General features: G+C 54.4%; 4 protein-coding genes across 5 annotated transcripts in view; 3 read left to right on the top strand and 1 right to left on the bottom strand.

Annotated features, from left to right (window-relative positions):
- Window positions 1–4,443, top strand: part of CCDC116 (coiled-coil domain containing 116) — a 4,616-nt gene extending 173 nt beyond the window's left edge. Inside the window, exons 2-4 of the mRNA XM_056120807.1 lie at window positions 1,086–1,649; window positions 1,744–2,195; window positions 3,657–4,443. Of these exons, the coding sequence (XP_055976782.1) occupies window positions 1,086–1,649; window positions 1,744–2,195; window positions 3,657–4,443 (1,803 nt within the window). The remainder of the gene's footprint in view (window positions 1–1,085; window positions 1,650–1,743; window positions 2,196–3,656) is intronic.
- Window positions 4,444–7,162: 2,719 nt separating this feature from the next.
- On the top strand, window positions 7,163–9,303 carry SDF2L1 (stromal cell derived factor 2 like 1). The gene is made up of 3 exons (XM_056120737.1): window positions 7,163–7,388; window positions 7,698–7,894; window positions 8,906–9,303. The coding sequence occupies exons 1-3, from the start codon at window positions 7,205–7,207 to the stop codon at window positions 9,185–9,187; spliced, it is 663 nt and encodes a 220-aa protein (XP_055976712.1). The 5' UTR covers window positions 7,163–7,204; the 3' UTR covers window positions 9,188–9,303.
- Window positions 9,304–30,775: 21,472 nt separating this feature from the next.
- Window positions 30,776–46,936, top strand: PPIL2 (peptidylprolyl isomerase like 2). Its single transcript, XM_056120530.1, has 20 exons — window positions 30,776–30,908; window positions 33,507–33,556; window positions 34,917–34,962; window positions 36,780–36,842; window positions 37,826–37,877; window positions 38,709–38,760; window positions 41,961–42,052; window positions 42,639–42,728; window positions 43,350–43,425; window positions 43,732–43,892; window positions 44,098–44,173; window positions 44,400–44,506; window positions 44,638–44,727; window positions 44,947–44,980; window positions 45,218–45,335; window positions 45,785–45,841; window positions 46,230–46,302; window positions 46,382–46,444; window positions 46,524–46,663; window positions 46,749–46,936. Exons 1-20 carry the CDS (start codon window positions 30,877–30,879, stop codon window positions 46,843–46,845), a joined length of 1,569 nt encoding a protein of 522 aa, XP_055976505.1. The 5' UTR covers window positions 30,776–30,876; the 3' UTR covers window positions 46,846–46,936.
- A 3,200-nt stretch (window positions 46,937–50,136) lies between these two features.
- Window positions 50,137–66,133, bottom strand: YPEL1 (yippee like 1). Of its 2 annotated transcripts, none has more exons than XM_056120636.1 (5): window positions 65,878–66,133; window positions 53,889–54,201; window positions 52,386–52,429; window positions 51,717–51,825; window positions 50,137–50,298 (listed from the first exon to the last, which is right to left on the bottom strand). In XM_056120636.1, exons 2-5 carry the CDS (start codon window positions 54,003–54,005, stop codon window positions 50,209–50,211), a joined length of 360 nt encoding a protein of 119 aa, XP_055976611.1. In that variant the 5' UTR covers window positions 54,006–54,201; window positions 65,878–66,133; the 3' UTR covers window positions 50,137–50,208. The 2 variants fall into 2 exon arrangements, with proteins under 2 accessions (XP_055976611.1, XP_055976612.1); XM_056120637.1 differs by lacking the exon at window positions 65,878–66,133 and adding an exon at window positions 59,134–59,183.
- Between the last annotated feature and the right edge of the window lie 1,698 nt (window positions 66,134–67,831).

The raw sequence follows: 67,831 nt of genomic DNA, 5'->3' as shown, positions 1-67,831 counted from the left end.
CAAGTACAAGGCAAGCACCCCACCTGCTATACTATCGCTCCAACCCCATCCTGAAACTCAACCCATCCACCACCATCTTCCATACCTCCAACACCCCCAATCCCACCTCCATTTTTAAAATTTCCTATTTGCTGCCTCTCTAAACCTTTGAGATCCTGAGTGCCATGACCTATTAGTCATAACTTTATTCCTTATACTCTTTTTCCTCCAGTGGCAGAGGAACTAGGTGCTCTTGGTCACTAGGAGGGGAGCCTGGAGTCTACTGAGGGCTCAGGCATTCCGGTTGCAGTGGCAGCCCAGGGGGCAGAGGGATCAGAATCAAAGTTGTCTCTGGGGCCAAGATGTGGACGTGGTCTGGGCTGCTCTAAAGACAAATGAGGAAACTGAGTGAGATTCAGGCTTATTTTTTTTTATTTTTGGCTTATTTTGGGGTCACACCCGATGGTACTCAAGGGCTGCTCCTGGCTCTGCACTCAAGAATTACTCTTGGCAGTGCTTGGGGAACCATGTGGGATGCCGGGGATCAAATCTGGGTCAGCCATATGCAAGACAAGTGCCCTACCTGTTGTGCTATCATTCTGGCCCCATTAGGCTTATTTATTTGTGGGTCAGTTTGAGCTACATCCTTTGGTGCTCAGGGGCTACTCCTGTCTCAGGGAGTCATTCTTGGTTGTGTTCAGGGGACCAACCATGGAGCAAGGCAAATGCCTTAACCCCCATACTTTCTCTCTGGCCCCAAAATTTCATTTAGTGATTGCCCATTCACAGCCTGTATGATAGCAAAAGCATCTGCCCCAGGCCAGTGTTAGGTATAAGAAATGTAGTGTCAGGAAAATGTTCATGGTGATCCTAAGCAAATATATAAAAGGAAATTGGACCTCAAAACGGGGGACCATTGTGTTCACAGCTGCAGAACCTGGAGGTGACAGAGCTAGGGTCCAAACCTCCCTCTGTGCCTGTGTGAGTCCAAAACGGTTTATCCCAGCTCCCAATCTGACTTAGCGCCTGGCTGCCTAAGAGAATCCTAGAGCCCCCCTCCCTCGGTGGAGACATCCCTCTCCACTGTGTTATGCCTGTCTGCTCAGGTGCGACCATCGAAGAAAGCACTGTCCCAAGAGACTGGGCAAGCCTACAACTTAGACTACGTGCCTCATCCCCCGTCAACCTGTGACCCCATGGGCAGCCCACGGTTCCACAGTCACAACTCAAGCCGGAAAGACCCTCAGTCTTTTGGTAGCTTCCTGGATTTCCTTGTGGAGGGTCAGGTGCTGGACAGCCTGCAGACAGTGGTGGAGAAAGCCACTGACCGCATGGCCTCACTGAAGACAGAAGCCGGAGTGCCCCTGGTGGAAGTGCAGGACCCCGAGGAGGAGCCACACAGCAGAAGGCACTCACGGGCCCGGCCCAGGAAGAGCATGGCGCATCAGCACCGAGGCCAGCCCAGCCTCTGCACGGGGCGCCCCAACAACTACCCATCCTGCTCCAGCTCCGCCTCCGGCTCCCACAACAGCTCCAAAGCTGACCGCATGGGCACCTACTACTGGGAGAGCAGCCGGAGTGCCTACAACTTAGGCCCACTGCCCCCCATAAAGGATAGTCTCTTGCTGGAACGAAACCTCAAAAGGCTGCAGCGGCTGGAAAACAAAGGGGTGAGATGTGGGGCCCCACCCAGGAGGGGAGTGGGATGAATCCCAACCCAGCACCCAGGGCCAGGCTTCTGAGAGTACTCCCCTCTTTCTGCAGAAAAGACGGGGCCTGTCCAGCTCCTGGGGGGAGTTCCTACTCTGGAACTCTCTGTGCAGCCAGACCAGTAGCCAGTGGAGCTCGGAGAGGCCCCTGTCCTGGTTCACAGGCCTGAACCGCTCCAGGCAGGGTACCCTGGATGCAACAGGGCTAGGGTCTGGAGGGCGGAACCCCATCCTCAGAGAGATCGACAAGGAGATCAGGTCCTTGCTGAATCAGCCGATGCCCCTTGATCTGCACGGCTACTGTTCCCTCCGCGAGCCTCATCACACCCTGGACTTCTTGGTGGAGCACCAGCTCTTCCCCGCCCTGCAGGATGTAGTTAACCAGGCTGTGGACAAACTCTGCAGGGCCCGGTGCCACAACGGCTATCCCCTCTTCCCCACAAATGAGTGGGAGGAGCCCAACAATGCCAGGCCCCCACCACCTCACAAAAAGAAAACCATCCGCAGGTGGAGAGCTGATTCCTCTTCTCTGGATTCCCATCACAGGGCCCGGCCTCGGAGACCCCTGCACATCACTCTGCCCTCCCCCAGCATTGCCACGGGAGTGGACTCTACCCACCCCCACCCCACTGAGCAGGCCCCCACTTCACTTGCCTCCCCCTACTATTTGCCACCCCAGTACCACCACTGCCAGCACCACCACCACCACCACCACCACCATCACCACGGATACTCATCGCCACCTAACTTGCTCAAACGCTCCTCATCTTGCACTCAGCTAGATTCGAAGATATTCTCAAGCGAGTACCCAGAGAGCTTTGAGATGGATTTGCAGAGGAAAGACCCCTCCAGGGTCTTTTCTTAATGGCCGTTGCCATCAGTTGATGGGCCACGATCTCTTGCTCTGTCCTGGAGGGCACCTAGGAAATGGGAGCCCCAGGATCCTGGCCTAGCTCCTACCTGGTGATATCAAAGATGAATAAAGAATTTTTTTTATTCTGGATATTTTAATACATGTATTCTAGATTTTTTTTTAACTAATGTGAATTTCCGAGGTCCTCCCTCATGTAGAAGGTCCTGTCCCTCAGTGACAGCAGGCTTAACTCCAGTGGCACCTGCCCCTTAGGCTAGTTCCTCTAATCCCTGTGTCTACATCTGTTGAGTGAAGGTGGCCAGGAAGTGCATGTACAAGATGTAGATAGTCGGGCTGGAGCAATAGCACAGCGGGCAGGGCATTTGCCTTGCACACGGCTGACCTGGGTTCGGTTCCCAGCATCCCATCTGGTCCCCTGAGCTCCGCCAAGAGTAATTCCTGAGTGCATGAGCCAGGAGCAACTCCTGTGCATCGCTGGGTGTGACCCAAAAAGAAAAAAGATGTAGATGATCTCACCATGCGGGCCCCAGACAACACTCAAACCTCCTCTCACCCACCCTGACCCTCCCTGTATGTCTGTGCGAGTCCAGTTTCCTAGGCTCAGCTTTGTTTTGTTTTTTGTTTTGGGTCCACACCTGCACTGCCGAGGGCTTGCTCCTGCTCTTTGCTCAGGGATCACTCCTAGGTGGGATTTGGGGGACCATATGGGATGCCAAGGATCATACCTGGGTCAGCCATATGCAAGACAAGTGCCCTACCCACTATACTGTTTCTCTGGCCCCAGATGTTTGTTTTGTTTTGTTTTTCTCAGGCTCAACTTTGGCCAACACCGAGCCGCCGGCCTGGCCCCAGGCCTAAGCAGTGTGGCCAGAGTCCTAGGCCTGGTGCCATTGTGGTAAGTGTGAGGGTTGGCCCACGTGGCAGCATTTTACTCAAGAGGTAGAGCTGGACCATAGAGAAGGTGTGGCCAGACTGTTCCCTTAGTGCAGCCAGTGTGACATCTTGTGGGTGAGGTGCAGGGGCTTTGGGAATGGAGAGGGGTAGGATGGGGTGGTGGCAAGTCACTCTTTCCCTCCATGGCTGCTGCCTTAGAGAACCAGTCACAAATTCCCGAAGAAGATGCCATTGCCCTCCATCTCCCCGGCAAAGTCTTCTGTCACTTCCAGCTCCTGGAAGGATGAGGTCATCCGCTACTTGACCAAGAAGACCCTCTCCTTGCTCATGTGCAAGTACAAGTATGAGAGGCAGCTCAGGCAGCAGCTGGGCTTCATTTCCTTCCCTGTCACCGAGTTGCTCATGGACCTCTTCCTGGGCATCAAGAAGGTGAAGGGATCCTCCATCCGCTTGTCATCACAGACTGACTGGAAGTGCATGCTGGAAAAGCTGCAGGAGGCCGAGTGGCCCCAGCAGCAACGCCAGAAGACATCTCCTCTCCTCCAGGAAGTGGAGGTGCCATCCGTGCCACTGGACATTGACCCAGAGCCAGAAGACACCAGTCAGCCCTCCTTCCTCCCTGAGAAGGAGCCACCGAGCATGCCGGATGATAGGTACACGAAAACGGAGGAACAGGAGGAAACAAATCTGTCGGAGCACATCTCCTCCGCATCCTCTGACTCAAGTACCAATGCCACTCAGCAGTCGGTGTCCCTGGTATCCCCGGAAGACGACCATGTGCATGACAATGTTGATGAGGTGGAGACCTATGGCTTTATGTCCAAGGGCCAGCCCCAGGGGGCGTCCTCAGCCCACTCCTCCTTAGATGATGAGGAGGGCCAGCCCCAGGGGGCGTCCTCAGCCCACTCCTCCTTAGATGATGAGGAGGGCCAGCCCCAGGGGGCGTCCTCAGCCCGCTCCTCCTTAGATGATGAGGAAGCCCTATGAGAGTCGCTTTCACTGCACCCCACATACTCAACCCCTGCTCCTGCTGCCCCATCCCAATGCCACTTACCTAGCCTTGATCAGAGGGCATGGGGGGCTGAGCACCTAGGTGGGACTCACTGTCAGAGTCTTGGCATCAATAAAGAGAAAATACACCTGTGTGAGCAGAACAGGGCTTGCTTTGGACTTGCGGCTATCTGGCCATCACAAAACTGAAGCCCTGGACCTGCTGGCCCCACAGGCTCTGTTCAAACATGGGTCCCTACTCTTGGCTGTTCTCCATGTCGGCCCACATTTTCCTGGCCCTGTGAACTCTTGGATTCACGGTCCCCCCTCCCTCCCAGCCGCTGTTGTGTCACCCTTTGGGGGGGGGGGCTCTCCTTTGCCAGGGGCCACTCCTGACTCATGACCCACCACCCGATGTCACCTTGGGACCTTAGATAGCCTCCCTTTCCAAGTGCTCTCCAGCCCCATCATTTGCATCTCCCAACTTTTGATTCTGGAGGTGCCTCAGCTAGGCTGACCACAGAGCAGGGCAGTTCTTTCTGGAAGTACAGGTTGTACAGGTGCAACCTGTACTGTGATTGTTGGGGCTCTCTTCTGGGGCTTCTGACCAATCTTTGTCCACAAGATAACACCCTTCCTACAGCACAGCCTGTTTGTCCTCCAGTTCAGGCATCTCCACCCCCAGGGGCAACTCCACCTCCCAAATCTGCCAAATCCAAAGTAGAACCTTTTAGGAATTGAGACCCTTTTCCAAAGTGAGCAAACAGCCCTTGCCCCAGTAGGCAGCGCTGAAATTACCCAAGTGTGTGTGTGTGTGTGTGTGTGTGTGTGTGTATGGAGGAGAGATCTTTTCTAGTTTTTTGTTTTGCTTTTTTTTCACTTAGGGATGGTAGATTTCCAGGGAACACTGAGGGACAATAGGACAAATACGTTTGGGAGCCTCTGGCAAGCACTTGACAAGATCAGTGCCTTAATCTTTGTGTGTGTGTATATATATATATATATATATATATATATATATATATATGGTAAAGGTAAAGGCCCTCCCGTTGTTCGTCGATTTGCTCGAGCGGGCCCAGTAACGTCTCCATTGGAGACTTTGTTGTTACTGTGTTCGGCATATCAAATACGTCACGGGTAGCTTGCCAGGCTCTGCCGTGTGGGCGAGATACTCGGTAGCTTGCCGGGCTCTCCGAGAGGGGCGGAGGAATCGAACTTGGGTCGGCCATGTTGGCTGCGTGCAAGGTAAACGCCCTACCGCTGTGCTATCGCTCCAGCCCATATATATATATATATATATATATATATATATATATATATTTGCTTTTTGGGGGGTAACACCCAGCGATGCTCAGGAGTTACTCCTGGCTCTGCACTTAGGAACCATTCCTGGTGGTGCTTGGAGGACCATATGGGATGCTGGGAATTGAACCGAGGTTGGCCACGTGCAAGGGAAACGCTCCACCCACTGTACTATTGCTCAGGGCACAATCTGTACATAATTAAACACAACTTGAAACTCATCCCAGTAACATGTTGCAGTGATTAAAACGGTTTTACTCTTCTGAGTGCAAAATTATTTAATTCCAAACTTTTCTCCCTATTTTGCTTGTACCTCAGTGCATGCTTAATAATCTTTTTGGTTAATGTAATTCAGAGCCTGGTTTACTGAGGGGCCGCAGGACAGGGCTTAGAGTGACTTGAACAAGACTTTTCCAGGAATAAATAAGTAAACGGTGGTATAAGTTTTCCCCCCACCTCCACCTTGAAGACTGAGCTGAAGCCCTGTGAAAAGGCAGTGAATGTTGGACCCACGCACGTTGGAAACCTGAGAGCCGGTCGTGCAGGCTTGGTTCCCACGCTCACTGAAATAGCTTCGGCGTTTTCTAGCGAGAACTCGATACCCTCGGCCCTCTGCTGCCCTCTGCTGCCCGTGGTTGTGTAAGATTTTTATCCGAGAAGAAATCCGCTAGTCGTCGCGGGTGGGCGGAGGGAGAATCGAGAAAGTCCGTGGCTGAGGTGACAGTGTGAGGCGATGGCCAGGTAAGGTTGGGGGGTGAATTAATTCCGGGAGCTAGGGACACAGGGACCAGAAGATTCCGCATCAAAATCCACCGACCTTTGGGGCTGGAGCAATAGCACAGCGGGTAGGGCAATTTGCCTTGCACGCGGCCAACCCGGGTTCGATTCCCAGCATCCCATATGGTTCCCTGAGCACCGCCAGGGGTAATTCCTGAGTGCAGAGCCAGGAGTAACTCCTGTGCATCGCCGGGTGTGACCCAAAAACAAAACAAAAAATAAAAAAGAAATCCATCGACCTTGAAACTATCTTCACCCAGCAACCTCAAACACTGCAACTGCAGGGTCGGAGCTTCAGGAACACGGAACCCTCGACGTATTTGGTCGCGCAAAGGACCCAGAGGCTTCACGGGGCCGCCCCCAGTCGGTAACGACCTGTCGGTTCCGCTCCCGGCTCTTGGCGCCTCACCAGCCTATCGCGGCTCTCATTGGCGAGGCCCTGAAAGCGTGGACCAATCAGAACTCTCTTCGTGTCTCCAGCCAGCCCAGGCCCAGCCGGTCGCCCCTCCAGAAAGCCGGGGGCGGATCCCCTCGCAGCTAAGGCAATGGGAGGGCAGAGCGAGGGCACCGGCGGCCAGCGATTGGCTGCCCCCGCGGGCCCTGTCCGGAGCGGATTGGCCGGCAGCAGAGACGGAAGCGGTCCAAAGAGCCCGAGCTGACAGAGAGGCGCGCCGGGGCGATGTGGAGCGCGGGTCTCCGCCGGGCTTTCGGACCGGCGCTCCTGGGGCTGCTGCTGGCGTTTCTGGTGCGGGGCAGTGCTGCCAAGACCAGCGCAGGGCTCGTGACCTGCGGGTCTGTGCTGAAGCTGTTCAACACGCAGCACCGGGTGCGGCTTCACTCACATGACGTCAAATACGGATCCGGTGCGGCGCCCCGGGACTGAGGCATCTCCAGGGGCCGGGCCCAGGGCCAGGAGTTTGAAAGGGGGGAGCGAGGGCCGTGTGGGGGGAGAGAAGGGAACGAGGACCGGCAGTTTGAAGTGGCCGCAGGGTTGTCGGGGGTGGCGGGGGAGAAGGGTCCACGCGACGCGCGGGCCAGAGGACTTAAGCTCAGCAGGCGGGGCTGCGGGCGGGCAGTTGGGGCCGAGTGGACGCGGCTGCGGCCCCCGGCGAGGGCCCGGGTGTCCCGGAGTTGACGGTGAGCCCCGTGCGGGGTGGGGTCTCGCCCCTCAGGCAGCCGCCAGCAGTCGGTGACCGGCGTGGACGCGTCCGACGACTCCAATAGCTACTGGCGGATCCGTGGCGGCGCGGAGGGCGGGTGCCCCCGCGGGTCCCCGGTGCGCTGCGGCCAGGCGGTGCGGCTGACGCACGTGCTCACCGGCAAGAACCTGCACACGCACCACTTCCCGTCGCCGCTGTCCAACCACCAGGTGGGCCCCGACCCGCAGCCTCGGGGAGAGGCGGCCGCGCGAGGGTGGGGGGAGGCGTCGGGCCGAGACCGCGCCGGGCGACCTCAAACTCAGGAAGGCCGACTGCGCGTGCGGCGGGAACCCCGAGGTGGCTCAGCCAGGGCCCTGCCCCCAGGAGACTTCGGGCCAGACACGCCTCTCTGGGCAGTCTCACCTCCGCGGAGTGGGACGCGGGGGGCTCTGGGATGGGCTGTGGCACTTGGGGGCCCAGTAGCAGGAGCAGAGGGACTTTCCGGCCATCAGTTGAACTGGGGCATTGGAACAGGGCGTTTCCATGGCTACCAGGCAGGGTAGTTCAAGCAAGTTCAAGCTCGAGTCATGGCTGTAGGAGTTGGACTTGACAGTGGGGTGGGGGTGGAGGAGAAAGGAGGTAGGAGCCGGGGAAGAAACAGTGATGATCACGCTGCGCAGAGGGGGGTTGTATTTCTTTTTAATTTTTTGTTGGGGGGGTCACACCTCTTGAGCTCGAGAGGGTCGTTCCATGCGATGCTCTGGAACAATGTGGGGTACAGGGGAGTAGGGATGGAGGCCCTGGCTCCCGGCCTTTGAGCCTTCTCCCCAGTCTGTTTCTTTTCTGGTTTTCCCCTTTCCACTCCTAGTCCCTCTGCTCCTTCTCTTGTGATGACAGTCACCGGCATGCTTCGTGCCAGTGTACTTTACCTGCTTGGCCTGTGATGTTCTCCAGAGGCCACACACACCTGCTGTCCCTGGCGCTCATGCTTTTAGCTGCAGAGCTCGTTGAGGGTGGCAGACTTTAGCTGTCCTTGAACATATGCTTGAAGTGCCCCCTTTGGGGAGTGGGGGTCTGGATGCTGGGGTTGTGATGTCCCATTTTGGAGACTCAGAGAAGGGAAAGGAAAGACAGGAGGCCCAGAGCCTTGGGACTGAGAGCTGCTGCCAGACTAGAGACCACAGGGGACTCTCACTGTGCCTTCCACAATGACCTGTGTGTTCCCCACCCTGCACCCCTAGGAGGTGAGCGCTTTTGGGGAAAACGGCGAGGGCGACGACCTGGACCTGTGGACGGTTCGCTGCTCGGGGCAGCACTGGGAGCGGGAGGCCTCCGTGCGCTTCCAGCATGTAGGCACCTCGGTTTTCCTGTCAGTCACCGGGGAGCAGTATGGGAGCCCCATCCATGGGCAGCATGAGGTGCACGGCATGCCCAGCGCCAACACACACAATACGTGGAAGGCCATGGAAGGCATCTTCATCAAGCCCAGCGCAGAGCCCTCTGCAGGTCACGATGAACTCTAAGTGTGGGACATGGGCAGATGCAGGGGACAGGGCAGGATGGCCAGAGACACTCTTAGTGTAGACTGTGGGTTTGTAGTTCTCAAGTGCCTTTGTAATTAAAGAATGTTGACCTGTGATTGTGGGACTTTTGCTTGTTCATTTTTCTTCATTTTATGGCCAGACCTTGTCATGCACAAAAGTACTCCCAGGGATACTCCCAGCTTGATGCTTGGTGGTCATTCCTGGCAATGCTCAGGGTACCATGTAGTGCCTGGGATCAACCTGGGCCTTCCAGATGCAATGCCTGCACTCCAGCCCTCTCTGGCCTGTGATTGTGGGTTTTTTTTTTTTTTAGTGGGCCATACCTGGCCATACTCATGTTTTACTCCTAGGTCTTCACTAAGGGACCACTCCTGGCAGGGTTCTGGGGACCATCTAGAGTCCATATAGAGTTCTGGGGATCGAACCCAGGTCAGCCACAAGCAAGGCTAGCACCCTACCCACTGGACTATTGTTCTGGTCCCCCGTGACAGAGTTTTGGGATGAATCTGGCGATGACCATGTGTCATCCCTCGCTAGTTCAATTCACTGTCCTTCGTTGCAGTGCAGTACCTTGTCCCCAGCATAGCCAGGAAGCCAAATCCTGTCAAACCTTTTCATGCTTTTCCCTGTATTCAGCACTCCTCGGGTATATCACGGTCCCCTATTCATCCTTTGATGGTCTGATGGTGAGTGATCCCCGTTTACCCAGAGGTCTCTGAGCACCATGAAACTTGCTGCTAATGGCTGGGATTGTGCAAATTTTCTGGTGCTCATCTCTTCAGGTGAGGCCCCCATTCTCTTGGTAGTATATCCCCACTCCCACTCCTAGCAGCAGCTGTACCTGTCCTGTAACCCTCATTCTAGTGCAGATGGCACACCACCCACCCCATCTTGCTCAAGCATGTGATGTCTCAGTTCCCCACTACAACTTTCGAAAGTCTCTGGGAGTAATAACAACTTCCAAAGATACTGCAGGGGAAGGTAACCAAGAAGAACTGCTACCTCTAGTGATCTGAGGAGGCTTCCTGGAAGAAGAGACATATTTTGACAGACAAAACATTGCAATTGTTTGTGTTTGGTTTTGGTGTCACACCCAGCTGTACTCAAGCTTATTCCTGGCTCTGTGCTCAGGGATCACTCTTGGCTGTGCTCAAGGGACCATATGGAATGCCGGGGATCGAATCCAGGTCAGCTGCGTGCAAGGCAAACATCCTACCCGCTGTATTATCACTCCAGCCCCAGCATTGCAATTTTTAAAAATTACCTTTACATCAAGTAGGCTTTTGTTATTTCCTCTCATTCCCTTTTTCTTTGTTGATGTCAAGATCTGGTGGCTCACATACTTGGCCACGGTGTTCACTGGGAACACAGAACTTGAGCTGTGTGCACATACATCTCACAGGGGGCCTGGGGGGGGCAGGAGTCATATTCCTAGCTGTTGTGCTTGGACATCTTTATTTATTTTGGCCACTCTCTTCTCAGTGCTCAGGGGACCATATGTTGTTGGGCACTGAATCTGGGGCTCCCCTATGCATAGCATGCACTCCAACACTCTCTCTTTTTTTTTTTTTTTGCTTTTTGGGTCACACCCGGCAATGCACAGGGGTTCCTGGCTCTGCGCTCAGGAATTACCCCTGGCGGTGCTCAGGGGACCATATGGGATTCTGGGAATCGAACCCGGGTTGGCCACGTGCAAGGCAAACGCCCTACCCACTGTGCTATTGCTCCAGCCCCCCAACACTCTCTTGAGTCATCTCCCTTGTCTTCACAGTGTGTGTGTGTGGGGGGGGGGGGGGGTACTAGGGATTGAATCCAGGGCCTCACACATGCAAGGTAAGTGCTCAACCACTGAGCCAAATCCCTGCGTCCACATCATTTTTCACTTATGCTGCTCACTGGATGCAGCAGAGTTGCCAGGATTGCTCTTGATACAAGCAGGGAACAGTGGAGACGGCCTCAGCCTCATACTGCAAGGCATCTAGATGACTTTAGTCAAGGCCAAAACATTGCAAAATTGTTTTTTGGATCACACCTAGCAGGGCTTGGGATATTCCTGGTTTCCTGCTCAGGTTTGCTTCTGGACTGCCAGTCCCAGTGTGTGAGGAACCATATGCAATGCCAGGGACCAAATCAGGGTCAGCTGCATGCAAGGAAAAACTTTACCCTGCTGTACTATCACTCCGGCCTCAGCATTGCAATTTTTAAAGACTACCTTTACACCAAGTCTGCTTTCGTTATTTCCCCTCATTTCCTTTTCTCTGTTGATGTCAAGGTCTGGTAGCTCACACACTTGCTTTTTGGGTCCCTGTACTATTTTCCCCAAAGATTTACAATTTAAAAAACAATTTAAATGCCATGATTTATAATACTGTCAATGCTTACAATTCCAAAACCAACCCTCCACCAGAGTGCCCTTCACTTCAATCTACACACTCAACACCCCACATGAAGCATTTCAATTTTTTTTTGGGAGGGTCGCATCCAGTGGTGCTCAGATTACTTATGGCTCTGCATTCAGAAATTACTCCTGGTGGTTGTAATTACTAACCCAGGTTGGTTGCATGCAACTCAAGTGCCCTATTCACTATACTATCACTCCTACCCCAAGCACTTCAATCTAAAGGTAGGAACAAGTGTCAGGTATGTGACTCAAGCAGCAGAGCACATGCCTTGTTATGTTCAAATATGTTGCTCCAACACCATATGCCCGCCCTCCCCTTTTTTTGACCACACCCAGCAGTGCTCAGGACTTACCCTTGGCTCAGGGATCACTCCTGGCAGGCAAAAGGGTGCCATACATGGTGCCAGGGATCAAACCCAGGTCAGATGCATGCAAGGCAAATACCCAACCTACAATGCTGTACTATCGTTCCAGCCCCCACATGTGGCCCTTTTAAACACCGATGGATCGATGGATATGGCCCTGATAGCCCTCATGACAGTGAATAAAGGCAGGAACAATAAATTAGTCTTTAATAAAGGAAATTAACTGATTTGTTGGTCGGTGGGTGACCTCTAGAGGCGATGACTGGGATTACAGTCTTAGACCAAGCAGTGTGGCTTTAATAAGAGAACCTCTTGAGGGTAGTGGAAGTCATTTTCTTGAATGAGAACAAAGAGTCCTGGACAGGCTAGGGTGGCAACTGATTGGAATGGGCTAGAGTGTGGCAGAGCACTTGACATTTCAGAAAACTAATGACCTCGGGCGGGTGGAGAGAAATTCCAGCCAATTGTTGAAGCCTGAGGGGAGGAGGGTCCTGGGTAGGCCCCAAGGCCTATTGTCCCCCATCTGTCCCCTGGCTAGCTCCTGCTCTTCTCAAACAGAGACGTCCCCACTCCTGGCGCCCCCACTCCACCACTGAGCACTGGCTACAATTCTATACTGTTGTGGGGCTCGGAAGATCATACAAAGGACTGAAGTGCATGTCAGGCAGCAGGAGGTCCTGAAGCAGGAGGTCCAGTACTTCACGGTACTTTCCCTGCACACCTTCTCCTCTCCTTTGCCACCCCCACTATCCACCAGCACCACCAGGTGTAGTATCCCTGGTGGTTTCCCACTAAGCCCCGCTGGCTCGGCCTGAACATTGGCCATAAGGTCTGCATTGCCGACTGAGTATCTCTGGGAGACCTCCCCTAACCCCTTAATCTAAGCTCTTTGCCCATCATTCACCTGACCTGAGACAGGAGCAGGTGGAGAATGGATCAGAGAGGGAACAGGAGCAGCTGCTGAAGGCTGCCTAGTCAAGTGTGTCACCCCTGTGACTGCTGGAGTTTCATCCTACCGGGGAATTCCAGATGACAGTGTAGAAACAGGGTTGCTCATCTAACCAACAAGTCTCTCCTGGGAATTGTCCCAAGCATTTCCTACTTGGCCTTATACATCAAGTCAAGAGCTCCTGAAGCCAAAGCAAAGCATCTAGGTGAGCCATAGGTGCTGGCAGTGAGCATCTCTGCTGCACAGCTGAGTGCCAAGGGCATTTGGGTGGACACCAATAGTCTGGACCACCTTGTGTAAGCCCAGAATAGAGTTCCTTGAATCCCAAGCTTCCTAACAGTGAGCCACAACCCTATTTGGGGTCATGCAACTATGTAGTTGAACATGGGACTAAGGAAAAACTTATTTGAAAATAAATTAACATTGGGGCCAGAGAGATAGTATAGTGGGTAGGGTGCTTGCCTTACATGCAGCCAATCTGGGTTTGATCCCTGGCATCCCATATGGTGGGAACTTGCCTGCCAGGATTGACCTCTAAGCATAGAGACAGGAGTAAATCCTGAGCCCAAATAAAGTATAAAGTAATAAAGAATAAAGTAATGAGGCAGGAGAAATATCTCAACAGGCTGAGCAGATGCTTTGCCTGGGGGAGGTTTGGGTTTGATTCCAATGGTCCCCTGAGCACTTCTGGAAGCAATCTCTCAGCACAATATCAGAAGTTGCTCCTGAGAACTACCAGGTATGGGTCAAAATACAAATAAAACAAAATTACTATTATCAGTAAATGTGTGATTTTTATACCTCTTTTATATACCTTTGATTGCACTAAAAACTTAAGTGAGGAGAGGCTGGAGCGATAGCACAGCGGGTAGGGCGTTTGCCTTGCATGCGGCCAACCCGGGTTCAATTCCCAGCATCCCATATGGTTCCCTGAGCACTGCCAGGAGTAACTCCTGAGTGCATGAGCCAGGAGTAACCCCTGTGTATCGCCAGGTGTGACCCAAAAAGCAAAAAAAAAAACCCAAAACTGAGGAACTGGAGAGATAGTACTCCAGGTACAGTGCTTGCCCTGCATGCAGTCAAAACTGGTTTGGTTCCTAGCACCCCATATGGTCCCCTGAACCCTGCCAAGAGTGATCCCTAAGCTCAGAACCAGGAATAAGCCCTGAACATTGCTGAGTGTGACCCAAAACAAAAACACTTCCCCCCATCCCCCAGCCCCCCCACATCTTTTTTGGGGGGGGTCACACCGGCAATGCTCAGGAGTTACTCAGGAATCACTCCTGGCGGTGCCTGGGGGACCATATGGGATGCTGGGAATCAAGCCCAGGTTGGCCACGTGCAAGGCAAACGCCCTACCCGCTGTGGTATCACTCCAGCCCCCACACAACTTCTTAAGTGTAAAGGGTTATGAGGGGATCAAAGAGAAAGATAGAAGTTAAAGCTCTTGCTCTGCACATGGTTGACTTGGTTATGGTGCATATGGTCCAAAAAATTATGGTTATGGAGCACTGTCCAAAAATTATCTCAGAACATAGAACCAGGAGTAAGCCCTGAGCACTTCTGGATGTGGCCCCTCCCAATAAAAGCAAAAACAGAAAAGGGTTGCACATGCCCTGATTTTTTTTCTTTTCTTTTTTTCTTTAATTTTATTTTTAAAGAAGTCCTGATTTTAGCACCAGAGTGACAGTACAGCAGGAAAGGTGCTTGCCTTGCTCACAGATGACCTGGTTTGATTCCTGGTCCCCTGAGCCCAGCGGGAGTGATTCTTGAGTGCAAAGTCAGTAGTAAATCCTGAACATTGCTGGGCATGGCCTCCAAACCAACATTTAGTCACCATATGAGAGTTTCAATGGACAGTTTAAGAAGCGAGGCTCTAGTTCATTCCAGAGACTGTAGGGGGGCACTTCTGCTCTGTATATTTCCTCCCTATCACCTCTCCCCCATAAGAACTGAGGAGTATTAAGGGCCAATCCAAGGGTGTACAGCGTGTAGGAGTCTTTGACATCCAAAGACAAAGGAATGAGTAAGATGACTCTAGACAGAATGCAGGACAAGATAGAAGAACGGCAGGCTAGATAACTCACAGGGCTGGGGCACATGCTCTGCATGTTTTAGGCCTTGAGTTGGATCTTCATAAACCCTGAACACCACCAACGTGGTCCTTGTAACCCTCATCACCACTTGAGTAGTAAAATGATGCCAGCCCCTACCTTGAACTCTCAGGCTCTGAGAGCCGGTGCAAATATTGCTAGGATCCGCATTTTTTAAAAAAGATTTTATTTTTTGCATTTTGGGTCACACCTGGCAATGCTCTGGGATTATTCCTGGCTCTGCACTCAGGAATTACTCCTGGCAGTGCTCAGGGGACCATATGGGATGTCAGAGATTGAATCTGGTCAGCTGCATGCAAGGCAAATGTCCTTCCCACTGTACTATTGCTCCAGCCCTAGGACCCACATTTATTGAACACTAAAGGTCTGCCTTTGGGCCAACAATTTGCATAGCATCTCACCTGCTTTTAGCAATAACCCTATGAAACTGGATCAAGTATCATCAAATATCAACTTTAGGGGCTGGGGATGTGGCTAATGGTAGAGTTTATTTATGCCCCTTGAATATATGAAGCCCTAAGTTCAATCTCAGCACTGAAAATATTAATTTTTTTATAGGTTTGTCCTAGTGGCAACAAAGTTTCACAAAGGTTCAAAGTCAGGGCAGGAAAGATGGCTTAATGGGCTGGAGTATATACTTATATACAGAAGGCTGAATCAATCCTGGCACCACATGGTTCCCCAACAGCAATCTGTGTGTACTGCATCCCACCCCAGCACTGCTGGGTGTAGTCCCCCAAATAATGAAGGGGGGAAAAAATCTAAAGTCAGTCCTATTTCCTCAAAAAAATTTGCTCTTGGGTCAGCAAGAGTACAAAGGTTAATGTGGTGGGACCTGATATTAAGTGGGTAGGGGGCTTGCCTTGTACAGGGTTGGCCTGAGATTGATCTCGGGCACTACATATGCGTCCCCAGATCCCACCAGGAGTGGGATTCCAGAGCCAGAAATAAGCCCTTAGCAAGTTGGGTGTGGCCCCCCCACAAAACAAAACAACAAGGTGCTTGTGGAGCAGGAGACTGTGACTTGAAACCCTGATTTGAATCCTGATTCTCCATGAGGTTCTCCCGTGCAGAACTAGGTGTGCCCCCAAATATCAAAACAAAATCGTTATTTATTTTGCTTTTAGTCATTGCAGTGAAAACGAGAGGAAGGTGCCCAGAGGCGAAGTGCTCATTTATACACGAGGGGCTTGGAGATATCAGCTCAGGGCAGGCAGTAGGGAATATTTATCTCCGAATGGCAATCACGTGAAAACCGAAGCAGACACCCCTTACCTCCTACACATCCACGAACTTCCACGGTCTACAGGGCCGGGTCTCACTCCAGACCCAGGTGGCCTCAGAGACCCCACTTGATTCAAGCCTGGCATTGCAGTGAGTTTGGGAGGGATCTGGTCGGGGAGATGGAAGGCACCCCTCTATCCGTGACGCCCCCCCGCAGTCAGTCCAAAATCCCGTCCCGGAGTCACAGGGAACAGTTTCGGCCGGCAAAAGGACCCCGCAGGAGCCTCTGCTCCGAGGCGGCGGAGGGTGGGCCTGGGCTTCTGCCGTGGGTCGCAGCCCCCTGCCCCAAGGCTTCAGCCACGAGGCGGCCCGCTCCCTTCCAAGGGGGGTCCTAAATAGCCGCAGACGCCGTCGGACAGCCAGCGGCGTGGAGCTGAGAAAAGGCGGGCAAAGTTCCTTTTGATAAGTTGTGAATGGGGAGAAAGTGTTTGTAGAACTCATTGTTAAAAGCGGAGCCCGAGACGCCGTCCGCGCCGGCCAATCCGGGGCCCGAGGCCACTTTGAAATCGCTCCGCCTCCAGCCAATGGGCGCGTGGGAGGGGTCGCCCGGCGCCGCGGCCGGCCAATGAGCGCTCGGCCGAGCGAGGGGCCGCGGCCCGGCCCCGCCGCCTGTCAGCGGGTTAAAGATGGAGCCGGCGGGCGCGAGGGCGCCATGAGGTGCGGGGCCGTCCGCGCGGGCGCGGGGCTCGCCCACGACTGCGGAGACCCCCCTCCCCGCGCCGTTCCGTGTCCTGCGGCGGCCGCGGGCCGGGGGGTGGCCGCCGGGTGAGTCGCGGGGTCCGGGGTGAGTGGGCGGGGGCGTGGGCAGGGTGGCCGGCCCGGCCCGCGGGGCGGCGTGGGGGGCGCAGCCCGGACCCCGGCCGCACTCTGGGGGCGCGGGAGTCTCAGGAGCCCGGAAAGCATCCCTGATCCTGGCCGCCGCCCCCAGCCGCGGGACTGGAGGAACTGCCAGCGTGCGCAGCCCAAGTTGGGGGGCCAGGACCAGAGATGGGGCCTGAGCCTGCGGGGCCACCCCCGGGCCCTCTGACTGGCCAGGAGCTTGTGGCCTGGCCAGGTGAGGAGTGTGGCCCTCCCGCCCCGGGCGCTCAGGGATTTGGACTGTGGCAAAGTGAGACCCGACTCCTTTGTGTGCGCGCGCCCCCTCCCCCCCACCCCGGCTGCTCGGGATCCGGGACCGGAGCGTCCCCGCCTCCATCCCAGCTCCAGCTTGAGGTCTTTTCCCCACCGAAATAAGATGCACGCTCAGGACGGTCCTGGTGCTCTAGTGGACTGAGGAACCCAGGGGGGCAGCCCGCTGAGATGCTCCAACCCCGGAGGTACAAGAAGGGGCTTCTGGGCCCATCCATGGCGGAGCTTCCGTCCCTGCGTGTTTTGGGGTCTGTGGTGTCCCCCCTGCGGGCCACAGGTGCTCTGACGAGGTTGCACTACTGTGCTCTGAGAAGCAGTGCAATGATATTGTCAAAGCATCTGGGACCAGCCTTGGGGACCCCCTCCCCCACACTCCGGCAGGCTTTCCTGCTCTGGCTGGGCCCCTTGGGCCTGCAGGCCCTCCCCTCCCCCCTGTCCAGCTCTTTCCCTTCTCCATGGAAACTTGAGATCCTGGCTGGGCCTGGGCCTCTGGGGTCAGAGGGCACCCTCCCCCCAGGCAGAGGCCCCGCCCTCCTGGCCACATTCCTGCCTCCGATCCCGCTGATCTGCAGACCCTGGGAGGCACTGGCAGGCCTGTCGGATACTCTTTCCCTGTTGCACTACTGTGGGCCTCTGGGAAGCAGTGCAATGATGAAAGGGCATCAGCCAAGCCCAGCCCACCGCCCACAGTGCCTGGGGGAGGGGGCTCTGCTTCTTCCCTTTCCCACTAGTTAGGCCTAGGTTGGGACCTGGCTTACCTGGACCTGCCAGAGGATCCAGCCAGCCCAGATAGGGAAGAATCAACCTCTTAGTTCTTCATCTGCGTCCTGGCCACAGGTTCAGAAAAGTGCTGGTGCAGAGAGGCTCTTTCTAGGGAACAGGTTTGGTTGGGACCCGGTGGAGAAAGAGTGGCCCACTGCTTTATGTGAAGAGTTCCTCTCTCCGACCCAGCGACCCAGCTCAGCTGACCAGGGGAAGGGGAGAGGACCCAGCCTTACTGATGGCTTTGGGAGGTCCGGGCTGTGGAGAGGTTCTTGTGCACTCTCAGAAAGAACTGGACCATGTGGGGCAAGTGGGTATGTAGTGGGCGGGCAGCTGGCTGGGTTGTGCGGGGAGGGGATTTGGGATTTGAGGCTTGCCGATGATACCCACCAACCATGTCAGCTTGTTTTCTTCCAGAGGGATATGCTGTCCTCAGCCTGCAGGAGACACCGAGGCACCTGGTACCCACTCTCATAACTGGAAATGGTGGGGGGGGGGGGGTTTAACGCTGAACTGTGAAGGAGCTCCCCAGATAGCGAGCAGGGTCATCTCCACCAACACAACCTGCCACAAAACCAAAGATCTGTATGTGTCCAGTGATAGTCCTTCCAGCCTGGGTCCGAGGGAAGGAGCCCAGGTCTTTAAAGGGGTGCGCACATTAAGGTGCCAGTTTCACCCCCCCACTGGAGGTGAAGCTCTGGACTCCATCAGGGAATGAAGGTCATTGTTACTTACCCCCTGCCTACTAGTCCTGACCCCATGGTTCCTCCCTTCCCAGGCCACCTGACTCTAGCTCCTCCCTGGGCCCTGGCACCGTGACTGAGATGATCAGTCCCTACTCATGTGCTTTTGATTTTGCTCTTGGGTCACACTCAGTGGTACTCAGGGGGTCCTTCCAGCAGAGTGTTCAGGAACACTGCAATGCCTGAGATCAAACCCAGGGCTCCCACATGCAAAGTATATGCTCCAGCCCATTAAGCCATCTCCCTGGCCCTTGTGTGATTTCTGTACCCACAAGCTGAGACCTCCTCTCCCTTCCTCAACTTAAATGCAAGGAGGACTTTGACCGGCAGCTGGAGGGTGGGTTGGGGAGAAAGTCTTGTGAACTCAGGTTTCTGCTCAGATGTTCCCTCTGATGTCAAGCCTGTCCTGGACGCTGGGCTCCAGCATGTCTGTTTGAAATTTTCTCCCTGTGGCTTAGGCCCCCTGACAGAAGACCGGTATCAAGTCTTTAGTTATTTAAGAAAAAGAAAAAATTTTGTTGTTGTGTTTTCTGTTTATGGTCCACACTCCTCTGTTCAGGGCTTACTCCTGATTCTGCTCAGGGATCACTTCTGGCAGGGTTTGGGGGCCTTAGGGGCTACTGGGGATCGAATCCAGGCCAGAGAACCGAATCTTTAGGTCTGCATCACTGGGTAAGCATTGCCAGGAGTGGACCCAGGCACCCCTAACTGTGCTGGGGGAAGGTCCTATAAAGATTCGTGAATAAAAACATGAAAAAGTGTGAAATATAATTAGTATAACATGAGGAAAACAATCAAGAGTCTGCTTGTCCAGTTCCTAAAATGGCACATATAAGTCAAAGAAAAGTCTCATACTGTAAGTTATATTTACACATGGGACAGTGGGGGGAGGGAAGGGGGTCAGGGCAGTGCTCTGGGCTTAATCTGGCTCCTCCCTAAGTGATCATTCTGAGTGGGCTCTGGGGTGCGAGGATCAAACCAAGGTTGGCTACATGCAAGGCTAATGCCCTACCCACTGTTCTATCTCCAACCCCAGACTGGTGATTTGTAAGGCTTCTGTGCATCTGAGACTGCCTTGTCTTTTGGGTAAATAATAGGCAATACGTTCTTCCTCCTAGGATGCCTGTCTTGAGGGGGTGCCAGCTAGTATGTTGGTAAGAACTGGAGCTGATGGTTTGGTGATGATAAAAATCTCTTAGACTTCTCAGGTGCATTCTGTGTTCTGGTGGTGGGGCACTGGTGTGGACAGGGAGGACCTAGTTCAGGTGTCCTTTTTTGTGGTGTCAGCATTGACCAAGCAGAAGAGGGAGAGGAGAGAAGCAGGTTTTGGGGTGGGAGAATAGTTGTGTGCCAGTCCTAGTGTGTTCAGTGTAATGTTCAAGAAACACCCCTGCCGATATTTGGATGTATATCCAGTTTGAATAAGGTCATGTTTAGTTAAGTCAGTTCTAAATTAAGATAAAGAAGTAAGATCATGCAAGATGATATGAAGACAACTTTTGGGAATGCCTAAGGGACTGGAGAAAATGGTTGAGGTGACTGTGAAGGCTGCAGGGGTACAGTTCAGGAGTAGAACGCTTGCCTTCTTCCCCAGCTGAAAATTAAAAAAGGAGGAGAGGAGCAGTGTGCAGAGTGATAATACAGTGGGTAGGGCACTGCCTTCCATGCGGCACACCAGTGTTCGATCCCCAGCACCCCATGTAATCCCTGAATGAGCATAGAACCAGGAGTAAGCCTTGAGCACCACTGGTGTGCCCCCAAAACAAAAAAATTAAGAATAATATGGGGCCAGAGTAATAGTACCGCAGGTAAGGTACTTGCCTTGCACCCAGCCAACCTGGGTTCAATCCATATAGTCCTGAGCCGGTCTGGGATGATTCCTGAATGCAGTACCGCCTGAGTGTGATGCAAAAATTAAAAAAAAAAGAAACAATAAAGGCAAATGTGTACAGAAAGGGGAGGAGAGGCGTAAAACTATAAAGGGGCGGGTTTGATGTCTAGAGTAAGTCAAAAGGAGGATGAAACACTTCAGGTAGGGGTTACCCTGGAGACCTGGAGCGCTACCAGCGTGAGGACGGGGAGCTGGCAAGGTGGGAAGGAACTGGAAGCTCCTCCGGCCCAGATCAAATCCCAGCTAGACCTGGTGCGGCAAAGCTCACACCCCACGGCCCCGCGTTGGGCCCGTCGAGGGGGTCAGGGCGCATGCCCGGAGCGGCGCATTGTCACGTGCCAGCGGCTCGCGGGGATTGGCCGGAACGCTGGGCCGCGGGGCAGTCGCCGAGGGGACCTGCGGCGGCGGCGGCGGCGGGTGGGCACTCGGTCCCCGGGGCCCCAGCCGGCGAGGGTGGGTGTGTCGGGCCCCAGGGCGCCCCGCAGCCCTTCTCGGATGGAGGTCCTGGACGAGTTCGACAGCGAGCTCCCGCAGACGGTGACCTTCTGCCGGCGCATCTCCAGGGAGGCCTTCGAGCGGCAGGCGGTCACCTACACGAGCCGCGCGCTGCGCCGCCTCTTCCGCAGCATCGACCTCAACCCCGCGCTGGCCGAGCGCGCCGTGCGCCGGGGCAAGCAGGCCGAGTGCGAGCGGCGCGGGCTCGTCTCCTTCCTCTGGGTGCGGGTCTCCCGGGGCGTGACCGCGCGGGGCGGGGGTGGCTCGGGGCGGCTGGAGGGGTGGGGCGCGCCGCAGGCCGGCCGGCCTCTTACCCCGCGCGCTTCCTTCCCGACCGCGGTACTGTCGTCGCAGGCGAAGTTCTTCTGTGCGGTTCAGGGGGACATGAACTACTGCAATCGCATGGGGTCCCCCGAAATGCACCGGCGTCTGGACCAGCTGAAGAGAAGCATCTACCGCGTGCACCTCTACTCCCGGGGTGAGGCTCAACGGCCGCCTGGCTTCAACCACCCCGCAGACCTGACGGAGGACCCACGAAGTCGCTAGTCCTGGGTTCGGGACTTAAAATGAAGGGTGGGGGGCCGGAGCGATAGTACAGTGGGGAGGGCGTTTGCCTTCTGTGCGTTGCGTTCGAAATAAGAACTGGAGCTGATGGATTGGTGATGATAAAAATCATCACCGGGTTCGATCCTCGTCACCCCATACGGTCCGAGCACTGTCAGGAGTGATCCCCGAGCTCAGAGCCCGAGGAAACTCCTGAGCACCACCAGGTGTGGCCCCAAACTGCCTCCCATCCAAAATTTTTTATTCCCCTGGAGCACTGAGGAGGGAGTAGCTAGCCCCCCGGACACTATAGGATGTGACCTCACCTCCCCCCCCCAAAAAAAAATGTATTTTAAGGGACTGGAGAGGTAATACAGGGGCTAAGATGCTTCCCTTCCAAACAGTATATTTCTGGCACCGTATATATGGTCCCTTGAGTTCACTGGGAGTGAGGATAAGTCCTGAGCACAGATGGGTGTGGTCCCCCCACCCCAAACTTTTTCCTTTGGTTTTGGGACCACACTTGGCGACACTCAGGATTTACTCTTTTTTTTTCTTTTCTTTTTTTTTTTTTTAGTTTTTTGGGTCACACCCGGCAATGCTCAGGGGTTACTCCTGGCTCTGCACACTCAGGAATTCCTCCTGGTGGGGCTCTGGGGACCATATGGGATGCTGGGAGTCGAACCCAGGTTGGCCATGTGCAAGGCCTTACCCACTGTGCCATTGCTCCAGCCCCTCAGGGTTTACTCTGGGCTCTGCGCTCAGGGATCACTACTGGGGATACTCAGGAAACCATATGTAGTGCCAAGGTATCTATCTGAGGTTGGCCACATGCAAGGCAGGCACCTTACCTGGCGTAGGAACGCTTTGGCCAATTTTTAAATTATTATTTTATAGTTCAGGTAACGTGGTGTTAAGGTTTATGGGGTTTGGGGTGGTGGTGGTGGTGGCTTTTGAGCACCTGGCAGTGCTCCGGGCTTCCCCCTGGCCTCTGCACTCAGAGATCACTCCTAGTATTTCTCAGAGAACCATATGGGATGCCAGAGATCAAACCCAGATAGGCTGCATGTATAAGGCAAATGCCCCACCCACTGTGCTATCATTCTGGCCCCCCACAGCCAGACTTCTTGATGTAGAAGGAAGACCTAAATGGAGGGAGGAGAGGACCTGGCCAGAGTCCCCCAAGCTTCCCTTCCTGAGCCCACCTTTGCAAGACCTCCCCCACATGGGGTTCCTCACAGAGGAAGAGCCCCTGCTTGGCCTAACATTGGGAACAATAACAAGACTATTCATGCTGGGCAGTGGGCACCACCAGAGCATTCCCAGCCCTCTTTAGTGGTGATAGTCACTTCCCATCAAATTCTGCTCTTGAAGTTGGAAAGCCCAGGCCCTGGATGACTCCTGCAGACAGAAGAAGCGGGACCTTGTGAGCGACTTGCCCTTTCCCTTGAGGTAGCTGTGACTATGTTGAAACAGCGCGTCTAGGAGCCTGGCCAGAGTGTCTAGGCACCACAGCGTCCTTTGGGCTTCCTTGATACCTTGTTGGAAAAGCCATCTGAACCCCCTTCCTCCCTCCCCACCCCCCACACACAGAGAAATGCACTTATTGGCACCTTTTGTTGCAGATAAGAAGAGAAAGAAGCTAATACGGAAAAAAACAGAGCTCACCGTCTTGCAGGATCAGTCAACCTCGCCACACCTGCCACCAACTCTGCTACCACCTTCACCTCTGCCCCCGCCTACCACCACCATCACTTCTGTCCTGGCCTCAGCATCCCCTCTCTACACTATGCCCAGGGTGTTTGGCCCCTTCCCTCAGCTGCCCAGCAAGTTGGTCAGTAGGTGGATTCCTCCACTTGCACACAGCCTGGGGAGGGTAGTGAGTGCCCCTTCCCACCTACCCCCTCCCTCCACCCTACACACACACACACACACACACACACACACACACACACACTGAGACCATCCTAGAGGCAGTCCCAGGCCCCTACAATGGCTCACAAGACTTTGGGTCCTAGCATTTGTACTTCTTGAGTGGGTACCAGAACTTCCATTTTGAGCAGCAGAATCCTCTCTGCAGGGGTGTCTTGGGAGTGAGGTCAACAGAGACATGGAATGACAGCGTGGGCTGGTGGAAGCTGGGGAGACATTGAATGTGCAGAGTTCCACCCGAGGGGTTTCAGCTGCGCCCCCAGGCCCAAGTACACGGGGCAGAATCTTGGACCTCCTGATCTCAGATGGAGAATCCTGGGCCCCCTCCAGCCTCACCTTCCTGCCCCCATCTCCTCCTCTGTGTTACCGCCAAGCTCTGGGTGCTGAGGAGGAGTGGGGTATGTTTGCTAACTGAGTGGAAGTACAGGAACTCAGATCTAGTCTCTGACATTTTTCATCCCACGGGTGTTTCCACAGTAGTCCTAAGATTTCCTTTGTTTTCTGCAGATGGAGAAACTGGATATTTCAAAGTCTGATAGGAGATTAAATTGGAATGGCTTGTCATCAAACCCAAAGAGGTGGAAGGAATAAATTCTGGGTTTGAGGCAAATGAAAATCATTTTGGAGGATGAACCAGGCTCAGTTGCCATTTATATTGGGAGTGGGGGGCAGGGTTTCGCCACCACACCTGGTGGTGCTCAGGGTCAACTCCTGGCTCAATTCAGGCATCACTTCTGGCGATGTTCTGGGAATGGTGCTGGGGACTCAAAAGGGGCTTGCTGTGTGCAAGCCCCTGAACTCTCTCCAGTCCTCAGTTGCCATTTCTTCCCCACCTCTTAGTTCACCCTTACCATAATCTTGAGGTTTATTCTCGTGTTACATGGGAAGAGTCTGTTTGTGTCTGGGATATTCTGTGCCCATGACATAGAGGTGCCCACCCAGTGGGAGGGGGCCTGGAGCTAATAAACCCTTCTCTGCCTTGTCTTGCAGCCATGTGGTTAACCTGTGTCCATTGGTCCTCAATCCCAGAGGCTTCCATTTCTCATGCTTGGCCCAAAACAGCACACACAAACTCCACTTCTCTGACTTACCCTGGTAAGTGTTTCAGAGACCGTGATCCTACCAGTGAGGCTATATCAAATTACTTTTTGTTTTTGGTTTTTGTTTTGGGGCCATACTCAGTGATGCTCAGAGCTCATTCCTGGCTCTTTGGCTCTTCCAACGTTGTATGCATAAGGCCCTATTCCATTCCTGATGATGAAAAAAAAAAAGAAATGGGACAGATAAAGCTCAACTAACACAAATCCAGGGATTCTGACCACCAGTTAGTGGGCCTGTACTCGGATCTCAGAAATGAGGTTCACAGGGGCCAGAGTGATAGTACAGCAGGTAGGGTGTTTGCCTTGCACACTGTTGACCCGGTTTGATCCCTGGTATCCCATATCATTCCCCCCACCTCTGCTCCCCAAGCTCTCCAGGTGTGATCCTTGAGTGCAGAGTCAGGAATAACCTCTGAACACTTCTAGGTGTGGCAAAACAAAAAACAGAAACGAGATTAAAAGGGGACTATTATGGGCGACACAGGTGCTGGATAATATGTTTGAAGAGGTGAATGTACACCTCTAGAACATGCATGGGTTCAGAACCTGACATGTGACTCGGTGGTGGAGCTCCTTCCTCATCTGAGTAAGGTCCTGGGTGTGATCCCTGATACACACACACACACACACACACACACACACACACACACACACAAAAGCAGGGACTGGGAGAGCTCGAAGGGTGGCATATAAGCTGACCCTGGCACTGGTGGGCCCCTGAAGATGTGCTGCTGGGACAGATGTTGTTTGGAGTAGCACCCATGTCTCCTGAGGACTGCGGGAGGCTCCTATTAAAACCCCCACAGAAACCAAACCAAACAAACCCTTTATTTAAAAAAAAAAGTTTTTTTGCGAGGCGGGGCAACCTCCACAGTGCTCAGGGCTTACCCCTGGCTCTGCACTCAGGGATCACTCCTGTAGGTTCAAGGGATATAAAGGGTGCCAGAGTTTGAACCAGGTTCAGCCACATGCAAGGCAAGATCCCTACCAGTACTGTGCTAATCCTGATTGTACTGTGGCTTTAGCCCCCAAAATAAATTCTTTAAATCCATTCATAATAGGAGATAAAAAAAAAACACCTAATCATGGAACTGGAGTGATAGCACAGAGACAGGGTGGTTACTTTGCATGTAGACAACCCTGCTTCCATCTCCAGCATCACAGGAAGTGATCCTGAGTGCAGAGACAGGAGTAAACATTGAACACAACTGGGTATGGCTCAAAAGCCAAAAAACCAAACCAAACCAAAACAAAAGCCATCTAATCACACAGATGAAAAAATAATATCTACACAACCAGTCTTGTTTGTTGAAATATTTCTTTAATGAAGACAATTTTAGGTTCTTGATACATACTACTTCTAAGAGAACTGTGCCTTCATGACTGAATCACCAAATTGGAATTATTTTTAACTTTTTTAAAAGGTCACAAGGTAAATGGGCTGGAGCAATAGTACAGTGGGTAGGGCATTTACCTTGCATGTGGCTGATCTGGGTTCGATCCCCGGCATCCCATATGGTCCCCTGAGCACTGCTAGTAGTAATTCATGAGTGCAGAGCCAGGAGTAACCATGAGTATCACTGGGTATGACCCAAAAAGACAAAACCAAAAGCAGCAAAGTAACATACACCATGGAAAAATTCAGAATATAGGAATGGGTCACTGTCACTGTCACTGTCCTCCCATTGTTCATTGATTTGCTCGAGCGGGCCCAGTAACGTCTCCATCGTGAGACTTGTTACTGTGTTTGGCATATCAAATACATCACGGGTAGCTTGCCAGGCTTTGCCATGTGGGCGAGATACTCTCAGTAGCTTGCCGGGCTCTCCGAGAGGGGCGGAAGAATCGAACTTGGGTCAGCCATGTTGGCCGCTTGCAAGGCAAACGCCCTACCTGCTGTGCTATCGCTCCAGCCCAGGAATGGGTATATAAATGGGTATATATATATATATGTATATATATATATATATATATATAAATTCTAGGAAGAGTCCTCTACGAAGAGTTCTGTCGCTAAGAGATTTACTTATATTTTGGGGGGAGTTGGGATGGTGCCGGTGGTGCTGAGGGCTTCCTCCTAGTTCAGTGTTCAGGGATCACTTCTGGTGGGCTCAAGGGACCATATGGAGTGCCGTGAATTTGGAACAGCTGCATGCAAGGGAAGCACTGTATCCATTGGACTAGCCCTCTGGCCCCTTAAGAGGTTTTCTTGGGGAATCTGGGGTTGCTGCTCAGGGATCATTCCTGGAGGTGCTCAGGGAACCATATTCAGTGCTGGAGATGGAACCAGGGCTGGCTTTGTGCAGAGCAAGTATCTTAACCCCTATACTATCTTTCCAGCCTCTAGCTAGAGTTTTTTTTGCCCTTCCAAATGTTTAGTTTCTGCATGCACATAAAATTGTTACTCTGGTTGACAAATTACTTATATTTCTCTTAATTGCTTCTCCCCAGCCCCCACATTGTTATACTACTGCTGGGGCATATTTAACTGGACTACACATACTTGCCTCTATCCTTTATCTTATTATCTGTTTTGGGGTCATACCTAGTGGTGCTCAGAACTTCTCCTGGCTCTGCATTCAGGGATCACTCCTGGCGTGCTCAGGGGAACATATGAGATATTGGTGATTGAACCTGGGTCAGCTGTGTGTGAGGCAAGCACCCTACCCACTGTCCCATCACTGGGCCCATCCCTCTATCCTTTAAACAGCTGGAGACAGTTGTTGCCAAGGTTTTCACTAGAACTGCAAGATAAGAGTGTCCTTTCTGTCTAATTGTGGCAGCCCAGATTGAATGGGAGAATACAGGAGAAAACAAAACAGAACAATAACAACAAAAACAAAAAGAGCTCTAGAACCACAGCCTGTAAGTTTCCTCAGGTTGTCACCATCACAGATATGGCTGCAATGAACAGTTGTGAATAGAAACTCTAGGTCACTGTCACTGTCACTGTCCTCCCATTTTTCATCGGTTTGCTCGCGGGCCCAGTAACGTCTCCATTTTTGAGACTTGTTGTTACTTTGTTTGGTGTATCGAATACATCACGGGTAGCTTGCCAGGCTTTGCCGAGCAGGCGAGATACTCTCGGTAGCTTGCCGGGTTCTCCGAGAGGGGCGGAGGAATCGAACTCTAGGTAGAAATTAGAAATATACTGAGACCTCCTTATCCCCTCACCTCAGTGTAGTGTTCTGTCGCATGTACTTCTGTTGACACTGTGGCTGGTGACACTTCTCATGACATGTCTTGACTGTCTTCTGCGCAGGACCACAGCCTGTAGTGCCTCCCCCAATGCTGAGGACATGCCACTTCCTTCTGTGAAGGCCTCCGTCACCTCTCCACCTGTCCTGCTCAAGTTCCAGCCTATACACAAACCCAATGATGACTCTGAAAATGATCGTGGCAGTTCAGAGTGCTTATCCCAGAAGAAGAGCACATAACCTTTTATAGGCCATGACTGGAGGAATGAATAAAGTTCTCCGGCAGAGGCTCCCCAGTCTGTGTATGCCCTGGGGCTCTCACTAGCCTTCAAGGCTTGTCAGGTTAGCAAGCCTGACTGGTGGTGGGGTAGGTGCCGCATGTAGAAGAAATGAGAAATTTGGTTCAGTTTGAGTGACTCTGTGGCCCCTTTGGACATCATCTACACCACAGAATTACAAGTACCTTCCTTTCCCTACCCCCCCACATTTACCTGTGACCCTTAAACACAAGCCTTATCTTAGTTCTTGGGTTTAGAAGCCTGGGAATGGTCCTTCTGTGGAGGAAAAGGAGCTGGGGATAGGGGTTGTCAGTTTCCAACTCGACACCTCCCTGATTTCAAAGATGTGACTCATCATCACCTGACGTGCTGACCTTAGAACCTACATGTATGATCAAGTCTTTGCACTCACTGGACATCAGAATATAACCCTGGAGCTGACAGATATGTGACCACTTCCCCCACCTGATCTGAATTGGGACTCGATGTGATGAACCAGGGCTGGAGCGATAGCACAGTGGGTAGGGCATTAGCCTTGCATGCGGCTGACCCAGGTTTGATTCCCAGCATCCCATATGGTCCCCCGAGTACCGCCAGGAGTAATTCCTGAATGCAAAGCCAGGAGCAACCCCTGAGCATTGTCAGGTGTGACCCAAAAAGAAAAAAAGAAAAGTCTTTTGGTGCCGGAGTGGTAGTACAGTGGGTAGGGCGTTTGCCTTGCACGCAGCCAACCTGGGTTTGTTTCCCAGCATCCCATATGGTTCCCTGAGCACCACCAGGAGTGATTCCTGAGTGTAAAGCCAGGAGTAGTTCCTGTGCAATGCTGGGTGTGACCCAAAAAGGGAAAAAAAAAGATGTGATAAACCCAAGCAGGTGGGGGGTGGGGGCCATGTCTCTGCCTTTAAGGTGTTCACATCCCATCCTCCCTGGTTTGTACAGGGTGGAGTTTGGGTGAGGGAGAACTGATACACAGAGCAAACCAATACAGGATTACATGCAAATGGTGATAGGGAGCTGAGGTGGAGACGTGTGTGGGGTTGGTCACATTTCTCTGAAGAGCTGAAACCTAGAGAATGTGAAGGCTCAGCCATGGGGTGAGAAAGGGCAAGGCCAAGTGACTATGAGTGACTGGTGTGGATAGTGATATCTTTTAACAGAGTGGGATGGGGAGGAGGGTAGATATGGTGGTGGCATTTGCTTTGACTACACACTTGACATCAGTGGGTACACAAGTAGATGAGCATACACAGGGATTAGGCTGTGTATGCTCTTAGTAATGAAGATGAAGGAAGAAGCAGAGGATCAGTGAGAATTTTGGATCTTGAGATTTGATGGTGTTGAAGTTTGATCGAACTCGGGTTGGCCATGTTGGCTGCGTGCAAGGCAAATGCCCTACCTGCTGTGCTATCGCTCCTGGGGCTGCTCAAGCAAATCGATGAACAAGGGGAGGACAGTGACAGTGACAGTGAAGTTTGATGATTTTTAATCTTTAAGTTTGATGATATTCTGCGCATGTTGGGGTTGCACAGAGTAACAGAAAGGGAGGTATGCAAATAGATTACAAGTGTGTATATGGTTTTAGATAGAGGGTTTTTTTTTTGTGGACATTACAAGTTTTTGTGCTTGGGTTTCAATTATACAATGATCGAGTACCCATCCCTCCAACAGTGCCCATTCTCCACCCCCAATGATCCCAGTACTCCTCCCACCCCTTCCATCCCCCCATCTCATCCGGCCTCTGTGGCAGGGCATTCCTTTTTGTTCTCTCTCTTCTTTTGGTTGCTGTGGTTTGCAAAAGAGGCACTGAGTGGCAATCATGTTGGAGGTATGTGTTTTTTGTTTGTTTCATTTTGGGGTCAGCTCAGAGGTTAGTCCCGAGGGTGCTTGGGGAACAATATGGGGTGCCAGATAATCAAACCTCAGCCGGCCTTGTGCAAGACCTACCTGCTGCAGCACTGCTGTACTACCGCCCCACCACGGGTATGTGCCTTTTGGCCTTTTGTATGTATGTGGAGGGAGGTCACACCTGGCCCGGTGATGCTCAGGGGTTACCCTCACGCTGCACTCAGGAATCACTCCTGGCGATGTGCGGTAGACCATATGGTGCCAGGAATCAAACATGGGTCAGTCGCGTGTCTTGCAGGTAAACACCCTGCCCGCTGTACTACAGCTCCGGCCCCTGGTATGTGCTTTATGAAAGAGAGCGGGAACGGCAAGAAGCAGCATCTGGGCGGGACAGGTAGGTGACAAGCGCGCGGGAAAACGGAGCCCGGGACGACCGTCGGAGAGCCCAACCGCGCATGCCCGGCCGCCGAGCCGGCCTGCACGTGGCGGCACGGACTACAGTTCCCGGCATGCCACGCGCCGGGCATTCGGGGCGGGCCCGCCGGCCCCGGAAGTAGCCGCGGAGCCCGGCCTGGACGTCGGTGCGGGGCTCGGCCGCAGTCGCTTTTCTTCGTGTTTCTGGTCACACCGCCACCGCCGCCATGGGGAAGCGACAGCACCAGAAGGACAAGATGTAAGTGGAGCCGCAGGTCGTCCACCTGCCCCCGTCCGGTGTCCCGGAGGCCGGCGCCCGTGCCCGGCGCCCCGCGAGCCTCGTCCGCGCCCGCACCCACCCGCCCTGCCCGCCCGCCTCCCCCGGTGCGGGCCCGGCCGCCCGCGCCCCCGCGCCGCCTCCGACCCCCGCGGCTTGCCCCGGGCCAGCCGGACCCTCGCGGCTTGCCTCGGGCCAGCCGTCAACTTCCCGGGGGGGTCCCGCGACCTGCGAGCGGCCGGGACGGCGGGCTGTGTGGGCTCGGACTCTGGCCGCCTTTGGGGCCCGCCCGCCCCCGGCAGGGGTCTGGAGAGAAGGCCGGTAACGTCCACGTCGCTGAACCTTCTGATCAGCCTTCCAGTTTCTTTTTCTTTTTCCTTTAGTTGAATCACCGTGAGATGCGTTGCAAAGTTGTTCATGCTTGGGCTTCCGTCATACAACGTTCCCACACCCATCCCTTCGCCAGTGCACGTTTTCCCCACTTCCACCACCCCCTCAGCCTGTCCTTAGGACACACACACCTCCCTCTCCCTCTTCCCTTTACCCACGGTGGTTCTGCAGAGTTACTGAAAAGTTAATCGAGTATGTCGCTTTACCTCCTTCCTACACCCAGTTCTTTTCTGGAGAACTAGAGAAATCTAGCTATCTCTCAGACCGTCATTCATCCTCTTCGTGGTCCCTTCTCTGTCCTGACTGTACTCCCCCTTCCTCTTTGTGACAAGCTTCCTACCATGGACCAGTCCTCCTGGCTCTCATTTCTCCTGTCTTTGGGTCTTGGTCTCATATTATGTTTTCTTTCTTTTCTTTTCTTTTTTTAATATATATTCCGCAAACGAGTGCGATCATTCTATGTCCCCCTCCCTCTGGTTCATTTCACTCAGCATGATACTCTTCATAGCCATCCATACATAAGCAAATTTCATGACTTCAGTTTTCCTAATGGCAGTAGAGTATTCCATTGCATAGAAGTTACCGTATTGTTTCTTTATCCGCTCATCTGTTCTCAGGCACTATTCTAGAATCTGGAAACAACCACAAAAGTAAAGCCAAACAAGGACTTAAAACTTTTATTTATTTAACTTTTGCCTCAAGACTTTTATTATTGGGCCAGAGCAATAGTACAGCAGGTAGGGCATATGCCTTGCCTGCGGCCAACCCGGGTTCAATCCCTGGCATTCCATATGGTCCCCTGAGCACCAACAGGAGTAATTCTTGAGTGCAGAGCCAGGAGTGGCCCCTGAGCGTTGCCGGGTGTGACACAAAAAGGAAAAAAAATAGACTTATTATTTACCCATAATTCCCTCCCCTTTATGGTTGCAATGCCACTGTTGCATTCCTGGCTGTGGTACCCTCGGGGGTGATATGTCAGGTTGTGGCTCTCAGATGGGGCATTAGTGCCTGCTACGGTTTGTGCTCCTTTAGTTGTGTTGGTAGACATACTTCTGAGGTGCTGTGGGGATCACATCCTTCGTTGGGCGTACCAGTTGTGGCTGTGGTCTTACAACATTCGGGGTGCTGAACTGGGCCTCCTTTCCAGCCCCGGTGCTTGCACATCACTCACCGGGGGTTCACACACACCTGGTGGCTGCAGTAAAGCCGGAAAAGGCTTGTGGCCCAAGGGCTCCCAGATGCCAGTGCTGCCAGGACTGAGCTTGGTGGCCCGTGCCTCACAACTCAGCTGCAGGCGTGCTTGTTTGATCCCTCCGCCCGCAGGTCTTCACTTAGATCTTTGAATGGTTCTTCTAAGTTCACTTTATTTTCTCCAGAGGAAAGTCGGGTGATTCTTGGTTTGGTTTGGCTTGGGTTTCGGTTTTCGGACCACACCTGGAGGTGCTCAGGGATTACTCCTGAAGGGCTCGACAGAATCAGGGTCAGCTGCATTCAAAGGTAGCGCCACACCTGCTGTACTCTCTCTCCAAGCCCCATAGCAGGACGATTTGTATTTGTTTTGTAGTTTGTGTAGACCCATATTCTGTTGTGGGCATTACTATATACCTGATGCGTAGATTTGGGGGTGGACGGATGGCCCACATCTGAGGATGCTCAGGGGCCACTGGCTCTGTGCTCAGGGTCATCCTGGCAGTACCTGGGGACAGTATGTAGTGCTGGGCATATCCAGTTGGTCATGTACAAACACCTCACCACACCTCATCTTGTATCATCTCTTTGGTCCAGTAGGTACTTTTCTGTGGGTAAGGGAGGGTGCCAGGGATCAATCCTAAGCCCTCAGACATGCAGAATATGTGTTCTCCCGCTGGACTGCCACATATTCCTAGCCATAGAGTAGGTTTTAAATAATATATATATTTTTAAATTTTGGGGTCACACCCAGTGATGCACAGGGGTTACTCCTGGCTCTGCACTCAGGAATTATTCCTGGTGGTGCTCAAGGGACCATATGGGATGCTGGGAATTGAACCCAGGTCGGCTGCCTGCAAGGCAAACGTCCTACCCACTGTGCTATCGCTCCAGCCCCAAATAATAGTTTCTGAATGAAAAAATATCTCAGTCATCCACTACTTTCTGAGATTGTGTCCTTGTTGTAAAGGGGATGGTAGTAAGATTCTTTCTTTCCTTCAGGTATATTACCTGTGCTGAGTACACTCACTTTTATGGAGGCAAGAAGCCAGGTAAGGAATGAAATGTTTTCCCCCTTGGATTGTGGGTGTGCACATGTGTATTTCGCTTATTTCAGGAAAGATGCTCTCACTATGTAGCAAGACTGTAAAAATTTAATAAGAGCATAGAAAATGTAGACCAGTGGGCTGTCGATCCAGTTTACAGAAGAGGAAACAGATGCATGAAATAGTGCATGCAATTACACTCATGAAAAAGTTCAGTCTGGGTGGTGATTTGGGGAGAGGGCGTTGGGGGCCATACTGGCATTACTTAGTGACTCCTGGTGCTGGAATTTGTTTGTGAGCCAAATCTGGCAATACCAGGGTTTATTCCTGGCCCTGTGCTCAGGAATTACTCCTGGTGGGGCTTGGGGTACCATATGGGATGCTGGGGATTGAGCCTGGGTCAGCCATGTGCAAGGCAAATGCCCTACTGGCTATACTATTTTTTGCTCTGGCCCATGGCACCAGGTTTTAAGACAAAGACCTTAGTCCTCTTTTATCTCTGGCTCTAGCCAACATTTTTTTTTGTTTTTGTTTTTGGGGCACACTTGGTGATTCTCAGGGCTTACTCTGGTTCTTTGCTCAGGGATCACTCCTGGTGTGCTTGGGGGACCATATGGGATTTCGAGAATCTAACCCAGATAGACATGCGCAAGGCAATGTCTAAACCCGCTTGCTGTATTATTGCTCTGGCTCTTCCTACAATTTTTTTTTGGTTTGTTTTTAATTTCTGGGTCACACCTGTCGGTGCTCAGGGATCACTCCTGTCAGGGTTTGGGGGATCATACATGGTGACAGGGATCCAACCCAGATGGCTGCATGCAGGTCAAGTACTCTGCTCTCTGTATCTCCAGCCCCCTTGTCTACATTTTTAAAACTCACACCATGATGTTGGAGAGAGCATAAGGCTTAAGGTGCTTGTGGCCAACCTTGGTTTGGTCTCCACTATTGCATATGGTTTCCTGAGCACAGAGCTGGGAGTAGCCCCCAAGCATTGTTATGTGTGGCCCCAAAACTACTCCCTCCAAGAAGATAGTTAAAATGACATTTTTCCCCTATCGTGTTAAGAAGAACGTAAAGAATGGTAATACCCAAAGCTGTTAAAGCTGTAGAAAAAAGAGCAGCATCATAATTGCTGTTGGGAGTACCAGGGACTTGGCCTGAGGGCCACGGACTGTGGGGGCTGCAGAGGACGCAGGCCACAGTGGCCCTCGTGGGTGCCTTACCCTCAGCCTTTGCCTGGTGTGTTTGGGTTCCACTTGTTGAGGTTCTTCATCCACAATGATAGTTTCACACACACACACACACACACACACATATATCTACTTTTTTTGAAGATGTCACTGTCATCTCTTTACGTTTTAAACAGATATCCCACAAACGAATTTTCGTCGTTTGCCATTTGATCACTGCAGGTAAGACTGTTCATTTTCTCCTCCTGTCTTTTCTGGATCACACCCAGCAATGCTCATGCACTCAGGAATTACTCCTTTACTCCTGGCGGTGCTCGGGGGACCATATGGGATGCTGGGAATCAAACCTGGGTCGACCTCAGGTCTGCATGCAAGGCAAACGCCCAACCCGCTGTGCTATCGCTCCAGCCCCCTGTCTTTTTCTGATGATCAGTTACTTGACCGTGAATCCCACCCTTAGAGACGTGGATCCTGCCTTTGTCCCCCGCTGACTTACCCCAGACTGGGAGAAGGTGGTCCCAGTGATAGCAGCTATGAGGCTCTGCTCCTCCTGAGTGTGGGTCCCCCAGCAGCGTCTGTCTCCCCTCCAACGGGGCTCTCTGTCGAGTCTGGTGGAGGGAGGTGAAGCTTACCTCGCCGAGTTCCGTCCGTCAGGGCCTGGCCCTAGGCCTTTCACTTTTTTCTTTCAGTCTAGGGTCAGGCTACGAGTGGCAAAGCTCTCAGTGACCTAAAAATCTTGATGATGGCAGGTCAGCCCGATGCCTAGGGCAGTGAGAGGGGGAAGCAGGGCTGAGCGCCGGAAGGCCCCCGGTGCCCACTCAGCTGGGTGGGGACTTAGGGAGGTGAGCTAGAGCCCCAGCCCTTTCTCGTGTGGCTTGCTCGCCCGCCTCGTTCAGAGCAGGCGGGATTGGCTTTAGGGAAATGAACCCTTCTGGGTTCCAACCCCTGCAGGTCTCTGGCCTGTCTCTTGGGGTAGAATGTGCCTCTTCAGGCTGCATTTGAGTGAAGATACATGCAGTGTCCTGTTGCTTGGGGTTTGTTTTGGTGTCTGGCCTGGTTTCTGGGGGCCACGGAGGTCACTCAGTTTTGGTTGCTCAGATCTTGAGGACTGACCCAATCGACCCCTTGTGAACTGATGTATAAGCAAGCCAGGTCAGCTGAGCCCTTGATGGCTAGTAATGGAAACCCCAGCAAGAAAAAAGGCTGCTAGGGGCCGGAGAGATAGTGCAGCAGGAAGGCGCTTGCCTTGTGTGTGGCTGACATGGGCTTGATACCTGAGACCTCATAGGGTTCCGAAGCCCACCAGGAGGGACCCCTCGGCTTAGAGCTAGGGATCCATAGCACAGCTGGGGGTGGCTCAAAAAACCCAAGAGATGGGGGAGGGGAGAGGGAGAGAGCAGAGCAGGAGGGAGGGAGGGAAGGAGCTTGAGGGCACCTGCTGGTTGGTCCAGACATTGCTCTCGCTGGGCAGACCTGTCCTCAGGTGGCAAGTGGCACATGCGTGGCAGTGTGGACTGAGGGAGGCCCCTCTTCTCCCACATCTGTGGGTCAGAATGTCTCCAGGGCTCCCCACTCTCAGGTCTGCACCGAGTCCTAAGTCCCAGACCACGCATGGAAATGTGAGGGGGGCCCTGAGGTTCCCTCTGTCGTTGACCATAGCCCACCGGTCTCGGAGGGGCTGGCAGGGTGAGAGGGGTGTGGCTTGCCCATGCCTGCTGTGAGCTGCAGGGAAGCAGATGCCAGTCCTGCTTCCCAGAGGCCACTCCAGGCCCCCTCCTGGGACCGATCTTCTATGCGCTCTGACATGCCGAAGCCGAGGCCCTGACCCCTCAGCACTTCCGGTGTGTGTGGGGGGATGATCCTTGCCTCACTGTCTTGGCTTGTGCTGGGAGCTTCTGAGGGACAGAGTGTGGGGGCCAGCAAATTATGCAGTGGGGGGGATTGGAGGAGGGAGGAGGAACCTGTCCATGGCCTGGCCAGCCCCTGTGTTAGAGCTTGTCTGTGCGCTGACCAGGAGTAACCCATATCTTCTCTTTCAGTCTCTCTCTGCAGCCCTTTACCTACCCCGTGTGCACCCCGGAGGGCGTTGTCTTTGACTTGCTGTGAGTTTTAGCTTTCTCCCGACTTTGGATTTAACTAGGGGGTGAGGGGGCTTGGGCTTGTGGATTTGCTGCTGCTGTTGTGTATCATCTTGGAAGTGAAGTCAGGGCCTCACACATATAAGGCAAGCTGAGCTGCATCCCTCACCCAAGTGTTGAATTTGAGACATAGCCAACTTCTGTCATTTTCTCATGTTCGATTCATTTTAGAAAATTGGGAAAATGCTTCCCAGTAAAAGGACAATTTATCAGGGGATACAGCTCAGCGGTAGAGCACATACTTTGCCAGTGTGAGATGCCCTACCCATTGTACTGTCTCTCTGGCCCCAGAAAGTATAATTTTTGTGTGTGTGTGTGTGTGTGTGTGTGTGTGTGTGTGTGGCTTTTTGGGTCACATCCAGTGATGCTCTGGGGTTACTCCTGGCTCTGCACTCAGGAATCACTCCTGGCAGTGCCCAGGGATCCATATGGGATGCCAGAGATCGAACTCGAGTTGGCTGTGTGCAAGGCAAATGCCTTCCATGCTGTCCTATTGCTCCGGCCCCAGAAAGTATAATTTTTTGATGCTTATTCAATGTTTTATTGTATAGATATATCAACACATATGTCCATTCATTTCAATGGAAGTTTATGTTGTTTACAATAACTGCAATTAAAACCCTTTGTATACCTTTTTTGATTTTTTGGGGGGCGTCCCACCCTATGGTGTTCAGGGCATACCCCTGGCTCTGAGCTCGGGACCACTCCTAGTGGGGCTCGGGGCAATATGGGGTGCTGGAATGGACTCCGGGTCAGCCACGCACAAGGCAAGTTCCCAGTGCTGTACTGTTGCTCCGGCTCCCCTCTGTGTGCCTTGAACCCTGCTTCCAGAACTCTCTCCCATGGTTTTGTGCAGGCAGGTGCTGCCCTCCTCTGCAGGCGGTGCAGCTGTGGGAGACACCAGCTGGGTCCACCCACACTTACCCTTCATTCTTTCCCAACTATAGGAACATTGTCCCTTGGCTTAAGAAGTATGGGACCAACCCCAGCAACGGCGAGGTAGGCGGCTGTGTGGGACTGGGAGTGGTGCACCCATGATGTCCTGGTCTTCCTTTTCTTCTGTGGTTTCACGGCCTTCAGGGGGCATTGTGAGGGGCCTCGGCTCACTCCCCTTCCCAGCCTGTTCCCTTCTGGAAATGTTCCCCATGTATGCAGGGTATATCCCCTCCTGCCAGGGATATGCTCATCCTGGCGAATCCCGTTGCAGTGTGCTTCCTGTGCCATGCTCTGTGTGTGCGTGCATGTGTGTGTGTGTGTGATCAGACACATCTGTGTGTGTGTGTGCGTGTGTGACCAGACACATTTCGTTGAACATTTGGTGCTCATCGGGTTGTGCTTTCACGTGTGTTTGGGGATCCCACTGTTGAGTTACAGGGCTGGCACACTGTCTGGTTCCGTGTTGCTGGCAGCTGCGCTCCTGGCTACAGTGCCCGTCCATCTTCTTGTTTGTGGTGCTCCCTGCCCTGCTCCACTGCTCTCACACCCCCAGAGGCCCTGACAGCAGAGATGCGTGAACTGCTCGCCATGAGCTGGTGGTGCCGGGGGTCTGGCTCTGACCTTGTGCCTGTTAGGCTGCACGGGATTGCGTTATTCAATCAGGCATTTCTGCCCCGCAGCCTTCCCTGGGTGCTCAGAGGCCTTCCCTGTCCAGGCTCGGGGTTGTGCTCTGGGCCCAGGTCAGCATTCAGGGCTGTTCCTCTGTCCATAGTTGCAGCAGCTTGGATGGCCGTAGACTCCTTCCACTTGGCCTGTTTTACAGAGTCAGTCTCAGCGTTGCCTTGTGCTGGTCACTCATTTGTTAGTTTTCATGCTGAATTATGCTTCTTCCAGAAACTGGATGGGAGGTCTCTGATCAAGTTGAACTTTAAGAAGAACAGTGAAGGTGAGTGGGGTCCTGTACTGCCGCCTCTGGGTTGGCGCTCTCTCCAGCTGCTCCCCAGGGCCAGGCATCACTTTCTTGTTTTGGTTTGGGTGTGGTGCTTGGGACCAGGTGGCACCAGGGGTGCAGCCTGCGGTTCCCCCAGCCAAGCACACGCTGCCACCCTCTGAGCCTCTCCCTGGCCCTTTCTGACCAGTCTTACACTCTTTGGTTGGTTTGGGGACCATACCTGTCTGTACTCAGGGCTTACTCCTCACTCTGCTCAGAGATCACTCCTGGAGGTGCACAGGGGACTCAGTGGGGTATCAGGGATTGAACCTGGACTGGCTGCTTGCAAGGCAAATGCCCTCCCCAGCTGTACTATCACTCCAACCCCCCCAGTCTTTGTACTTAATTTCACTTTCACTTAATTTCACTTTGTACTTAATTTCACTTTCTCAAAGGTGTCACTTTTGGGCGATGGGATGGGGCCTCCTAAGTGGTCCCCAGGCATCCGAGGAGCTCTTCTCAGCAATACGGGGCTGACCGGGCTGGCTGACCTGGCTGTCCTGTGGTTTTGGGGTCACCAGTGTTACCATGGCAGGCTCGGGGTCTCCAGCGTGTTCCCCAATCGTTGTGATTCTCTGCCCAGTTCTGTAATTTCCTTTGAAGTCCAGGTAGGTTAAAGCTGAGGTTTTTGGGGCTGGAGCAATGGCACAGTGGGTGAGGCGTTTGCCTTGCACGTGGCTGATCCGGGTTCGATTCCCGGTGTCCCATATGATCCCCTAAGCACCCCGCTAGGAGTGATTTTTGAGTGCAGAGCCAGGAGTAACCCCTGAGCATCGGCTGGGTGTGACCCAAAAAGAAAAACAAAGGCTGGGGTTTGGACACTTCTTCCCACCGAGGTAAGGGGGCCTTAGACCTTGTGGATCCTGCCTTTGTGAATACGCCAGGCCTGTGTATGGGGATTTGGCTGCTTTGTGTCTCTGCTCCTCGTGGAGGAAAAAACGTCTGGTGAGACCCAGAGGGTGGCCAGAGAAGTGGGGTGGGGTGTGGTCTGGCCCATGGGGCCAGAGTGATACGGGGGTAGGACACTTGCTTGCACATGGTTAACCCAGGTTCTGGCCCCAGCTCCCTGAGCTCACCAGGAGCGATCCCTGAGCATCACTGGCTGCGGCTCAAAAACAAAAACAAGGAAAAAGAAAGGAGGAGGCCTAGCCCAGCCCTGGGCCCCCTGCTCTTGGTTCCTGTGCTCACTCCACTCTTCTCAACGACCAGATGCCTGAGCTAAGGCGGCCCGGCAGTGCTGTCCTGGCCTGGCTCTGGGTCTGGTGTGGCGTGCCTGGCCCACAGTCATGCTGCGTGTCCAGGAATGAGGGAGTGGGTGGAAATGCAGCAGCTCCCTGGACAGACTGGGCGCAGGCGCTGGCATCACCCTGGTCAGATGTCACAGTGGGTCTCTCCCGGCAGGTGCTCCCAGAAGTGCTGCCCCACACAGGGAGCTGAGGGGGCCGTGTCCCTGGAAAGGAAGGCAGCTCTGAGGGGTGCCAGGGAGAAGCTGGGACAGAGTGAAGCAGGGAGTGGGGGGAGACGCCGGACTGGCGTGAGGGAGACGGGTTCCGGCCCAGCTCTGGTGGGTGCGACCCCAAAGCCAGAACACATTTTGTAAGAAGGAACTAAAGCAGGGAGGGCGTCACAGTGAGCCTTGCTGACAGGGTTGCGGGGGAGGAAGGGGAAGCTCCTCGGAGCCCTAGGCCTGTCCAGCATGATAAGGACTGTCCAGTGCCCCGAGCCTGTGAGTGAGTGGGCGGTGGGAATGAGGGCTTGGGCAGGAGGTCGTCCAGGGCTGTGCTGCGCAGGACCACCCCAGGGGGCGAGGGGCTGACTGACTTTGCCAATTTGGAAACACCTCGACCTAGTCGCATTCACCATGTTTTGGTTTGGTTTGGCTTTTGACTAGAGGGAACGAAGGGCGGGCGAGAGTGGAGAATCTGCGCATCGCCCTCCCCTGCCCACGACCTGTTCCCATCCGCGCCCACTCACCGTCTGTCTGATCTCATCTCACGCCCACTCCACGCCGCTGACAAAACTTGGATGCAAATTTCAGATGTTGCATCATTTCATGCTCAAGTATTTCAGTGTGCATTCCAGAGAGAGAAGGACTATAGGAGTGATGAGTAGTCAGCACACCTGAAAAATTATTATTTCGCCAGGGGCAGTTTTCAGAACATTCTCATAAATACTTTTTAAAAAGTTTTCCAGTCATGATTGATTTCATTTGGGGAGAGTGTTTGGGGCCACATCTGTGCCAGGGATTGAACCTGGCTTGGCTGCGTGTAAGGGAAGTGGCTGCTCGCTGTACAGTCTCTCTCGTCCCCAAATTGTGATTTTGAAGAAAGTCCCCATTAATGTGGGCGGTGTCTCTCAGGGTCTCCTCCCCCTGCTGAGACGCAGCAGGATCTGGCAGTAATGGGAGGGGCCTGAGCCCTGGCAGCCAGGTGAGCACAGTCACTGGCGTGAGGTGGAGAGCACAGCTGAGGCCAGGTGGGTCTAAGCTTCCTCACCGGGAGCCTTGTCGGAGCCATTTTTACAGAGTCCTGGCATATGGCATATAAAACAGATCTTGAAAACCAACATTGACAGAAACTAAACCATAAAGAAATATATTTTTTCTGTTGTTCTGTTTTTGGGCCACACTAGTGGTACTCAGGGCTTCCTCTTAGCTCTGTGCTCAGGAATCACTCCTGGTTGATCTTGAGGCAGTCTTGGGTACTGGTGATTGAACCCAATCGACTGTGTGCAGGACAAGTGCCCTACTTGCTGTGCTATCAAACCCCAAGAAATATGTCTTAAACAGATTTGGGGGGGGGGAGTTGCGGGGACACACCTGGCAGTGCTCAGGGATTACTCCTGGCTCTGCACTCTGGTGCTTCCTGTGCTTGGGGACCATATGGGATGCTGGGGATCAGGCTCGGGTCGGCTGCATGTGAGGTAAGCGCTCGACCCTCTGTGCTGTTGCTCCGGCCCCTTAAACGGAATGGAAACGTTTTCCGCTGCCCCCAGATTCATTCTGGGGCTGTGACCCTCCCAGTGTAAGCAGCTGGGGGCGGGCGAGGCCGGGGGCAGAGTCTCCCAGTGGATGGCCTGTCACCGCCCCCGCTGCTTTCCTCCCTGGGCCTGGCTCCCGCTCCAAGCACCACCCCCCCCATGTGTCTCGTCTGCAGGTAAGTACCACTGCCCGGTGCTCTTCACAGTGTTCACCAACAACACGCACATTGTGGCCGTGAAGACCACCGGTAACGTCTACGCCTACGAGGTGGGTCCTCTGGAGTTCTGGCCCCCACATCCTCCACATTTCTTTGGGAGCCACACTCAGCAATGCTCAGGGCTTACTCCTGGCTCTGTGCTCAGGGGTCATACCTGGAGGGTTTAGGGGACAACGTGAGGTGCCGGGGATGAACCTGGGCTGGTGGTATGTAAGGCGAAGGCCCTGCCCACTGTCATGTCACTCCCACCCCATCCTTCCAGTGCTGAGGATCGAACCCAGGGCCTCACACGTGAAAGGTCTGAGCTCTGCATCTCCCCAGTTCGCATTCCCAGTGCTGGGTGAGGGACCTGTTCTCTCAGGCCAGAGCTGCAGGGGCGCTCAGGCCCCGCTTGTGAAGGAGCCCCCAGAGGGACCGTGGGGGGAGCCCTGGTGTGCAGGCAGGTGGGCAGATGTTTCTGCAGTGTTCTTTGGCTGAGAAGGTGGAACTGGAACCTGGGGGCTCAGTGGACACCTCCCACCCCACGGGCTGGACACTGCTCAACGGGACCATTTCCTCCTGCCCTTCCCCCGGCGGGAGGCAAACACGGGCTCAGTCTGCCCGGGCCAGGGCTGACCACGCTGCCTCCTGACACAGGCAGTGGAGCAGCTCAATATCAAGGCCAAGAACTTCCGAGACCTGCTCACGGATGAGCCCTTCACCCGTCAGGACCTCATCACCCTGCAGGTAGCACCTGCTCCCAGACCCCGCCCCACCCCAGGGTGCCCGGCACCTCCTGGCCTGCATCTCTGCTGCCGGCAGTGTCAACCCCCTCTGTGACGCTGCCAGTTTTCAGGTCCTTCGTGTTAGTGCTCAGGAGCTGCTCTTGGCTTGGTGCTCAGGAAGGGTGGGTCTCCCCTGGGGCCTTGCATACCAGGGTGGACCTGAGCTGCACACAGGCCTGACCTCTAGCCCATTGAGCTAGGTCCCACATCCCTTGCTGAAATGCCCTCATCTGTGAGACTGCCAGCTTGCCTCTCACACACCCTCTCTGAGCTAGTGTGTACCCCACATCCAGCACGGGGCTCCCTGGTGCGCATCCTTGAATGAGTTAATTCAAAACACAGACCTGGGAAATTGGGGGCTGAGTGAACTGGGCCCTGCCCTCCCGTGGTTTGTCCTCTCTAATCCGAGGGCAGCACCCAGACCTGCCCATGGGGCTCCCCTTTCTCAGGCCACAGCACCGAGAGCTCCCCTGGTGCTGCCCTCACCCTGCCCAGCTCTGCCATCCTGACCTGTCCCCTCTGTGCCCCAGGTCTTTATGCAGCTGCTGGAAGCGCACCTCTTCTGTTTTGTTCTTTCTCACAGGACCCCACCAATCTGGACAAGTTCAATGTCTCCAACTTTTATCATGTTAAGAACAACATGAAAATAATCGATCCGGGTAAGTCTATCCAGCAGGGCGGGTGTGAGTGCCAGTGCAGACCTTGGCTGGCCTGTGCCAGTGTCTCCTGTGCTGAGGTCAGTAGGACCCGTGTCCGTAGGACCTGCACCTATGGGTGCCCGCAGCCCTGAGCGGGGAGGCCTGGCTGCTGCCTCTGCCCCCAGCGACAGCCCTAGGACCCTAGGTGTCAGTGGGTGCCGCCAGCCCTGCACCCTGCTCCTAGGAGTTGTCTGTCCTCGCTGCAGGGGTGAGGCTGCTGTGGTGCTTGCGGCCTGTGCACCGGCTCAGGCCCCTGTGGTTTTGCAGATGAAGAAAAGGCCAGACAGGACCCATCTTACTACTTGAAAAACACAAACACCGAGACCCGAGAGACGCTGCAGGAGCTCTACAAGGAGTTCAAGGGGGACGAGGTGCTGGCGGCCACCATGAAGGTGCCCGAGAAGAAGAAGGTGGACAAGCTTAACGCTGTGAGTAGATGGATGCTGTTGAATGGTCGTGGGGCAGGATTGGGGGGCCCTGGGGGGGATTTGGGTGTCTTGGGCCACACTCAGTGGTGCTCAGGCTGGTCAGGGTTAGGATTAGGCTCTCCCAGGTCAGGGCCACGTCCCTGGAGGAGGGGTCACTAGTGGGCCTGGGCTTTGTGCAGCGCTGACGGCCATGGCTTTGTTGCAGGCCCACTACTCCACGGGCAAGGTCAGCGCCTCCTTCACCTCCACTGCCATGGTTCCGGAGACCACGCATGAAGCAGGTAGTTGCCCTGCCCCCGAGGGGAAGTCCAGGCATGCGTGGGCTGGTTTCAGGGTGGGGGGTTCAGGAGTGAGGGCAAGGATGCCCTGTGATCATGGTTGGCCTCCTGACTTCCGGCATCTTCCCCTTCACTGCTGGCCCCTGACCCCCACCTCCAGCCCAAGCCGGGGGCGGCCGAGGCTCAGTGCCGAGTGCATAAGGTGCACACAGAGCGGGTCTGTTTGCAGCCGCCATCGACGAGGACGTGCTCCGCTACCAGTTCGTGAAGAAGAAGGGTTACGTGCGGCTGCACACCAACCGGGGAGACCTCAACCTGGAGCTGCACTGTGACATGGTGGGTGCCCTCCCCTCTGCACCCCTCCCCTGGAGGCTGCCCCATCCTGTCGGCCGTGCAGCCTGGGGGGTATTGGTGACCCTCCCACTGGCCACTCCATGCCTCATGGAGGAATCCGGGCAATTTTGCAGACGCCAAAGACCTGTGAAAACTTCATCAGACTCTGCAAAAAGCAGTATTACGATGGCACCATCTTCCACCGATCCATCCGGAACTTTGTGGTGAGTGACAGGAGCCAGTGCCGTTGAGACACCGCCACTGGGAATTGGGGAAATGTGCTTGGCATGGTACCTGCGGGCTGACCGCTCATGTCCCCACTGTGGTCACGCTGGGCTTGTGCAGTGTGGCCTGAGTGGGCCCTGTTCTCTGCAGAGCAGACACGTGGCGGGCGGGGGGTGGGACTGTGGGCACGGTTTGTTCACTGCTTTTTGTTCCTGCAGATCCAGGGTGGTGACCCCACTGGCACGGGCACGGGTAGGTGCCACTCCAAGGAGTGGGGTAGAGACGGGCCAGCTGGGGTGCTGCTGTGAATTATGGGTAGCTTGATCAGATCCCTGTTTGGGGCCCAGCCCCCATCCCCTGGGGGCTTGGGGAAGAGTCCATTCAGCACTGCCCCCTGGTCAGCACTGCATGACCAGGTTCAGATTAGGGATTTACCTGGTGCTGCTGGGCGTGTGCGGCCCCCCCAGCCCTGCTCTCCCTCCCTCCCAGGCGGGGAATCCTACTGGGGAAAACCCTTCCGAGACGAGTTCCGGCCCAACCTCTCCCACACGGGCCGCGGAATCCTGAGCATGGCCAACTCGGGGCCCAACACCAACAAGTCCCAGTTGTAAGTCCTTCGGCCTCTGCGGGCGACGCTTCCACCCAGACCCACTCCGGGAGTCCCGTAGGGAGACCTGCCAAGCATGACCAGGCTCTCCTGCTGAGCCTTCACCCCACTTCTGTACCAGATGTGGCTAAGTCTGTTTGGCCATGTCGGTGTGCTCGGGCCCCACTCCTGGCATTGCTTGGGGACCACATGTGGTGCTGGGTTGGGGTCTCCACTTACACGCTTGGAGTTTTCTTTGCTCCCCTTCCTGCTGCTGCCTCCTTCCTTCCAGTCCCAAGTCCTAGGTCCTTCGGTGGGCCCTCGCCCTGCCTCCAGAGCTCACGAGAGCCCCCCAGCCCCGCCCCCCCCGGGTTTTGGAGCCAAGACTCAGAGCAGCCAGGCTGGGGGCGGATCTGGCCATGGGTGAGGGCCACCTCCCCTGGGTTCCTGACTCGCCTCTCTCCTTCCAGCTTCATCACCTTCCGCTCCTGCGCCTACCTGGACAAGAAGCACACCATCTTCGGGCGGTGAGGAGCCTGTGCTCGCGGAGGCCGGGTGGGAGGGCCTCCCCAGACCTTCATGTTCAGGGGATCGGGCCTCACAGGGTTAGCACACCCTGGCGTTCTCACCATCCTTGTCCACACGAAGGCCTTTCTCTGTCTGCCTCCTGGTAGGAAGCGTTTCTGGCAGCGTGGACAGAGTGGGAGGCTGAGGCCCCTTAAAGCTTGCCCGTCGGTGCTGACCTTGTCCCCGGGGGCTTGCCTGTTCCCACTGGGCCTTCCCTGCCCGTGCCCCTCGCTGTGGGTGGCGCCTTTCTGGGCCAGATGCCCAGGGCCCTTCCTTGGCTAATTCCCAGCAGTGGGGGGTGCCCCTTGCCCCCAGCATGTTCACAGGTGCCCTGACCTTCTGCTGCAGGGTTGTTGGGGGCTTTGACACGCTGACAGCCATGGAGAATGTGGAGAGTGACCCCAAAACTGACCGTCCTAAGGTATGTGCCCCAGGAGCAGAGGGCCAGGTGCAGGGTGGAGGGTGCAGCCATGGCCTCACCCCTCCATTCCCCATTGCAGGAGGAGATCCGCATCGATGCCACCACCGTGTTTGTGGATCCCTATGAAGAGGCTGACGCGCAGGTGAGGGGGCCCCCTGGGAGGGCGGCTTGGTGGCCCTGCTGGCTCGGGGGTTCAGTCATCACTGCGCCCCTCCCCCCAGATCGCTGAGGAGCGAAAGAAGACAGAGGTCAAGGAGGAGGCTCCAGAGAGCACAGCCAAGCCCAGCCCATCCACATCAGCGAGCCAGGGCCCCCAGACCTACCGCCAGGGGGTGGGCAAGTACATCAACCCGGCAGTCACGTGAGTGCGGGGCTGCCCTGGGGCAGGGCGCAGTGAGCAGGGGGATCCACCGGGACATTCAGCTGCGGCTTCTTTGCCACCTTAGGAAGCGGGTAGCAGAGGAAGAGCTGTCCACCAGTGCGGGGGTCTCAGCAGCCAAGAAGAAGCCCAGCCGGGGGTTTGGAGACTTCAGCTCCTGGTAGCAGGCGCTGCCCTGCATCTCAGGGAAGACCTGGGACAGGCGCTTCTCCGCGTGGACTGAGATTGAATAAACTCAGATCTTTCCTGCCAGCAGCCCACTGGCCTCCCCAGCCATGTCCTGGACCCCCAGTCCCAGGGTCTGGCCCACAGAACAGCTGTCAGGAAGGGGGATATCATTCCCGACCCAGTGTTGATCACAGGGTCTCACGGAGCTTGGGGTCATTCTCATGCCCCTGACCTTGAGCCTGGGACAGCAGGGTTGGGGTTTCTGATACGAGGGGTTGTGAGACCCTGGATGAAAAAGTCTTGCTGGGGTGCCCAATACCACCCCCCAGGATGCCCAGGGTCTGCAGAGGGCGCTGAGAAGATGCTGAGGGCCCAGGGACTCGGCACTCCCACTCTCTAGGGCGTCTGGACCCTGTAATGGATCTTTTTTAGATTTGTACTCGCACCACTTCTTGCTTTCTGGCCTAGTCTGGCTTCCAGCTCCTGAGTGGGACAGTGCTGCCTCCATTCCCCAAAGTGCCTCTGCAGAAGCTGCCTCCCCTCGGACCCTCAGCCCCCACACTCGCAGCCTGGCTCTTCTCTCGCCCAAAGCACACCTCTTCCAGTCTGTCTTCCCTTCATCCCTGATGCTTAGCCCCGCCTGTGCTCGCCGCCGTGGACTTGGCCGCCTGGAATTGACCGTCTCATGTTCTCGCCAGACTTTTGCCTCCACCTCTTCCCCACTCCCCTGTGCCAGGCAGGTTCCATGTGCCTGGTGCACACAGGCGAGAGGTGGGCCTGGGCCTCTCTGTGGGAGCAGAGTCTGGCCCACACAGGGAACAGCTGGAAGCTTTATTTCCAGGCCTCCTTGACACAGGGGTGGGCACAGGGAGTTCGGGGGAGGGATGGTGGCCACCCATCTGCTGTCCCACCTGCCCCAAAGGGAGACTCCAGAGCCTTGGAGTCACCACAGTACGACAGACTCACCCAGAGCTCCGGACAAGTGGGGGCCAACAGTCCCTTGAAGTTTAAATTGTAAATTTAAAACTGGTTGGATTTTGTTCAGGACCTGCTGAGGTCATCAGGTAAATTAAAGGAATTTTGAAAAATTCCCATTTCCAGTCTAATATCTGACATATGCCATCAAGAATAAGCAGTAAAGGTATAAAAATACTGTATGGGAATATATAAAACGCAGCCACGCCATACCATGCTTCGGAAGTAAGTGGCTGCGCCAAGGGTACCACCCAGGGAAGACACACACCGGGGATCCTGGCTTCATCCTGACTGCGAGGAAGAATGTCAAGTTAAAGTAAACAAAAGTCCCGGGATGCCGTGGGTGGGTGGGTGGGTGGGTGGCACGTTCCCGTACCCGCCAGCGCCGGGGAGGCCCTCGGGAATACTCCCTTCAGCCAGCTCAGTTCATTTGGTTTGAAAAGGAGTTTGGGTTATGCAGAACAACCAAAGAGGAACGAAAGTTTTGTTGCTATCGATTATAAAAGAAATACAAAATAAGTCAGAAAACCACTTGTAAAAATTTGTCAATGCCATCACAAAAGACAATACAAAAACCAAAGTGCTCAAACTGAAGGAGCCGTAAACTTGCCCAGAACATGGAAAAGCTTAAATAGAAGTTTCAGTTACATACAAAAGTCAGAAGCATTTCAGAATAATCTTCAGTCTAAGTGAAGTGCTCAGGACTGCCCAGAGGCGCCCCGTGATGTTATCCCCAGTCCTCTGGGTACCTCAGGACACGCACTGGAGCTGAGGTGAGCAGGGTCGTGGCACCGCTCAGTGCCCATGCCCGCGCTTGGGTCTTCCAGTCCTCTTCCCCTAGGGCATGCTGCAGGGCTCGGCCTACCAGTGAGGCATGTGCAGACCTCTGCTTCCAGCCTCAGTGGTGGTGTGGCACCCTCAAAGCCAGGAGCCGTGCAGCCGCGTGCCAGAGGGCAGGCCCAGGTGCGGCCGCTTAGCTGCGCAACTCCCACCCAAGGTGAAGACAGTGGGGGGGGGGGGGGGGCAGGGTTAACAGTTCCTCAGTACCCAGAGGTACAGCGGCCCCACATCCGGAGCAGGACGCAGCTCTCTCCGTTCCGAGGCTTCTGGTCAGACAGTGCCACAGGGAAGCTCCAGTTGCCCCCCCGCCCCCCCGGGCCTCAGCTTGCACTCACCACGGGGCTGACCTTGCCTTGTGCAGATTCTGGGCTGGCTTGTCCAGCCAGACCTTGCTTTCCGCACCCCCAGGCCTTGAATGCCGCTGTGCCAGCTCCTGTGAGCCTTAGGGTGAGCACCCAGCGCCTCTTGCGGACACCCACAGGAACGGACCACACCACTGGGGGAGGTGGTGAGGCTCAGCCCCAAACTGGGGATGCTTGGGAGCCTCCCCTATCCACGACCGGCTTACTGCCTGCACAGCGCCTCCCACACAGGCGTTCTTGGGAGACGCCATGTCGAGCTACACCAGCGTCACCCAGAACCAAGCTGGGCGGAGTGTGAAGCGTCTGGCAAACCCAGCCCCTTCACGGACATGCTGCACCCTGCAACTTGAACCTTTCCTGAAAGCATATTAAAACTGGCAGATATTCCAGCTGCAGTTTTCCTGTCGGTCTGACAGAATTCTGTTGGCAAATCTGACTCTTCAAGTACATCAGTGTGGAAAAAGAACCCAATTTTAGTGGGTCCAGCATGAACGCTTGACTCTGGGCCCACCACTCAGCCCCCAGGCCTCTCTGGCCTGAGTCCTCATTCTCATGCTTTTTGGATAAGGATGTGATTAGCTCAAATAATCAAGATGGCCCATCAATCACATTTCTCTAGTTTATCTAAAATGCTATCAGTGTCCTCTGTCTTTAAACAGGCTTAAAACCAACCAACCAAAAGAAAAAAAAAACCCAAACCCCAAACACCCTTGGGTTCACATATTTGCTGGCTGCGCCCGAAACAAGCTAAATGAACACGGGCTGTCACAGCTCATCTGCAGGGGGAATCACCAATCTGTAGTCTCTAAAATTCAGGGAAAAGTGAGCTGCAGTCCCTTCACGCTACTTGAGGGGGCAAAACTTGCTCTCCGTAGAGGCCCCTCTTGGTCTCAGGGTGAAAGGACACACCCAAACTCGTCTTGAAGGCACGGACTAAAACTCTTGACGGCGGTAAGTAAGTCGTCAGTTGGTGAATTCTGGCTCGGACATGCGAGAAGTTAGACAAAGGCCATTGAAGACTTTCAGAAACCAGGCTGGAGGGACAACTTACCACGAGACCAGCAGGGAGAGGCCAGCCTGCCAGGGCTGAGTTCAAGAAACAGACTGCCATCCACATGCTCTAGGTTTTCATTACATTTGAAGTCTCTGACAAAATAATATTCAGAAGAGAACAGCTCCGTGTCACTCCCAGCCGTTGTCTTTGATCATATGTGCCAGCTCAATAATGAATTTCCCTTCCTTGTATTTCTGACTGCTCTCAAAGGCATGCTCCTTGAAAAAAGAGAGAGAGATTTCAGAACACAATCTGTTTCCTTGTTCAACTTCGTTACATTCTTGTGAAGAAAGTTAAGTGGGGCCAGAGCGATAGTACAGTGGGTAGGGCGCTTGCCTTGCACGCAGCCAACTCGGGTTCGATTCCCGAAATCCCATATGGTCCCCAGAGCAACTCCGGGAGAAATTCCTGAGTGCAGAGTCAGGAGTTACCCCTGAGCAGCGCTGGGTGTGACCCAAAAAAGAAAAGTGTGTTTGGAGTTAGGCAGAGGGATACAGTTTGGGGTAAGGCGCTTGCTTGCAGGCTGCCAACCCGGGTTCAATCCCCAGCATCCCATACAATCCCCTGATCTTCCTGAGTGCAGAGCCAAGAGTAAGCTCTGAGTACAGCTGGGTGCGGCCCAAAGACAAAATGTGTGCAAATGTTCTGGTTCACAGTCCAGCTATCTTGGACCGTGGGTGGGCTCAGGCCAGTGGGCTGGCCTTGCTGGGCCTGTGTACACGCAGGGGAGCATGGGACAGAAGAGAGCAGCAGAGTGGCCAGATGGGCATCGGACGGGGCTGGGAGTGCTGGCATGAGCAGTCTCTCAATAATGGAGCCTGGCAGAGGACGTGCCAGAGCTGTGCCCTGCTGGGGTGCGGGTGGGAGACGCAGGACACAAGGAACCCACAGAGGTGACAGAGGAGCAAGTCGGCACCACGTGGTTCAAGGACCCAGAGGAAAGGGTGGCACAGGGCAGGGGCACCTTTGTCTTTGGACCCACACTGGTCCTGAACCCTGAGGTCATACTTGCTCCTCTGTGCAGTGTCATCTATGGCCACCAGTTTGTGTCCCCAGAGAGGTGGGAGCAGTCCCCCCACCCTCACCTCAGAGAACTCCCACAGTCATTGGGTATGTGTGGGTTTTTTTTGGGGGGGGGGCTTTTTGGGTCACACCTGGTGATGCTCAGGAGTTACTCCTGGCTCTGCACACAGGAATCACTCCTGGCGGTGCTCAGGGGACCATATGGGACACTGGGAATCGAACGTGGGTCGGCCGCGTGCAAGGCAAACACCCTACCTGCTGTGCTATCACTCCAGCCCCTGTGAGGGTTTTTATTGAGTTGCTGCCCCGTGCCAGCAATGGAATCAGAGCCCTGGACTCTCCAGGCCAGTGCTCTGCCATGAGCAACAGCCTGGTTTCGTTTTCTGCTGCCCGGTGGGTGCCATGGCTGCTTCCAGTCTGAGACGGTTCAAGAGATTCTACTGTAAAACATGGGCCTTGAGTCACCAGGATCTCTCACACTACCAGGGCGCTCGGGGGTAGGGTGGGGTGGGGTGAGGGGGCATGTCTTGCTACCCTGCAGATCTGTAGCCTGGCGGGTTCTGACCATGCCGCTGCCTGCTCTGGAGGCCAAGGGGATGCGGGGGACACTCACGTATTTCCACCCGAGTGTGGTCTTGCAGTTCTCGCAGTAGATGTCTGCCACCGCGTGCAGGCCGGTCAGGAGGACACGCTCCTCCGCGGGGCCACAGCCCACGTTCACCCTGGGGAGAGGCGGGCTGCTGGGACGAGCACCCCTGCCCCAGGGCCTCCCGCCCCAAGACTGGCCCTCACCGTGGCTCGTTTCTCCAGCCAGGCACTACAGAACACATGGGTATTTTTCTGGCACTCTGCCTCTCCCGTGGCCGCACACTGACCACCTTATATGAGAAGGAAACACTTTTTTTCTCTTACTTTCCCACAAGACTGGCAGGTCAGGGCGAGTTCGGGAGGCGGCTACATCGCACACAGTAATAACCCGCAGCTGCGCCCACGAGGCTGAGCGTGTCAGTGACTCAGGCAAAGGGATCATCCCACACCAGCCTTCCTCAACGGGGTGCGAGGCTTCTGGGGGCCCCCAGCACACAGAATTCAAAGAGGGCCCAGGTGAAAACTGTGTAAAAGGGGTGGGGGGGCCACTGGAAGGGAGCAAGGTCAGAAAGGGGCCACGGTCAGAACAGGGTCGAGAAGCCCCAGAGACTCTCGTTACGGGTTCCAGCTATCACAGTATGCGGAGAAGCAACGGACACAGGTGGCCCCTGAGGCCACGGGCAGTGGTACTCACACAGAGTTGAAGAGGTAGGCTCGTCCCTGGCTTCCCTGAAAGGACTGCAAAAAAGGGGAAAGTCGTCAGAGTCTGGGTGTGGCAGACAAGGGCGGCTTCCCAGCCGCGGACAGACAAGACAGAAGGTGCAGTGACCAGACGGACGGACCCTGCCGCACATGCCCCTGTGCCCCTGTGCAGGACTCACAGGCTCAGACAGTTGCCGGGCACTCAGCTCCTGGCTGGGTGCCCGCCTTGCCAAGGCCCCGAAAGGAGGTGTCCAGGGGCGTCCACTTCTGACCCCAAACATGAAGGGACAAAGGAGCTGCTGAGTCACTGGGGACCAGGGTCTCTTCCCCATTGCAGCCTGCTCTGGAGAGCCTCCCTGCCTGTGCCTGGGGGCCCAGGCAGAGGGGCCACCAGGAATTCAACCTTTAGCACTTGGTTCCACGTGGTACGGGGGCATCACACTTGGGGCCTCGGGCATGCCAGGCTGGGAGTCCAGCCCTTCGAGCCATGGTCACTACAGTTTTCATTTCAGGTGGACGGAAACAAAAGTTTCATTACTACCTAGTCAAACACAAGTAGAACAATATTCTACTGAAGTGAAACAAGAAGCCCCAACCCAAGCTGGGCTCCTGAAAGGCACCAGCTCTGGGCAGGCTTTGGGGGGGGGGGGGCTGGGATTTAAGGAGCCCAGAAAAAGGCAGAAAGGGGAGGGAAAAAGGAGAGGATAGGGGGTGTATGTGGGGGGGCAGGAAACAGGAAACAACCATTACCAATGGGCCATTTTGTTATTTCTATAGAGTGAAACTTATTTGGAAAGATGTGAAGGGAGAGACAGAGGGTAAAACCGTGTTCAAGAGAGAAGCCTCAGAGCTGGAGTAATAGTACAGTGCATGCTGCTGACCCAGGTTTGATTCCCAGCATCCCATATGGTTCCCCGAGCACCACCAGGAGCCAGGAGTAACCCCTGTGCATCGCCAGGTGTAACCCAAAAGCAAACAAAAAAAAGAGAGAGAGAGAGGCCCTGGAGAGCAAAGCCTGTATGGGGCTTTAACAGGTAGCCCCCAGTGACCACAGCAGGTGCTGCTGACGGAGTCTGATGAACAGGGAGTCTTGCCGCTCTGCTCTGAATGTTTCAGCCATGCTAGGAGTATCCGAGACTTCCCTCTTGGACATCTTCTGGAAGCATCATCCCACTTCCTCTCATAGCCCCTTTTTTTCTCACCCATGTGGAACTCCAACACTTCTCAATCCCCTCCTAGAGCTCTTTCCCTGGGCTTTCAGCTGCCTCTTCTCTGCCACTGTTACGAGATGCATCACTTCTGGCTGGATCACTTCACAGCTGACACATTCTGCTCTTAGTGATCTTTGGGAAGCCGGGGCTGCCCAACCTCCTAATCTACCCACTGTGCAAAGCTCACAACCAGATCCCAGGTCTGCCAGCTGAACTCTGCACATCCCAGTGTCTGCATGCCCCGCCGTGTCCCCTCCTTAGCCCCTGCGAGACCCAGCCCTCACCTTGGAGATCAGCTCGTCATGGTTGGCCAGGTGGGCTCTGCAGTGGACACAGCTATATGTGCGGTGGCAGTTTGGCAGATAAGCTTGGAACGTTTTGGATTTGGTCAACTTCACCATCTCGGCGGTGCCCTCCACACTCAGCCCGCGGCTGGCGCTGGGCGCAGGGTAGCTCTGCTGGGCCCTTGAACCAAAACAGCACTGGATGCACGCAAGCACCGTTGTCGTCGGAGGGCGTGCGGCCCTGTGCGCACAGAGGGGACAAGACAGTGGTCTCACCCTCCACACGGCAGGGACAAGACAGCAGCGTCACAACCTGTTGGCAAATGAAGACCAATCAGTGAGCTGCGGTGAGGGGCCACCCATCAATGGTCTGCGGGGAACAGGGCTATGAGCTGGGGGCGCGGGGAGACGGGGGAAGAAAGGCCCTGTGTTAGGCCCTGGCACCACACTTATCTTTAAAAAAAAAAATAGAACGCTAAATACTTTTGATTTCTGGGTCTCACCCAGCAGTGGTTAGGACTTACTCCTGGTTCTGCGCTCAGGGATCAACTCCTGGTGGGGCATTGAGGGACCTTATGTGGTGTGAGGGATTGAACCCGGGTCAGCTCGATGAAAGGTAAGTACCTGCCCACTCTACTACTTATTTGGCTCATCTCGTACTTTATCACTGTTTAGCCTTATTTTGGGGCCACACCTGGCAATGCTCAAGACTTGATCCTGGCTCTGCACTCATGGACAGATCACTTCTGGCAGGCATGGGGGACCAAATTGGGTGCTGGAGATCCAAACTGGTCGACTGCATGCAAGGCAAGTGCCCGACCTGCTGTAGTATCAACTCCGGCCCCATAACTATCCTAAGTATAACTGGAAGCTGCAGGTGAATGACTTCCAGATAAATTAAGTTGAGAAGAACATTTGACCAAATAGATTTTGTACCTTATGCAGTGCCAGGAAACTTTTTAAAAAGCTGCACCAAGGCCCCCGTCTAAATGAGGCCAGCAGGATGTATCTTGTCCCACATGCTGGAGTGTGTGACTCAAAACCCTGGCCCAGTGCGAGTCTATGTGAGGCACCCACTATTAATCTTTTTTTTAGGCGGGGGGTGAGGGGCATCTGACTGTGTCAGGGCTTACTCCTGGCTCTGCACTCAGGGACCATTCCTGGCATGCCTGGGGGACCATACTGGGTACCAGGGATTGAACACGATCGACCTCTTGCAGGGCATCTCCCTATCTGCTGGATGATCACTCTGACCCCTGTATTAATCTTTAAGAAATTGTGTTACAAGCTCAGATATTAACCCTTACAAAAGGGCAGATGACTTTTCAACAACATTTACATGGGGAAAGAACAGCCATCAGCATGTGGTGCCTGGAAAACTAGGTATTCATCTGCAAAGAAATGCAGCAAGCACACAGCTAACACCTGCAAAGACCTATGTGTGAGAACTGAAACCAGAATCTTAGAAAAAAGCATCAAGGGAATTCTTTCTGACACTGGAGTTGGCAATGATTTCTTGGACACAGCACTGATGGGTATTTGGGCAAGAAAAGAGAAATAGAAGAAAATGTGGTGGAGAGGCAGTACAGGAAGAGACAATGACAAAGACATGCCAAAACTTAAAAAAAAAAATACCAACTCACAGAGTTCAAGTCTAAGAACTGCAAGTAGAATAGATTTTAAAAAACAAACCCTTGGTGTCAGAGAGATAATGCGGTAAGGTAGGGTGCCTGCCTGGTGTGCATCTGAACCAGGTTCTATTCCCAGCTCCACCTATGATCCCTAAGCAGTCAGGAGTAAATAACAAGTACCACTGGTTATGAGCCCCCAACAAAAACACAACAAACCCAGAAAAAAAAACACAAGAAGGAGAGGAAAAGTTACCTTTCAACAGAACAAATGTCTCCAAAGAATGAAACTCAAGAGGCAGTAGGGAAAGGGACCTCCAGGTTCTGAATGAAAACTAGAGTTCCACATCCAGTGAGAGCAGAAAATAACACTTTCATGGGACCAGAAAGATAGGAGAGTGGGTAGGGTGCTTGCCTTATCTAGGTTCCATTCCTCACATCTGTATGGTCCTCCAAGACCAGCAGACGTGATCTCTGATTGTAAAGTCAGGAGTAACAATCTCTGAGCATCACTGAATGTACTCACCCTTCCAAAAGACATTTTTAGCCAACCAAAAAGTTTGACCTGAGCAAAACAAACTGTAGCACTGTAGCACTGTCCTCCCGTTGTTCATCGATTTGCTCGAGCAGGCACCAGTAATGTCTCACAATAAACAGTGAGACTTATTGTTACTGTTTTTGGCATATTGAATACGTCAAAGCTTCCCAGGCTTTGCCGCATGAGCAGGATACTCTTGGTAGCTTGCTGGGCTCTCTGAGAGGGGCGGAGGAATCGAACCCAGGTTGGCCGCGTGCAAGGCAAACGCCCTACCCCCTGTGCAAAACAAGCACTGTAGCACTGCACTGTCCTCCCGCAGTTAATCGATTTGCTCAAACGGGCACCAGTAATGCCTCCATTGTGAGACCTGTTGTTACTGTTTTTGGCATATCAAATACATCACGGGTAGCTTACCAGGCTTTGCCGTGCAAAACAAAACAAAAACCCACCTAAGTTTAAGGACATGTTTCATTCAGAAGAAAAACAGCAGCAGACTAAAGTCTCAACTTTAAAGGAGAGAACTGGCGAATAAAGATGACCACGGGCTGAAGCGACAGCACAGTGGGGAGGCACTGGCACAAGGCTCACTGGGGCTTGATCCCCAGCACTCCATATAGTCCCCCGAGCACTTCCAGGAGGGATCCCTGGGCACTGTGATCTCAGTGAGGCCAGAAAAATGAGATATGAAGATTCCAAGGGAGGGCAAAAGAAGATTTGGCAATCACTGAAGTGCCTGCAGGTGGGGGGCCACGAGTCCGATCTTACAGTCCCACGCTCTGCTGTCTGGGACCCTCAGTGCCTCAACAGTGGGTGGTCTCTGGTGCACGGCCAGGAGTGTGCAAGCACCTCAATGAGGGTGCAGACGAGCCCTGGGAAGCCGTGATGTGAGCATGAGTATAGCCCCAGACAGCACCAGCAAATCTGTGTGACACTCCCCCAGTCCCAGGGTTGCTGCAAAGGGATGGACAGATCCCAAGGAAACAGCCTCACGTACCTGCAACGTCCGACGCAGAGCCTCTGAGGATAAACCCACGATGGAAAATACTTTCACAAAGAAGGTACAAAATTGAGGGCCAGGGGCCAGAGCGCTGCCACAGCAGGTAAAGTGCTGTCCCGCATGAGCCTGACCCGGGTACTGCACATGGTCCTCTGAGCTCCGCCAGGGGTGATCCCTGAGCACAGAGCCAGGAGTCAGCCCCGTCACTACCAGAGATGGCCCCAAAACAAAACTCAAGAGGGAAGATGGGAGACAGACACGTGGAGATGGATGCAAGCGGTACTGAGGCAACTGGGTGCCGGAGCCCTCCCTGAGTGGTCTCTTACAGGGACCACCCCCAGGGGTGCTGGTGCCCAGGGCCACCCCCAGTGGTGCTTGGGCTGGTGCTATGGTGCTGACAGTTGGGTGCTAGAATCTGCTGGTGCCCAGGGGACCACGCAATGCTTGGGGTCAAATCAGGTCTTTAAAAGCGACGAGGCAAGTACTGTCCCACCTGAAAAATAAATTGTTGCTTTAGGGGTCACACCTGGCAGTGCTCATAGCTTACTCCTGGCTCTGTGCTCAGGGATCACGCCTGGCAACATGGAGGTTCCAGGGACCAAAGCCTTGCATCCAATGGCTGCATGCAAGGCAAATGATCTATATTCTGGCCCCTGAAAGTAATTTTTTTTTCTGCTTTTTGGGTCACACCCGGCAATGCACAGGGCTTATTCCTGGTTCATGCACTCAGGAATCACTCCTGGCGGTGCTCAGGGGACCATATGGGATGCTGGGAATCGAACCTAGGTCAGCTGCGTGCAAGGCAAACGCCCTACCTGCTGTGCTATTGCTCCAGCCCCCCTGAAAGTAATTTTTAAATAAAATGCTACTCAAGTAAGAATCCAGAAAGGTGTATGTGTGCAGCCATGCCAGGAGCCAGAGCCTTACATTCATGACTGGAATGTAAGGGCTGGGATGGGCTCAGCGGCAGCATATGCCGTGCTCATGTGAAGCCTGGGCTTGACATCCAGCAGCCCCTGGCCACTGAGCATGGCTCAGGTGTATAGCCCACTGGCCTCCAGCATCTCAGCAGCAGTCACCACTGCCTGTCCTCCCCCCCTCCCCCCCACCGAAACTTGTCCTGTCCTGTGTCTGCAGAGGAATGAAACATTTTGCTGACTCTCCTGATGGAGAATCTCCTGGCTGGGTCCAAACTTCAGCTAAGCAAGATGAGCAGGAGAAAAGCAGCCAACTTCACTGAGGTTTACAGTGCCTGGAGGCCCTCCCAGGAGAGTCAGGAGTGAAGGAGAGACCAGCACCAGAAGCTTTTACACTGGGCAGGCAAAGGTACATGTGTGAACAGCTGACTGGACAACAGGGGAGGCGAGGGCAGGGAGATTGTCTAAGGGAATCGAACCTAGGTCAGCTGCGTGCAAGGCAGAGATTGTCTAAGGCTGAGATTGTCAAGGTTTGCTGACACCTTCTGAGGCCCCCAAGTCCCACCCTGTGCGAAGTGTCCCCCTAGGCTGGACATAGTACGGGGAAGGTGCTGGCCTTGTAATGGATGGCCTGGGTTCCATCCTTAGCATCCCATAGGTCCCCTGAGTACACCAGGAGCGACCCCTGAACACTGCCTGGTGTGGTCCAAAACAATGAAAACGGTGTCTTCCTGGGCTAGACAGAGTACGGGGAGCGGGGGGGCAATGGCCTTGCAAGCTGCTGAATCCCGTTCAATTGCCAGGACCACATATGATCCCCCAAGCACCTCCAGGAGTCCAGGAGTGACTTCTGAGCACAGGGTCAGGAGTAGCCACTGAGCACAGCAGGGCATGGCCAAACAACCCCCCCCCCCGCCACACACACACACACACACACACACACACACACACCCCTCCCGGTCGGGGACAGGGAGGCCGCGACCAGGGGAGTGTGAAGGAAGAAGGAAAGGAGAGAGGCAGGACAGAGAGTGACTTTCCTCTCTGCTCCCCAAGCCCCTCCCTGTCACAGTGTCATTCTCGGGGCAACATATCCTACAGGCCTTCATGCCCAAGGCCAGAACAGGTCAGCAAGTTCTTGGAGAGGGAGACGGGGACAGCGACTCACCCGGAGTCTGCTGGTGAGCGAGTGCTGTCCCTCTCCATGGCTGCCACCGCAAGCGTGGGCCTGGCCCAGGACAGCAACAGCTGCAGCGTGAGGAAAGGGAGCCCAGCAAAGGGGGCAGCTCACCGGGAAAGCTCAGACCCGCCCCAGAGGGACCCGGACGCTTGGGCACCTAGAGGAAAGGAGAACGCAAGCCAGGTCCTATTTCATACCTGAAACCAGAGGGAGGAACTCCCACCTCCCGACAGAGAAGGCCACTGCGGAGACACCGGCTCGGGTTCCAGAGGAAGCCTGGTGGCCTGCTCCCCAACCGTGCTCTCCCCCGAACCCGTATCTCACTTGTCTCCGTCTCTCTACTTGCTTGTTCTGCTCCGGAGAAGTCCATGTTCTCTCTTGAACATGTACTTCCTTTCTTCCTCTCCCCTCACATCTAAGTAAGTTTCAATAAAAACTTTAAAATAAATAAATAAAAGGAAGCCTGTTTCCTTCCCCAGTGGAGGGTCTCCGCTGCCAAGTGGTTAAGCAGTTTGACTGCATTCAATATGCCCAGCTACGATCCACACCCCACCCATAGCTATCAAGCCATATGCCAATCCTGAATTTTCCCCTGGCTTGCTTTAGAATTAGGGGTATCACACTGAACCCAAATCACAGTCCAATTTTTGTGTGTGTGTGGGGGGGGGGAGTGCTCAGGGGGCCCTCAATCTCTCTTCTCCAGCTTGCCAGACGTTATCTATTGCCCCAGTCTACCCAACTGCTTACAAGTTCAACCCTGGCATTCTTCCCCTCTTTGACACAAGTTTATTTATTTTGGGGGCTTTTGGATCACACTTGGCTATGCTCAGGGTTACTCCCGGCTCTGCACTCGGGAATTAATTCTGGCAGTGCTTTGGGGATCATATGGGACACGAGATCAAACCCACTGTACTATCTCCCCAGGCCCTGAAGTTTTAGTTAAACTTCGACTGGGGGACTTCGGGACTTAGACACCTGTTGATGCTCAGGGCTCTGCACTCAGGAATCCTTCCTGGCTGGGGCTCAGCGCAACATACCGGTGTGCCAGGGATTGAACCAAGATCAGCCATGGGCAAGCCAAGTGCTCACTCCGGGACCTCCCCTCTTTGAGAAGCTCAACATTCTCCCTGTGGTCACAGAGCCAAGTGTCCCCAAGGACTCCCCCTGACACACACACACACACGCGCGCGCGTGCACACACACACAGCTGTCTCCTTGCCGTGCACATGCTGTTCCTTGGTGCCTAGACCCTTTAATAATGACAGTTTCAAGGAAGGAAGCTGAGCTCTGTGGACCCGGCTCTCACATTTCTGAATTTTTCTCTCTCTTTTTGATTTTTGGGCCATACCCAGCAATGCTCAGGACTTACTCCTGGCTCTGCACTCAGGAATCACTCCTGGCAGTGGTCAGGGCACCACACAGAATGTCAGGGATCGAACCCAGGTTGGCCATGTACGAAGCAGTATCTTACCCACTCTACCATCTCTCTGCCACCCCCTCCCCCAGTGTTTCTCTTATTGGATAATAAATGCCACACTGCGGTTTGACTTTGGAGCAGCAGAGGCTCAGAGACCCCTTCGTGAGGGAAACTCCTGCGGACCAGGGGAGATCACTGCAGGGTCGGCCCAACTCTGAGCCGCAGCTTCTGAATGAGACGCCACTCTGTGTTGTCATCAGAACGGAGAAGGGGGTACCTCTGGGAATGGGGTGCCATGGGCCAGTGGGGCGTGAAGGCAGGAGCACAGGTCGGCAGGTGTGAGGTGCTGGTGGGCTCCCAGTGCTGCAGGACCCCCCAGCACTGCTGGCTGTGGTCCCCCCAGTGATGAACAAGCAAAGTGGCTGCTTGCCCAGGTTTCCTGTTGATTCTGAAGTTCTCGGGGCTGCCCATATCTGCCTGTACTGGACACCCCGTGCCAGGCCATCCTTGACCCAGGTGCCCGCCTCAGCACAATGGGGATATGCCTCCAGACGGATTTGACCACACCTGCCACTGCCGTCCCAGGGACTCCTGCAGACCCTGTGAGGCTGGGGGCATCCTAGCCGAGCTTGCAAGTACACAGAGCCAACGTGACCACAGTGAGCAAAGGTAAGAGCTGGTGTTTCTGGAGCAGATGCCCCCCGCAGGGCGTCATGTTCCCGGGGTGCGGGGTAGCTGCCACCCACAAAGAGATATCGGGATGAGGTAATGCTTCAGAACAAAAACAATATTCTGGATTCCAGAAGTTTCTCCTCTAAAATAAGTATGTGTGATTATTTTAAGAGCATGTGAATCAGGCCCATGTCCATATGGCGCTGTTGCCATACTTCTAAAGACAAACACATTTGAGAAATAAACCCTACACGGGACAGCGCAGCACTTGGGGGTAGCATGGAGGCCGCCCCTGCCTCGTAGCATTATCCCCACAGGTGAAATCCCACCTGGCTCCCGAGCCCCCGGGAAGGGGAGAATCAGCAGCGGAGCAGCGGGCACACAGGCGACCCGGTGAGTGGGGTCGCTCAGGGAAAGCCCCACAGCAGGGGGTGCACTGTGGGCAGGGATGGCGCAAGGCCAGGCCCATCAGCACCGTGCTCAGCAGTCCCCACGGATGCGCGGAAGTGACCGGGACCCGGAGGTCAGAGAAACTCCGTGGAGCAACAAGATACCGACACCCCCCCCCCCCCCAAGGTGGTGCAGCCAGTCCTTGGGGGCTGGAGTCTGTGCCAGAGCCAGGCTGGAGAGATACCACCTGGGTAAGGGCACCTGCCTTGCCACACAACTGACCCAGCTTCACTCCCCAGCACCCCTGGTCTCCTGAGCATCACCAGGAATGATCCCTGAGCACAGAGCTAGGAGTAACCCCTGAACATTGTCGGGTGTGGCTCCAACACCCAACCCTGAGAAAAAACATTCTTAAAGCATTCAAGTCAGAGTTCACAACCAGGGCCACTGTGCCTGCACTGCGGGAACAGATGTGAGCCCATTTCTCAGAGGCAATCTAGGGGCAGACTGAGCCACCTCACAGCCTTGCAGAGGTGAGCAAAATGCTGGTGCCACCTCTGGCAAGTGTCCATTGAGACATGGCAGTTGGTGACAACAGTCAATGCTTGGGGCTCTTGTCCTGGAAGAGGCCAACCCAGGAGATGATCTGTGATGGCCTTCTACGCTGTGATGGCCACACAAGAAGCCTCCTCCTCCAGTCCAACCACGAGGCTGGTCAAGGCACTGGTGAATGTGAGTCCTCGGTTCCACCCTGGGCCCCGACAGCAGACAGGAAGACAGGAAGGGTCTTCCTTCTGTCAGTTTTTCTGTACGTCTGTACTGACCATCCAAACGCACATGTGTACCTAGTAGGTGAACTTGCCAGGCATGGAAAGACCTAGAAGGGCAATGCCTCTGGTAACACCAGCCTCCTTTGCTTGCGCATGTACATGTGCGCGCGCGCACACACATACACATACACACACACACACACACACACACACACACACACACACACACACAAACACACGCGCACTCACTCCCTCTGTGGCTGCAGTTGAAAAGCTGTTCCCCGCCCTGTAGATCTGTGGCCCCTGAGCACTGTGTCCGGTGAGGGGGATCAGCCTGCCACACCCCTCAGCACCCTGTGCTTGCCCACCAGGCCCGGCCTCTCGAGGGACCCCAGGCTCCAGGCTCCTTCCTCGCCTGTGTCCCAGGTGCCACCCAGCCTCCACCTCGCCTCCACTGCCTCCCACAGGCCCATGAATAATGCTCTTTCCTAAGAACCTGCAACCTGCGCTTCTCAGCCCCCGCCCCCAACCCCCAGAATGAAGCTTCCCACAGCCCCTGCCTGGGCCAACCACGTTCCTGGTGAAGCACAGAGGCAGGACAGCCCCCCTCTCTCACGGGGAGGATGGGGATGGGGCCTGCAACACCAGGATGAAAGAAGAGTTTGTGAATCCTAAGGCAGTGTTATTGATCCCATGCTAAGAAAGACAAACACTCCAGGCCCCCTGCAGACACTCAGTGAAAAGGGGCTTGGGGGGTGGTGCACCCATGCCAGTGGTCAGCAGGGTGTGCACCCTGGGTAGGGCCCCACAGGGAGCAAGGCTCTGCTCAGCCCACACCTTCTCTTGTTCAAAGGCGAACTGGCCATCCACAGGGTCCTGAGAGATTCTGTCCCCATTCAAAGGCTGACCTTAGCGATCCCTCAACCCCATCACAAGCACTGAGACTCTGGCTCCTGGCCCTGAAGGTACCATAACGGGGGGTGGGTCCCCTCTGGGTGTGGATGACAGTGTGGACCCAAGGTTTCTTTCCACTCTCAGCAGTGCCCTAGTGCATCTTTGCCCAGTCCTCCACGTTGCCCTCCCCAGACCCCTCAACCCTCCACAGCTTTGTGTTCACAGATTTCCCCAATCCCATATCCATCCCCACTTCTTAAAGGTTTCATGGATCATATTTAAGTTTCTAAAAATTTTCCAAATGAATCTCAGATTTTAAAAAATCGATCTAAAGAAAAATTCTATTACTTCTTCCTGTTTGAAATATTTTCTACTTTATCTGTCTTCCAGGGACAAAAACACATAAAGGGCCAAGGAGAACCACCCTGGCATGCAAAAAGCCTGGTACCACACGGTGCTCCCCTGCTTCCCCTGGGTGGTCCCAAGCACCACTGGGCTCAAGCAGCATCTCCAGACCAGCACCACAATGTGGGGATTGCCCAGGGCTCTCTGGGCATTGGACTTACTCATGGCTCTGTGCCCAGCAATCACTCCAGCCAGGACTGCTGGGGATGTGGCCCAATAAAAATATAGAAATGTTGGGCCAGGAAATGGAACAATCTGCTCTCAACATACAGAGGTTTACAGGGGAGGGGAGACAGCGCAGGGCTGAAGACACTTGCCTTGCCTACAGCTGACCCAAGTTTCATCCCTGGCATCACCCTGAGGACCACCCAGAGTGAATCTTGAAAGCAGATCTGGGTATGCGCCCCTCACCCCCCACCCACCCTACACACACAAAAGATTCAGTGCCTGGAATTTAGTTACAAGAACTGTACCTAGGTCAGCATCACAGTGGGAAAGGTGCTGTGGCAATCCAGGACAGGAACTGTAGGGGTCACAGAGGTGTTATCTACAGGTGTCTTCACAGTTCCCATGTCAATTTCATTTCAAAGTGATGCCTTCATTTACAGAGAAGAAAGGCTCAAGATGCTCAATCAAGCTCAAGATCACTCCATCTTTTTTTTTTTTTTTGATGTGTGCATCACCAGACCCTATGCTACAAGCCTGAGTATGACCACCTTCCTCTTGCCCCTTCAGAAGGGCCTGGACCTCTCACATGTCTTCCCTAGATTGTTGCCATCACTGAAGTGGTCTCTCTCAGTGCACCCTTTGCCTTCTTAACTCTACTCTTCACAGACTCACTTTCACAGGTCCATCAACGCTGTGAGACACTAGGGGAAGGAGTATGGGGCCTGGATAGAAGGTCCTGAGCATTGGCACTCTTTTTGTTTCCACACCCAGCAGTGTGAAGGACTTACTCTTGGCTCTGTGCTCAGCAATCACTCCAGGCAGGGTAAGGGGGACCATATAGGAAGCTGGGAAGCTTCAAACCTGGGTCAGCCACGTCCAAGGCAAGTGCCTTACTCACTGTACTGTCATTCTGATCCCAAGCACTGGCATTCTTCAGACAAGGCGCTAACGTCCCCCAGGAGTCCACATTGCTCGGCACTGCTAGGAGGAACCAGTGTGGGACTCAAGGCTCAACTACACTAGGGTTGAGCCCTGGGACCAAGCCCCTAGACCAGGGATGGACTTCCACAAACAGGTGTTGTGGCCACCAGATGGGGCAGAGGCTGGGGGAAGCCCACGTGACAGGGGTGGGGAGGGGGAGAAGCTCAGGTGGAGCAACTTAAAAGGTGAGGGGCGGTGGGCATTTAGGAGGGTGGGAGGGAAAGAGGACATTCTTGGCAGAGGAAATGGCAGGGCAGGGAGGGAACATCTGCAGAAGAAATAAGCAAATGCAAGGTCACATTTTAAAGAGAGAGAAAGAAGGAAAAACAAGGAGCTGCGTCCCTGCAGATTCACTATCTGACATGAACCCCAGCCCCTAATTGGGACATCGAACACATTAATCAGAGGCGGGCCTGGAGGTGCGGCCCTACTTCGCAGATTTAGGAAGCTAACGGCTTTGATGGCTTTTGGGTTTTGTTTTGGGCTGGCTCTGCTCAAATAACGACTAAGTGCCACAAGTGGTAAACTAATAAGAACAATTCCTTTTAGGCCAACCCTTTATGCGGGCGAGCCGAAACCTTTCTCCCTTCTAGCACATACCTAGGAGACGTCCCCGGTTTAAATTGCCCTTCCTAATCGCGACCCTCCCCCATTCATTTTCCCTCCTTTTTTTCTTAAAAAAAAAAAAAAGAGGGAAAGCATCGTCCGACGTCCAGTTCCTGCTCGGTGAAATGTTTCATGGCCAGGACGGGGAGCGGGGAAGGAGAAAAAGGGGCACAGGACCGGGGGAGGGGTGAAGTGGGGTGGGCGAGGAAACCAAAAGGACCCGACTTCGAGGTTTGCTCTAGAAAACGCGCCGAGCCAAAGAGCAACTGATCAAAGAACCAAATCGGAAGAAAAACACCCGCAGGTCCGGCCCCCTCGAGCCCCGCCCGCTGGCCCCGACGCCCAACAGGTGCGGCCCGGGCACTGCCCGCAGCCGCGGCTCCTGGGGTCGACCCCAGGGAGCCACCCGCGCCACAGGTCGAGGCCCACCTGTACTCACGGCCGCTCGGCGGTCCGCGCCCCGGCCCGCAGCGCCCATCCGGCCCTGGGCTCGGTCGGCGCGGGCTCGGCTCTCAGGCGCCCCCCGCACGGCCCGGGACGCGCTGCGGCCGTTGGCGCCTCGGCAGGGCACGCGGCATCCCCCCGCCGCCGCCCCGCGGGCCGCCTGCCCTTTGTTTTGGAGCCGGGGCTCGGCCGCGCCGCCGTTAACGGCCTCGGCTCGCCGCGCGGGCCAATCACCGCGCCGCCCCGCCCGCTCCCCGCCCCCGCCCCGCCCCGCGCGCCGCCGCCCCGCGAGTCCGCGCCCCGAGGCCCCGCCGCCGGCTCCCCGGCGGGCGGGCTGGCGGGCGGGGCCGCACGTGCCGCGGGGCGCGCCGCGCTCCCATTGGCCAGCGCGAGAGCGCGGCCCGGGACTCAGCCTGTCAGGGCCCGGGGCTCAGAGGGCGGGGCGGAGCCCGGGGCGGGGCTCCGGCTGGGCTCCGTGGGAAGGGCCCGCGCAGGCGCACGCTGGCGCCGCCTGGGGCGTCGGGAGGGGCAGGCCGGAGCACTCAGAGGCCCGTGGGCTCCCGCGCCCCTCGGGCAGGGCCGTCAGCTCTCTCGGACCGCGTGCCGGGGGTGCTGAGGATCCGGGTGTCCTTAACCCGACCCCTCTGGGCTGAATCCGCAGAGTGGCTGATGTTCCACGCGCGTTTCCTTTGACCACGTCGCTGATCTCTGCAAGCCCTCCACCAGGACCTTCGGACCCGCATCTGGCCCCCAGTTCTCCAGAATCCCCTAACCCAAGCCTGATAGCAAGCAGTCTTTCCTACCTTGACACCACGCCTGATTTGCATCACCTCGCCTTCTCTGATCGTTATTTCTTTGGTGTCATACCATTTCTCCATAGATTTCCCCCCCGTTTTGGACCCTTTTTGTGTATTTGCCTGTGTGTGGTTACTCTTGGCTCTGCACTCAGGAATTAATTCTGGAGGTGCTCGGGGTAATCACATGGGGTGCAGGGTATTGAATGAGGGTCAGCGGCGTTCAAGGTAAGGGCCCTACCCACTGCACTATCTCTTCAGTCCCAGCCCTTGTATTTTAATTTTATTTATTTTTGGTTTGGGGGCATGGCAGGCCGTGCTCAGGGATCACTCCTGGTGGGTTCTGGGAACCATACGGGATACGGGATGCTAGTGATAGAACCTGGGTCTGCCGTGTAAAAGGCAAACACTCTACCCACTGTACTATGGGTCTGGCCCACAACCAGATAGCAAGGAAATGGAGTAAAGATTTTAGTTACCTCTGAGGGGAACATTTTGGCGGTAAGGCTAGGTCTATTTCATGTCTTGCTTAACTTATTCTGTGGTACTCCAGTTGTCCCGTTCTGGTACTGGAAGCTTATTCAATAGTATTACAGTATCTTTATAAAGCAGCTTGCCTTCTCACCAAACATCACCAATCAAATCCAAGTTCCTTCCATCTCTCTGTATCTCACTATCCAATCTCCTGCAGCTTTCTTTGGTGCTGATCAGAATCAGCTTTCTCAAAGCCCTCCATATTCTTTTATTGTTATTATCACGTGATATCAAAAAAATCACAGTTGGGGCCTGTAGAAATAGGTCAAAGAGTCAAGTACATGCTTTGCACATGGTAATCCTGGGTTCCATCTCCTGTAATGCATGGTCTGGAACAGAGAGCAAGGAGTAGCCAACATAACCACTGCCTGTGATCACAAAGAACATTGTTACCATCACATGTATCTTCTCATACACATTTGTATACACAGTAGCATTCCTTAAAACCAGGGTATGGAGCCCAATGTATCTTACTAGATCTCTGAGGAGCTTCTTTCTTTCTTTCTTTCTTTCTTTCTTTCTTTCTTTCTTTCTTTCTTTCTCTTTCTTTCTTTCTTTCTTTCTTTCTTTCTTTCTTTCTTTCTTTCTTTCTTTCTTTTTTCATTTTGGGT

The sequence above is a fragment of the Sorex fumeus genome, unplaced genomic scaffold (assembly GCF_029834395.1).
Source record: "Sorex fumeus unplaced genomic scaffold, SorFum_2.1 ptg000043l, whole genome shotgun sequence".
Lineage (NCBI taxonomy): Eukaryota > Metazoa > Chordata > Mammalia > Eulipotyphla > Soricidae > Sorex > Sorex fumeus.
This window is presented reverse-complemented; position numbering and strand designations above follow the sequence as displayed.

What these genes read in the sequence shown, in the direction of transcription:
- SDF2L1 (XM_056120737.1), top strand. Translation starts at nt 7,205, where the DNA reads ATGTGGAGCGCGGGTCTCCGCCGGGCTTTCGGACCGGCGCTCCTGGGG. An exon ending in TGACGTCAAATACGGATCCG is followed by an intron (nt 7,389 to 7,697) that starts GTGCGGCGCCCC and finishes CTCGCCCCTCAG; the next exon opens with GCAGCCGCCAGCAGTCGGTG. An exon ending in CGCCGCTGTCCAACCACCAG is followed by an intron (nt 7,895 to 8,905) that starts GTGGGCCCCGAC and finishes CTGCACCCCTAG; the next exon opens with GAGGTGAGCGCTTTTGGGGA.
- YPEL1 (XM_056120636.1), bottom strand. Translation starts at nt 54,005, where the DNA reads ATGGTGAAGTTGACCAAATCCAAAACGTTCCAAGCTTATCTGCCAAAC. An exon ending in ATGACGAGCTGATCTCCAAG is followed by an intron (nt 52,430 to 53,888) that starts GTGAGGGCTGGG and finishes CCTTTTTTGCAG; the next exon opens with TCCTTTCAGGGAAGCCAGGG. An exon ending in GCCTACCTCTTCAACTCTGT is followed by an intron (nt 51,826 to 52,385) that starts GTGAGTACCACT and finishes GCCTCTCCCCAG; the next exon opens with GGTGAACGTGGGCTGTGGCC.
- PPIL2 (XM_056120530.1), top strand. Translation starts at nt 30,877, where the DNA reads ATGGGGAAGCGACAGCACCAGAAGGACAAGAT. An exon ending in AGGTGGACAAGCTTAACGCT is followed by an intron (nt 43,893 to 44,097) that starts GTGAGTAGATGG and finishes GCTTTGTTGCAG; the next exon opens with GCCCACTACTCCACGGGCAA. An exon ending in ATGAAGAGGCTGACGCGCAG is followed by an intron (nt 46,445 to 46,523) that starts GTGAGGGGGCCC and finishes CCCTCCCCCCAG; the next exon opens with ATCGCTGAGGAGCGAAAGAA.